Source organism: Alligator mississippiensis, chromosome 11, assembly GCF_030867095.1.
Source record: "Alligator mississippiensis isolate rAllMis1 chromosome 11, rAllMis1, whole genome shotgun sequence".
Lineage (NCBI taxonomy): Eukaryota > Metazoa > Chordata > Crocodylia > Alligatoridae > Alligator > Alligator mississippiensis.
In genome coordinates, this window is record NC_081834.1 from 50,084,300 (window position 1) to 50,156,388 (window position 72,089).

At 46.9% G+C, this 72,089-nt stretch overlaps 1 protein-coding gene across 3 annotated transcripts; it reads left to right on the plus strand.

Annotated features, from left to right (window-relative positions):
• Window positions 1–10,180: 10,180 nt before the first annotated feature.
• On the plus strand, window positions 10,181–33,177 carry LOC109283434 (butyrophilin subfamily 1 member A1). 3 transcript variants are annotated; one of them, XM_059715021.1, is made up of 9 exons: window positions 10,185–10,763; window positions 16,070–16,417; window positions 18,734–19,015; window positions 20,797–20,901; window positions 25,706–25,726; window positions 26,582–26,602; window positions 27,320–27,352; window positions 29,119–29,307; window positions 32,200–33,177. In XM_059715021.1, exons 1-9 carry the CDS (start codon window positions 10,673–10,675, stop codon window positions 32,205–32,207), a joined length of 1,098 nt encoding a protein of 365 aa, XP_059571004.1. In that variant the 5' UTR covers window positions 10,185–10,672; the 3' UTR covers window positions 32,208–33,177. The 3 variants fall into 3 exon arrangements, with proteins under 3 accessions (XP_059571003.1, XP_059571004.1, XP_059571005.1); XM_059715022.1 differs by having other exon boundaries at window positions 29,119–29,259; XM_059715020.1 differs by having other exon boundaries at window positions 10,181–10,763; window positions 29,119–33,177.
• Window positions 33,178–72,089: the final 38,912 nt, after the last annotated feature.

The window sequence follows — 72,089 nt, forward strand, 5'->3', positions numbered from 1 at the left end:
TCCATGGACATTTGCTAAGTCAGTGCAAAACAATGATCCCCATCCTCTGGGAACCGTGGTGCTAATTGAGCCTATATGTCTTTCCTTAATCATCAGGGTTTAAATAGGTTTAATTCCCGCTAATTTCAGAAATAGTAAAAGATACATATTTCCAATTTGATTCATTTTGGAAATACTATTTATTCTGCTACCTTCAAGGAAAAATTTCATTGTGTTTAGCTTTACAATCAGAACTTGAAAAGTGCAATAAACAATGAAAGATAAAAATGAACAAATGGCAGTAGAGTTTGAAAGTTTGCTCCTTCCTTTATTACAAATAGAGGGACTTCTTTTGTCACAAACTAGGGGTGTGCGAAATGGGCCATATTGGATTCAGATTTGGATTTGTCCTAAATCAGGGACAGTGATTCTATTTGTCGATTTGGATCGCTGTCCCCGATTCGATTCAGCCGAATCCAAATCTGAAGATTCAATGCTGATTCATAGAATCAGCAATTTGCACATAGACTATGACAGCTGAAATTATGTCTGTCTGATAAAAGTGCTTGCTGAAGGCTCTATGAAGATTAGACTAAGTGTTTTTATGTATTTGTTTAGCTATTAAGCTATATGTCGTTGCTAAAAGCCTAATTCAGTTTAAAATGTAGTAAGGCCTTGTATAAGTAAGGCCTAGTAAATTTAACAAAACCTTGAAATAGTAAGGCCCTGTGGCATAGTTAAAATTACCTTATCCAAAAAATGCAAGGCTTGTACTGCTGTTAGTCAGTCTAAGGACAGTTGAAGTAAAAGGAATCTGAGTGGTTATACATTATCAGAACCATTCAGAAGCTTTAAATTGGCTGGAATATCTGGAAACCATTCAGAAGGAAGATACTGGAGGACTTGTTCGAAACTGCCAGTGAAATTGTTCCCCTTGTGTGAAAGATCCATTGAAGGGGAGACTTCCTACAGCACTGTCTGGGAGATTAGATTGTAATTCTGTAAAATACCTAAACAGTCCATGGAGCAGGGACTGGAGTCCAGGTCCCCCCACATAAATCCAAATACCCTAACCAATAGGTAAGAGTCATGCTCACTTTTTCTCTCCCTGCATTTGCGTTAATTAATTAATTAATTTTATTCCTTACTGTAAAGTGGCACTTCAACATTAGACCCCAGTGGTCTCCAGGGAGGTGAGCTCTGTTGGTCTGAATCCCTTCATGCACAAGAACTTGAATCCAGGTCTCCCACATCCCTGATAAGTGTTGTATCCAGTAGACCAATGGTCAGCAGTGTTTTCTAACAGCCGGCCACAATGACTCAACTCAGGTCTGAAGCAGGCCAGTGCTAAGAGATGCAGTGGCACAGACAAAGCCCCCACCACTTGGCCAAAGGATGGATAAAGCCCCCCACCCACAAGAACACCAGCATTGGCAAAGCCCCCCACTGCCTAAATCCTAACAAAGCCTCCAGCTCCACAGGCCTAATCTAATGACTTTGCAGGCCAGATATAAACCATGATTTGTAGACACCTGCAACACATTGCTATATAGATGCTCCCCACTGAGTTTTCTAACTTCAAGTTATCCTCTCTGCACCATAAAGGTTCTGGATTCTACAGTAGGGGCCAAACTCCTAATCATTACTCATTGCACTGCATCACACTGGCATTTCTGGATCCAGCCCTTGGTGGCAGTCAGAGTCAAATTCCTTATTTGAATAATTAATTAATTACTCATAAACATCAGTTTGGCAAGAAATTTAATCATGCTAATTATACAAAAATGTATGAATAAACACCAAATCCATGCATTAAAAGCAAGAAGGATCTAGAAATCACAAATAAGGAACCTGTACCATGGCAGCCTTATGAAGAGTACAGAGCTGGGAAAGGCTGAAGAAATGGAAGAGGGGGCCTGGGTCCTTTTACAAAGGAAATTGTAATCCTTACTAGAACATGGGCAGTCTTCCCTGCTGTGCAGAAGCTGCCCTCTCTCTTCCCACTGTGACCACCCCCAAAAGACACAAAGTCACTCAGTGGGTTCTTGAACTGCAATGAAAATCACTGACTATCTACGACATGGTCTTTCCCTGGTTGTTTCCCTACCTCCATCCTATGTTTTTGGCCTAGTGTGCTTCATTCTAGAGCTGACAACACCTCTTGGTGCAGACACACATGACACTTGAACCATTTCACAATGCCACCAATTGGGAATATGCTGTAGCCATGATGGTCCAGGAATATACGAAAGGCAAAAAATCTTGTGGGATGACCTCTTTTATTGGACCAATTGTATTGTTTGTATAGACTCGGACAAACTTTTGAATGCAGTGTGTTCTTCAAATCTGAAATAAAACAGATCTGAAGGAGAATGGATTGCATTTGAAAGCCTGTCTATCTAAACTCTGGTCAAGTTGGAAGTAAGGACACAGCTGATTGTTAGAAAGGCAGTTTTTTTATTGAACAAGCAGTGCAAGGAAGGTCATTGGTAAAAAGACAAACAAAAAGTGAGAAAGGGGGTCAATTCAGTTCTGGCAGCATATCAGACCAGCTAGTTGTAGCAGTGAGGGTGCAGGGGTAAGGAGCAATGCCGAGTGGGGTGCCTGGAGGATGGGCCTGTACATTGAATGCTTCATGTCCACATATAACATTGAAGCAGGTCACAGTGCATCAGTTCAAAATAGTGCTTGATTTTCCATGTAGACTTTTGAACAATTCCAGGTGGCTTTAAATTGTTTTAACAAACTTTTAGATCTGTCCTCTTTTTATTACTTAAACCATTCTATGTGTTATGTGTGCCTATGCCCCAAGTGTTTCCCAGTAGTAAAATAGAAAGAAGGGTATTCTGGGCCAATCTATGTGCTGTAGGGACTGGGCAGAACAGCAGGATGGCTGTTGAAGTGGGTATCTCTTTGGGGGCCATGCAGGAAGACCTCTGAGTCTGGATGGGGCTGCAAACTAGTGTCCTGTTTGCACCATTTGACCTGGGCAGCTTCTCTCCCAGCCTCCCCAGTACCACTACCAATGGTCTCTTCTCTATCAGACTGGGGGCTTTGTGGATCCATTCCTCCAGAAGGTCCAGAAACATAATCCTAAACTGTGGGCCCTGCTTCCAGGGCTGAAAATTGTGTAGGGGGTCAAGTGGTATCATCCAGGCAGGCTTCCCCTTATTCTCTCATCCCCTGGAGGGTATCCAATACTGCCTCAGACCAGAGCTGGTGAGTGGAGCTGTACCCTGTCCAAGCACAAAGCAAAGAATAAACCGGAAGTAGCTGACTGTACAGGGCCGAGGGCACAGCAGGAGAGTGTGTGTCACTCCTGCCAGGAGGCAATATTAACCCTGGAGACAATTCCCAGGAAGTGCCAAACATTGCAGAAGATGCCTTGTGCACCTGTTTCCTCTCTAGCCAATTTATTGGGTCGGCCTTATGAGATTCACAAGGCCTACGCAATCATGACAGCCTACAGCACTGTTTTGCTGTTATTAGCCCCAGGCCCAAGCCTGGCCCAAGCTTCCCAAGGTCTGGTTTTCCAGAGATCAACCCAGGTTACAAAGCAAAGCATGTAGATTAGAAAGGGCTGCATGATTAGGAAAGAAGCAGCAGCTGCGTATGGCAAGTCTGCTGGGATCTTGGGTCATCCTGTATCGCTTATGCTTCCTGTAGCAGTCAAACCACAGTCCTGTGGCGCTCTGCATGAATTCTTTTTCATTGCAATAAACAGGGCCCTTGGGAATAAACCCACTTAGCCTTCCCCTGGCACTCAGGGCTAGATCTGGCTTGCAGGGATCCACGCAGTCTGGATCAGGACTACCCTCTCCCAGTTGTGGGAGCAGTGGCAACCATGGTTGGAGCAGGCAGGGAGCCTCAGCGATTAACACAGCCATCATTCATTCCCCCAGTGCTGGAGCACAAGTCCATGGGGGCTCCACATCCTGCAATTCAGTGGCGGTTCCTCACCTGCTTGTCCCACCCCAAAATCCTGGCCCTTCCAGGAGCCCTGCAGACCAGAAGACATGGCTCTGGGGACTGGATCCAGCTCATGGGCCATATTGTCGACACCCTGCTGTAAGACCTCTCTCCAAGCTTTGAATCACTGCTGTGGTTCTTCTTGGCGCTTCTCCCGTTTTCCCCTTTTCCCACACATGACCCCTGGACCTGGTTGTGGCTCCCAACTGCTCTCACTGACACTGTTCGGAAGACAATATCAATGCTCAACTCTGTTTCTTTTGCATCCTTGGATGTCCCCAGGACGTATCCTCACAGCATCATCGTAGGAATTCATGGCTCATTGTTTGCCACCCGGATCCCTAACTCCTGTTGATAGACACTGCTCTTACGTGACATGTGAGGAGCAGAGTTTGAACGCACACCCAGACCCATTCAAGACCCAGAACACCCAAAAGAAGAGAAGGGAAGAGCTTGTGGTTGGCATCCAGGCCAATTCAAAAGCTGCTCTGTGATGTTATGTTTTCCCAGCACATTTGCACTGGTCCGGACAGACGGCAAATGAGCACGGGAAACACTCTTCTAAGGCACTGCAGCAAATACACAACACACCACGTACCATCCTCATGCACCAGAGACTGCAAACACTTCCTCATCTCCTCCACCGCAGCAGCCTTGCCCTGGGCTCCCCGGCACTGCGGGTGTGAGCAGTCTTTGTGGGGAGGAGGAGGCTGTCGCTGAGGTCCTGCAATGTCCTGACACAGGAATTATATCTCTGGGTGCACATTCACCCCAGCCCCGTGGAGGGGCTCTGCTTGCCCCAGGGATGTGCTAGTGCCCAGCCTGACACCTCGGGGCCACAAGATGATGTACAACCAGCCCAGCCCAGCAGGGACTGACGGCAGCTCTCAACCCAGCTAACAGAGGCTGGGCTCGCAGGACATGACATGTGCATTGTGAGGTCTCAATCCTGGCTCTCCCAGTACAAGGGCATTCTCTGGCACAGCATTCAATGGCCTTGTCTGCCTGTGTGCCCCGCAGAACAAATACCCAGGTAAGCAACTGGGGCCCGGGTAGTACTGAGATTAGGGGGCCAGTGTATGCATCTTTAGGAGGCCTCAAATGCCTGTACACAAATGCTCATAGTATGGGGAACAAGCAGGAGGAACTTGCCCTCCTGCTAGCTGACACCAAGCCAGGCATAGTGGGGCTCACAGAAACATGGTGGGACCCAACGCACGACTGGGAGGTGAATATCAGGGCTATAGGCTGTACAGGAGGAATAGGACAGAGAGGAAAGGTGGGAGCATGGCGCTCTAGTTCAAGGAGAAATACACATCCTCAATGAGTAGCACAGGATCAGATGAGGGGCACGCTGAAGTGCTCTGGGTTAGAATACAAGGAAGTTGAGGGGGAAGGGACTTAATGGTGGGGGTCTACTACAGACCACCCAACCAAGGGGAAGAGCTACACTGGGAATTCTTAAGTCAGCTCGTGGAGGTAGTGAGGTCAAAGGACATGGTCATCACGGGTGACTCGAACTTTCCAGACATCTGCTGGGAAGAGCAGTCAGCCAGGTCTGACCACTCACGTAGGTCTCTAGCTGAGATACAGGACCTCCATCTAACCCAGGAGGTGCACAGCCCCACCATGGGAGATACCTTGTTGGATCTGTTCCTGGCCATGGGCGATGACCTGGTGAAGGGTCTGTGGGTGCTCAAACACCTGGGCAACAGTGATCGTCGCCTGCTGGAATTCACCATCCAGCGCAAGGTGGCAAAGGCCTGCAGCAAGGCAGCAGCCCTGGACTTCAGGAGGGCGGATTTCAATGAGGTAAGGAGAACAGTCGGGCAGGCACTGAGGTCCCGGAGGGGCGAGGAGCTGCGGGTTCAAGAAGAGTGGTCATCCCTCAAGGAGATGATCCTCTAAGCCCAAAGGGAGGTAATCCCAATGCGGATCAAAGGGGGCAAGAGGGCGCAAAAGCCCCCATGGCTCACCAGAAGCATACGGGCATGTCTCCTAGCTAAAAAGGAGGCATACACTCAATGGAAGGGAGGGACCATCACCAGGGAGGACTGTACCTCGGTTGCTCAGGGCTGCAGGGAGGCGGTCAGGAAGGCCAAGGCAGAGATGGGACTGGGACTAGCGACCTGGATCAAGGACAACAAGAAGTCCTTTTTTAAATACATAGGGGGCAAAAAGAAGGTACTGGGTAATGTGGGGCCTCTGCAGGGCACGCTAGGAAATCTGGTCATCGCACCAGACAGCAAAGCTAACCTATTTAACAATTTCTTTGCCTCCATTTTTCTGAGCAGGGACTGGGTCACCCCCTCACTGGGACCCCTATAGGACCCAGGGCAAGTGCACCCGGGCCTAGGGTGGGTGAGGACCTAGTCAGGGAACTTCTGGAGGGGCTGGACGTAGATTCTATCAGCACGTTCTGACCATATCCACTCCAGAGTGCTGAGGGAATTAGCAGAGGTCTTTGCGGGACCCCTGGCATGGCTTTACAAGCACACATGGTGCTCTGGTGTGGTGCCAGAGGACTGGAAAAGGGCCAGCATGGTTCCCATTTTCAAAAAAGGGAGGAAGGAGGACCCAGGAAACTATAGGCCAGTCAGTCTTACCTCGATCCTTGGCAAGCTTTTTGAGAGAATTATCCTGGCACCATGTTTGCCTTTCTGCACTGCAGTGGACGCAGTCCACTGACAGGGAAGTGTGACAAGATCACTCCAGGTGGGTTTCGGTCTCTCTTTATCCCGCCCCAGATTCTTAATACCCGTAACCTCTTCTATTAAAGCAATCAGTGGGGCCCACCTCTCTGCCCCCTCCACAACATTCTTCCCCTCCAAACTCTCCATCCTCGATCCTGTTCATGATGCCATTTTGTCACAAGCCAGCTGGGCACTGTGAGTATATCAATTTAGTTGCAGACTGACCGAGCACTGCAACTTTATTAGCCACTGGGCTTTTTGGTTCAGGATCAAGGAGGAGATGTTGGGAAGGAAAGCAATGACAAGGTTCACTTATGAAAAAGAATAAATGTTACTTATAACAACAAAAGATATAGTTTGCACATATAACAGTTAGTAAAAAAAGTTAAGCTAATAAACAGACCACATAACAATACAAGTTAAAATTGACAGTGATAATAAAAACAGATAGAGAGAAATCAACCAAGAGTTCCCACTTGGTTAGCAACTTATCAATAGTCCCTCGGTCAGAAACATGTCAAGTTGATTCAGCAAAGTCAGGCGTCCCCAAGTTTCACTGTCAGAGGGAGAACCAGAGGCGGATCCTCAGTCTGAATCTGGTCTTCATTCACACAGGGAATAAGAGAACGTGACCCTTCTGTTCTGTCCTTCCTGAGGGTTACTTAGCGTGCGTGTTCTTTTATATCCTGTTTATGCTAATTTTTTAGTTATATAGCCATTCATAATGTTACTCTATAGCTGTTATCCTATGGGGTTAAAAGGTGTTAGAAATCATTACAATAAGTTACTGCCCAAGCTTGGGTTTACCTAATAAGCAAATCGCACCACATTATTTTGGGGTCTGAGATTAACATGTTCCCACCTAAGTTCATTTTACTGTCTCTAAGCAGAAAAAGATTATAAAATTAGATAAGTCTGCGGTTATATCTTTTAGTTCTGCTTTTTAAAAGTCGTGCTGTTTCAAGATTAATATAAAAGTTATATATAAAATTATTGTGGGTTATACTCCAGACAGACAAAAAAAACCCAGTTTCATAAGTTTTATTTCAGATAACTTCAAAAAGCATTTTCTTTGTTATAACTTGCTCATTAACCCTTCTGGTTCTGGCTATCACATCAGGGGGGACCAGCGGGCATTGGGGGAGTCCCTGTTCCCCCAAGCACTACCAGGAGTGACTAGAAGTAACGGTCACAAGCTGGCAGGGTGTAGATTCAGGCTAGACATCAGGAGGCGCTACTTCACTGTCAGGGTGGCTAGGATCTGGAACCAACTTCCAAGAGAAGTGGTGCTGGCTCCTACCCTGGGGGTCTTTAAGAGGAGGCTAGATGAACAACTTCCTGGGGTCAATTGACCTCAGTACTCTTTCCTGCCATGGCAGGGGGTTGGACTTGATGATCTGCTCAGGTTCCTTCCAACCCTACCAACTATGAACTATGAACTAGTGACAAAGCATCTAAACCTATTATAAAATGCTGTGCTTAGGGGATGTGGAAGGGGAGACCAGAGCCTGAGACTCTTTTTCTCAGAAGAACAAACAAGGAGGTCCCTGACAAAAGCTTGGCACATGATGCGCATGGGGATGTGGCTACATGGCCCAGCCCTGCCCTAGGGAGGGCCCTGCCTGGAAGCCTACAAGACCACTGCAAGCAGCTTGTCAGGGCAGAGGTGTGTTGGGGTGGCAAGTTCCCCAAGAAAAACTCAAACTAGCAGCTGCAGAAGTGCTTGCTCTGATGCTCCTGGTGCCACTGGGCCATTGGTGCTGGTGGGCTTGGCCTTGCTCTAATTCTTGTTATAGGCTCCAAAGTCCATTCTTGGATCTGGCTCTTAGAGCATTGATCTAATGGGAAGATGATATTACCCGTAGTAGTCGCTTAAGAATGTTCAACAACAACCACAGCTCAGTGGTGGTTTTCTGTCCAAGATGCAGAAGACTAAACTGATGAATTCTGGTTAGTTTATTGTGATTACTAAACCATTAAGTGACCCATTAGATACAGACATATGCTACCTCTCCTTGGGCCTATTATGGTGGATGCAGCAATTAATGGAGGAAGCTGGATACAACCCAAACAATATTCAATATTTGTAGATTTTTTTTTTTATATAAACAGATTATCAAGATATTTTATGCATCACTGGAAACCTGCAAAATGATTTCTTCCAGCTTCTTGTTTGAACAGAAGATATTAAAACTTTGGCACATGCCCTAAACACCTTGTGGTATTCAAATTCTAGAGTGGTACATAGTTACCAAAGTTTAAAAGACTTATCTCTTAGGCCTGTGTGAATAGGGAACTATTTGATTTGGATTTGGATTCGGCCAATTTGGATGGCTGCAATTCGATTTGGAGCTACAAATTGCTTTTCCATTTCAATTCAGCCGAATTGGTTTCTGAAGCTTTGCAGCTGATTCAGAGCTGATGCAGAGATTTGACCACAGAGTATATGGGGAATCAATGAAATATCTATAACTTTGTTGTCTTCTATGAATATCTGATTTTTCTTCTTCTATGTGTGTATAAGCGTGTGCAATGTGTGCCTCCCTGCACAGTGATGGATCACACTGCCAGGGAAAACACTGAGCTTCCTTTTTTTTTAAGTTTCCAAAAAAATGAGAACAAATATAAATGGAAAGAAATGAATTGGATAGTATTAAGTAAAGAGAGTCTAAGCTAAACTAAACTAAGCTAAGCTAAATCCTATCCAATCCTTTCTAAGAACAAAATGGAGCAGGCAGCTGACTGACTAAGAAGCAAGCCCGGCAGCACAGTACCTTTCTGACACTCTTGCTCACTCAGAACCAGCTCAGAAAAGGTGCAGCAATCCTACAGACGGAGGCTTTTATGCAGTTTCTATGCCCCTCCCCCAGACACTGTAATTGGAAGAGCAGTCAGAGAGAAATCATGCTCGCTGGCCAGCTAGAGATGTCAGTCCTCCCCACCTTGATCCCCCTCCTCACCCTACTCCCCCTCCCTCTTCTAAGTTTTTGTTTCCAAATACAGACAGCCCTTCAAATTGCCGAGTGTTTTCCAAATCAATTCAGAAGCTCCAAATCTATTTAGAAAGTTTAAGCTTCTAGCAATTTGATTCAGATTCGTAGATTCAGCCTCCAAATTTTCCAAATCATCTCCAAATCCGAATTGTGTTCCCAAGCTTTGCACAGCCTTATTATCTGTGATTTCTACCTGGATCCTACTGATCACATGCTTAGATATTTTGCAAGCCTAGAGGTAAACCAAGTTGTTTTAAAACTCTGACTAATTGCTTTGAAGAATCTTATTCACAGGTTAAAATATGAACTTTAAACTATACTATTAATTAGGATAAATACCAAAACATACAAAGGATACATAGCTATGTGGTTCAATATCAAGAAAGATTTTATGCTGTTGCCAGTTGGCACAGTTGTGATTGACTTTTAGTTAAAAGTAAAGACATCCCTCTTACAAGGTGGTTTCAGTTACTTATTATACACTTTGCACTTTATCACATCATTTGTTTGTGTTATTCTTATCTTTCTATTGCAAGAACTGAAATAATGCAAACAAGACAACCTTTGGCTCTTTAAAAACATTTAAATTGAGGAATTTACCATGTTTTATTGCTATAGAGTCTAAAGGTTAAAATGATTCAGGCTTCTAGTCGAAAAACAATGCAGGAGCTGCCATGAAAACATGGATTCCTTTGACAAGTAAAATACTCATAATGAAAAAGAAAAGGTTTACTATCTACTAGAAAAGTCAACATGAACACAGAGAGAAAGACTCATCTTTTGTGGAAATAAAAATGTCAATCTCATTGGGATCATAGGTATTTCTTTAAGAAGATTACATATCTCTGCACCCTGAGCAGGAATCTATTGGGACTCAGCTGCTGATTTTCTTCATTACCTTTCAAAGTTGCTGAAGGGAGTTATAGAAGGGGACTCACAAACCCTATGTAAGAGGAAAGTCTGGTATCTGATTCTTCAGAGACACAGCTCCACTACCACAAACACCACTACCTCATCTGTTCACTTGAGAAAACTAGAATGAAACGTAAAATTCCCTTCCTCCATTGGGATTCTCTTCCCAGCTTCATCATTTTCCTCATTTCTCTCCCTCTTCATAAGCTGGACTCAGGTAAGAATCCTCTTTCTTTCAATATGCATTATATCCTCTTTCCTTTTACTTATGAGCTGTAACTCCGTTTGTGAAAGCTCAGATCTTCTGGCCTTGCTGTCAGGTTTACAAGGATTTGCCATGAGAGCCCCAGTGCTGTAGAAGCAGAAGCAGGTTATTTGGTTCATTTTATTCTCCCCACTTCAAGAGAAAAATCTCTTTTTCCTATAGTTTGCTTGTTTTCAATAATGACTACAGCCACTTTTGTTGCTTCATTGTTACCCACCTGCTTGCAATGTCGTTGCTGTTGGCATGTTTTGTTTTGTTTTTAATTAATAAGAAATTGTTTGTAGGACTGATGTTCAGTTGAGAGTATATGTGAGGGGTGCTTTATAAGTAGTAGTATTGTTAAAATCAAAATAATATGAAGTTTCCTTTTTGCTGAGAAGCATCAGAGCCCTGGGCTCAAATTCAGAACCGTATTGTGCCAAGGGAGGTCTATTTACCCCAAGACAGATTCCCCAAACAGTGTTCAGAGGATAAGGCAGAAAAGAGAAGTGCTAAGCAACTAAGATTTCTGGGAGACCTAGACAGACACAGATGCCATATCAGGACTGTGGTTCCTATGGATGAGTTACTCCTGTGCTCAGCTCCCCCTCAGCTCTGAAGAAGGATCTTAGTACCAAGTGCTGAGTGGAAAAGGAAGGCTGTCTGCTGGGTTCCCTGATAAAGTGTAGAGGCAGAGAGAGATAGAGAGAGTAAAAGTAAGTCTATATTGCTACTGGGTCTCCCTCTAGGCATTTTCTCTAGCTCTACCTTGTTGAATATTGTCAACACCCCCAACCTGAAAAGCTGAGCTTTCCACCCCCCACCTCTCCTGCAGTTTGTTCAGTATTCACCCAAGTGAGGCAGGATGGAAGCAGAGGCAGTCCCCCAGTGCACCTCTGCAGCCCATCTCCACTACTCACAATTAGGATAAAGCACAGAGGAAGAGACAAGCTGTGGCTTTAACTCCTAAAAGGCTCAGCTTAAGCTTCCTGTTTCTATCAAGAAGAGCTTGTCAGCAGTCAGAGCACAAGGAGGTTACTGAATTGCATCTCCCTGGCCCTTGTTACCCAGTGGGCTTAGCTGATAGTAGTCCAGCTGGCCCCAGCTGCTTGCATGGGCATGGCTTCTTGCTTATAAGCAGGAGCCCTTTCAGCATCCAGCAACCTGCACAGTAGAATTGATGCCTTAACCATCCTTGGGTTGCTCACTTCTTATCCTTAGTGGCTACCTTGAATTCTCTGGTTTCCCAGTCCCTAGATCCTGGCTGTTGGTTCCTAGTGTCCTAGGTCAGGTTTGATCACTGTTCCTGATTCCTAACTGTTGGTTCCTCTCCACTGACTCCTTGTTCCAGACTCCAGACTGCCTTGCTGGCTCCTTGATCCCCTGTGCTCCAGACGGTAATAAACTTTTGTTCCCTGATAACCAGCTCATGACTTAGCTTGATGGCTCTCCACACCCCAGTCCCATACAGCTATAGTTTCCTGCTCCATACCCCCTGGCTAGTGGTATTGGTTTGGCTCCCTGTTTCTTGATCTTGATTTTCTCCCCACCCCCAGCATGTAGTTCCAGCCAGGGTGACCACCTATGTCCCAGTCTGTTACAGACCTCAGCTTCCTGACCTGCCTATTGCTGATCCTTTGACTCTAGTTGGGGCCCTTCCTTCCTGACCTTGTGTGGTCCTGGTCTCCTGGATTGTGACTCTGGAACCTAGACCTTACTGCCTATATCCTAGTCATACCCCTGACAGAGCCCTTCTAGGAATCAGTTCATCTACTGCTTGTCTCTTCTTCTGGGCTTCATGGGGACAGAGCTGCAAATAATGTAAGCAGGAGTATAGATTTTATGGCTTGAAGTAATTGAGGCCCACCTCCCCCAAAAGGTACTAACTTACCCCGAGTCATGTCATAACAGGATCCAAAGAAGCCAGAATAGTGAGGTGATAAAGAAATTCAGAGGGGACAGGTGTGTGTTAAACCAAACTCCTCTCCCAGATTTAGGTGCTTTACTCAGGGCTGCAAGGAGGCATCCACCCCTCACCAGGAGAAAGTCCTTAACCATCCCCTGATATAAGGTGCCTATACCTTTTCTTTCAAAATCTGAATATGTCTGTAACCTGGCTACACCCAAGGGTGTGCCCTATTCTCAATTGGATGGGATGGGTAGGCAGGAGGGGGTGCTGTGAGAGGGATGCCAGAATTTCGAGAAGATCCCTCTTCCCTCTGCAGAGTTAGCCCAAGCCCAAAGTTCTCAACTATATACAATTTATTGAGTTATAATATACATAAACAGAAAAATCAATATCATATACATATATTTACACAGTGAGCATTAACCAATAACCAAGGTCAAACCCAAAATAACATTATTGACAACATCACAACACAACACTTCAGTTACAAACTATAAGGCGCAAACATAAACAATCTTAATAACATCTATTCCTTAATATAGTCCCTGACCCATGGCATCAAGGGCTCAGCTCCTCTCAGCTACTGCACCACTGCTGCTGGCTTCTGGGTACTGGGCCTCACGCTGCAGCACTACTATTTCTCCGTTCCCTGGCTTCAGCACTAAGGGCTCTTTTAGCCCAGGCAGGGCCCTTCAGGCTCCAGCCATCCATCCTTATACTGTCCGGCCGTCCATCCTGTTTGGGTGGCTAACCCAAACAGCTTCCTCTGCTCCCTGGCTCCCAAGGCTCGAGCCAGTGCGCTACCCTGCGCACCATGTGTCCTGCAGGCCCTCCGGGGTGTGCGGGCCGGGCCCCGAGCCCGCCCTCATTGCCATGCGCGGCAGTGATTCCAATCCCATTCTGGCCGCCATGGGCAAGCCGGGGGTGAACCGGGGTCGTACCAGACCCGTCTCTGGTGCACGCGGGCCATGGCCGTCAGTCCGGACACGCAGGGCGGGAGAAACCGCAGGATGGTTTTGTGCACGCAAGTTAGAATTAGTCACGGAGGCGTAACGGTTGATTGAAAAGATTGTTTACTTACGCCCACAGATGGTATTGGTGTAGGCTGGACAAGTTTCCAGGCACAGCTCCCGCTTGAACCCTCGTTGGAGGACTCTGACAAAACGATTGCTCCCACGGGGTTTGCTAGGCTCCGCAGGTCCGGTTAAGTTGGGTTCAAAAAGCTTCCCCGGAGTTTGCTAGGCTCCGCGGGTCCGATAAGTTTTCCCCCCGGGAGTTTGCTAGGCTCCGTGGGGTCCGAAATTACAGGAAAGGGATACGTCTAGGATTGCGCTCAGCGACGGGGAGAGGCGAGAAGTGAAAGCTTCATAGGCTCAGCTCTATTGCCTCTCTTGCCTGCTTAGGGGAGGCGCGCCGGGTCCGCAAGGGTGCACAGCGCTTGGAGATCTTCACACAGAATATCTCTCTCTCCTCCCTCCTCCAGCTTGGGCGGAAACTACCCAAGCCTTATGTACGGCTAGCAAGCCAATCGCTAGCCGCCACGTGTGCCTAAATTAAGAGTTGGCCAATAACATGGCGTAGACTCTAATACAAATGGCGGGAACTTCTTTGAGGCGAGCATCACTATGATGCAAAAGAGATGCACACTGCAAAGAAGCTGTAATTTGGCGGGAAATCCCCCGTTGCACCAGAGTTCTCTCTAGCAGCAGAGAGCTCTACCGTGCAAAGAAAGTGACAAAAATGGCAGGAAATAATTTAGCGGTGCCGAAGAGCACACACAAACAAAAAATCACAACTTTGGGTTGTGACACAGGGCTGCATGCCTGAGCCACCACTTGCAGCTCCCAAAGCTTGGGCTCTGTGCACCGAACCATGCTCCGTGATGGGCCCGAGCAGTCTCACACTGCTCCCAGAGCCAGGTCTCCGTGCACTGTCCCTCCGCGCTGTCAACAGCCCAAGCGGTCTCACACCGCTCCCAAGGCTGCTCCTCCAGTGGCAACTTCAGGAGGCTTGGGCCTATTGCCCCCTGGGGGAGAGCTCCCCACCTTTTTCTCAGCTCCACTCTTCTTGAGTCCCTCGCTGCATCTGCCCTCGTGCTGGGCATGCAGCCCCTTTATACGGTCCAGGGCTCCGCCCCTTAAGTCTTCCTGACCTGAAGGTCTGGAATAGCCTGCCATCAGAGGTGGTTCAAGCACCTACAATGACCACCTTCGAGAAAAAATTGGATGCTTATCTTGCTGGGATCCTGTGACCCCAGCTGACTTCCTGCCTTCAGGCGGGGGGCTGGACTCGATGATCTTCCGAGGTCCCTTCCAGCCCTGATGTCTATGAAATCTATGAAACCTGACAGTTTACAGTCTTCAATCAGGTCCAGGGAGCTCTTCTCCCCGTCCTCTCAGGAAAGGGGTGTGACTTTATTTCTCCTGCTGCCTCCTGATTGGTGGATGGGGTCCACCGATCAAAACATCAGGATCTCAAGCCTGAGACTCAACCCAAGCTCTGAAAGGTGAGCCTGCTACATGTCGTTGAAAGCTTAGATGGAGAAGGGGATGCCAGTCGTGCCCTCCAATAGTTCAGTACTTACAGCACTTCAACAAGGTACAAGACACCCAATTTGAATGCTGTCTTCTGCTGAGGAGACTCACGTCTACATTACTACAAATCTTGCGCTGGAACGCCCTAAATCCCACACTCTGGTCTCTCTGTATATGTGCTGTGGAGCAGGCACTTGGACTTCCCGTGCAAGTTCTTCCATTTTGCAAAATAGAAATCAGAGTTCAGGGTGCTAGAGGCATGAAATAAGTGAGAGCTTTGTTTAACATGCTAGTCTTGAATTCAGAAAAGCTCAGTCCCTGGTCATACAGAAGAGAGACTGGAAGTTCCCCCTATCTCAAAATAGCGTTTTTTCCTGGTGGTGAAGTGGTTATTCTAAGAGTTGGGATTGAATCCTTATAGATAAATGAAACAAAAAAGTAAAATGTCCCACTGCCTCAGGGGATATGGTAACCACTTGTCTATTGGATGTCAGTGGTGGACAGGACAGTGGGTTCTCCACTGCATTTTGGGAATCTACGCCAGTACATGTGTACTATCAATGTCTTAAGATTGCCATCCAGATCCAGCTCCTCTGGACCTGGCCCACACTGGCTCTACTCCCTGGTAACAGCCATTGAAATGCCTTCTTCCCTAGCAGTGTTAGCAGTGCAGAGTCAGAGTATTCATTTACAAATACAAAGGCCAATGCACAGGCCACGTGGATGTGTATTTGATACAGCCAATATTTAGCACAGAAATTGTTGACCCTCCTAATTCTTCTGATTATCACTGACCACCTACATTGACTTTTGCTTTCCCTTGGCATGTTTCACAGCCCAGTTTACAGTGCTTGGACCTGCCACCCCTATCACTGCCATCGTGGGTGAGGACATTGTGTTACCCTGTTACCTGTCCCCTAGGATGAGCGCTGAGAACATGGAGGTGACGTGGTCACGACCCCAAGTCTTATCAGCTGGACATCTGTACCATGATGGAAAGGATCATACTGAGTTTCAGATGCCACAAGATCAGGGGAGGACCGAGTTTCTCAAAGAGAACATTGCCAATGGAAGTGTTGCTTTGAGAATACGTAATGTCAGACCCTCCGATGAAGGACAATATGAATGCTTTTTTCAGTCAAGTACTTTTTATGCAGGAGCCACATTGGAGCTGAAGATAGCAGGTAAGAAGCCTGGAGTGGGGGTGGTTTTACCAGACCTTTAAGTAGCTTATGTTAAGATTTCTTTCTGAGATGAGTTGTACTGGACAGATTTGAATTGGTACTTTGTTTTGTTTGTAAGCATAGAGTTGGTCAGTATTTTTCCTTAAAAAACATTTGAAGTTGGAAAATGGTTATTTCATCAAGAAGGATATTCCTATGGACAGTGTCCATTTTCAGTTAGTTGTTGTAGATACTGCTCGAAGAATTTAAAAACAAAGTGGCTAGCCTCATAAAAATAAAAATGCAGCTAAACTTTCAAAAACTCAAAGTAACAAAAATTGTGTTTTTTAATTTGTTGTGGGGGGGAGAATGAATTTCAGTCAGTATCTAGAATTGCTCTATAGATTAGCCTATTTTCTCTAATGACAGTGATACGAGCATGAGATGTGGTAAAGAAATAGCAGCCTGCGTCTTTCTGCAGTACAGAAAAAAATGGATCACAAGTCTACATAAACTTAACGCTATGGACCACTATTACTATCTGATAATCTTCCAAACAGTCAAATAAAAACCTAAGATGTCATATTGGGAGGATGTGACACATACAGGATTGTGGGGACAAACTGCTCTGTTTCTAGTTCTTCAGTCAGTATTACAGAAATATTTAGATGAGTGTGAAAATCAAGCTGGAGGCACAGAGTCATGATGGCTTTGTGTTGGATTCAGTGCAGTTGCATATACAGTACCACAGGGGTGTCAAACTCATCCGGCTCTGCAGGCCAGGTGAGTGGCAGGGGGCCCACCCATGGGCTAGACCGGCCCCACATCCTGGATCTGGAGTGGGCACCATGTGAGGCTCAGTCCTGCTCCACCTGCCACGTGGCTGGGCTGTGCAGGAGGTGAGATGGAGCAGGTGCCATGTGCAGCATATGGGGGCCATCCAGCATGCCTCCCATGTCACCTGTGCATCGTTTCAAGACCCATGCACAGCACCAGGGCCAGATGATATAGCTCCATGGGCCGAATCTTTGACACCCCTGCAGTAAACAATGAGTCGAAAGACTGGATCCTGCAGTCATTTAAATCTGCAGTTGAAGAAATTCATAGCAGTGGCTGCAATATTATCACATGCCTATGACAACCCCATCATAGCTCACAGCAGGGATTAGACCAATAAACTCCAGAGTCAAAAGCAAGAGTGTCTACACCCTAAGTAAAAGCAACACTGTAGGTTTGGCTGTAACAGCTTTGTATAGCTTATGAATTGTGCATCTTGCGTAATGTGCAATATACACTACATTGACCAGAGGTAATGTGAAAATCTAGCACGTCTGAACCTTGTACACACATGGCGCCAAGTGCACACACTTTGTAAAGTAACTTCGCAAGACACACACACACACATACATATATGCACAAAGCAGGCCTTAAAACATCCTCTCAATGTTTACATGCATTTTTTTACATTAATAATTTTCTCCTAGGCCCCTAGAGACAGACACATTTCAGACAGAAAGCTCAACAAATCTCAGTAGTAAAACACAAGGAAAAAGATGGCCTGTAAATTATACAGAGGTCAAGCTCTATGGATTAAGTCAACCTAAAGAGCAGACCTAAAGAGGGATGTTTTACTGGAAGATGCATATGGAATTCACTCCCCTGCCCCCTTTTTTTTAATCTGTTTTCCCTACATTTATGAGTAAAAACATCTTGAAGCTTATTTTGCATGCACTAGATTTTTCACATATATTTGGGTTGAAGCTTTTGTTACCCCTTTGCAAAACAGTATTTAATATTTGGAGTCCTACAGGTCTCTTTTGCATATGGATTAGAAATTGGTGATCTGAAATCCAGAATTTTCTTAGTGTTATTTGCCCCATTATGGGACATGCACAAGCCCTTTGTTATGTGGCTGAGTTGGTGGCAGCCTGTAGTCAGGAAGGGTCCTGACGATAGTGTAAATTGTAACTTGCACTCTTGCAGAAACCTCAGCTGGGCATGTTCGTAGAAAGGAAACAGCCCTCTTACCTCTGTCTCTCCAACAACCACATAAGAAATGGGAGTGAGTTAATTTACTTTGTCTCCTTAAAGCACGTCTGTGTGTAGTGAATAAATTCACTCAGGAACTCTGGGCTCAAGGCAAACAGTTGTACTGTCATGAAGATAAAGGTCAAGAATTTTTTAAAGTTTGTGTAATTTGCTCAGCCTAGAAGTAGAAGAAATTCAGAAAGATTATCCATTTAATCTGCCTATTGATTGCTCAGAGTGTTATCTTTTCTGCAGAATATCTATGTAAATTGATTGGTGAATTAACACATGCCTGCCATTCTCCTCCAGGTTTAGGCTCCAATCCACACATCTCAATTGAGGATTATCAGGATGGAGGGATTCAAGTAGTGTGTCAGTCTACTGGCTGGTACCCTGAACCAGAGGTGCTGTGGAGAGATGCTACTGGGAAGCATTTACAATCTCTATCTGTAAGAAAATCTGAAGTGGAGAACGGCTTGTTTGAAATACAAGCCTCTATCATTATTGCGCAGCATACCAATCAGAAGTTGTCCTCTTGTATCCAGAACAGACAGACCAATCACGAGAAAGAGTCGACAGTTTACATATCAGGTCAGATAAGGCAAAGCCACTCATTTATGGTTGATATCGTTGTGCAATGTGCAAAGTAACCCAAAGTGAAAGGACAAACATGTATTTGAGAAAGTGACCTAGCACCAGGTGACACAGAGTCACTTCTTTGTCCTGTTAAATCTATTTGCATCACTTAGGAAAGTGAATCAACTTTCCTGTGCCTGCCTCTCCATCTGTACAATAAGGACAAGAAGGCTATTTACAGCCCCTACTTTTTTCCAACACTTTGTCATGTCTATTTGGTTGTAAGCTCTTGGTGAAGTAGTTATCTCTTAACATGTGTGTTCTGGGTCTAGTGCAAAGGAGCCTCTAGGAACTTATGTATCACCAATAACAAGTTAGTTTGTCTGATTATCTAAAATTACACTAAGAAACCAAATGACCGGGAACACTGGACACTTAAAAGATGGGCTTCGGTAAAGGCAGCGTTTTGGAAGGCACAGAATAGCAACCGGCAACATTAACTCTTTATTAACAGAAGGTCTTTGTGGATTTACTCTGGATTTTTTCCTCCAACTGAAAAAGAGATTTCTTTTGAAGCTGGTGTTATCTTGGCAGTTGTAATTATCACATGGTTTTGCAGGTGGGACAGAGCCCCAGTATACGATGCTATGTGGTTTCTAAACGGTCCCGCCTTCCTGTGAACATGTGTGCACAATTCACTGTGGATAAAGGAGAGTGTTTCACCAAATGCTGAAAGTTGTATGCCGTAAAACTATTTTTCTCCCCCTCTTATCCATTGTTTCTCCCATGTGCGGAGAGCCTGTAACACCTAAACCTTCATACTCAGACTGCCTTCTCACTGCATAACCTTCCTGCCAGCATTTACAGCCCGCTATCTTCTCTGAAGCAGTCTTCCACTGTCTTAAAAGGAAAGTCAAACAATCAAAACCATACACTAGCAAGAGATATGGGTTAACTATCTTCCGGTGCCTGAATAACAATGGAGCCTCACTCCAGTGGGCATTACAACAAAACAAGCATGCAAAAACTGTCCTGTTACTGTGGAACAGACCTTGATTCACAAAGAAATCTCTATGTAGTTCTGGTAAGGAGATATCCCAGCAGAGCACCACCATAGCGAATGCAGGCAGGCTGGCAGTCTTGGGCTTCTGCTTCTGATGCTTTCACTGTCTCCATCAGCTGAAGCAGTCTAAGCCACAGAAATGACTTCTTTTGGCCTGGCTATGTCCATTGGGGTGTGAAGAGGTGAGATCCCTAACTATTGACACAGTCAATCACCAGAAGAACCTAGTACAGGCTTTCTACTAAAACAAGTGAATCTCTGCTGATATCAGCTGTATCCAGCTGGCATTGCAGAATATACGTATGCATTCCTGTACTGTTAAAGGCGCTAGTCGTACCTATTTTCCCAGGTATAAGCTATAACTGCATAAGTGCAGCTTTACCAATACCAATGTGGATGCACTGGGGCTTTTACAAACCTACCTATAAACTAGTTTAAATTCACCCATAAAAGAGAAAGTTTACTTTGTGGTGTTTTGTTGTTTTAATATAGACAGGGTATTAGGTATATCCCATTGTACTCTATACACTGCAGAGTAATGAAATCTAACTCATTTGTGCTAGCTGGAGTCTTGTTTAAACACTTGTGTTTTCTGTAGTACAGACGTGACCATATTTCATTTTCTGTGTAGCCCAGTTTGGTTGGAGATAAATTTATATCAACTGGAAGCAATGTGATTTTGTTTTCACTGCTTACATAGTAATGTCAGTCCTTTTGGGGTTCTGTTTTTCAGATATATTTTTCCCAAGGATGAATCCCTGGATCCTAGCCCTTTCTTTGATTCTGGGGCTTTTGTTTCTTTTCATTGGCCTTACTGTTCATCTCTTTAAGAGAAAAGGTAAATATTGGAGAGGGAAATGGATCATAATTAGATCAAGATTGCTCTCTAACATAAATAAAATGCAGACTTTCTGGTGGGGTGGTATTAATGGAAAACCTGTAGCCTTTCTGTTCCCTAGTCAGCCCCAAGAAGGAAATATTGGTAAGTTTTCCCATGTAGTGGATAGGGCATGTTTTGGTAATGTCTTGACTGGGCTTCCTGTCGCTACAGTGAAGACATGCTCATAGTTTCAGACTCTTCACATAAAACAGGTGATACAGGCCTCAACGGGGATCCTGGGTTTCTCTGATAAAAAAAAAATCGCAAATTTTCTGACTTAAAAAAGTAACCCAAATTCCACATTTTTCCATGAATAAAATGAAACACCACTATATGTATAAAATGTGGTGTTTCATTTTAATCATGGAAAAATGTGGATTTGGGGTTACTTTTTTAACACAGAAAATTTGGGACTTTTTTATCATGGAAAACAAGGATCCCCGGTCATCAAAGAACCTCTCCTGGTATCTCAGGCTGGTTTTTTTTTCCATCACTGCAAACACTTTTACAATCTGTTTGTGTGACATGCTGTGATATGCTTATACATAATTACCCAGCAAACAAGCAAGGTCTTTGGCTTTCTTTTCCCCTAAAATGTGTGCTGGACATGCTTTCTGCTCTGAAGGAAACATACTATCAATTTCAACTTGCTCGGTCAACTTTTTTCCTTGATGACAGTGATAAGAAGCTTCCATATCATAGTCAAGCAATAGTCTTATGAGAGCTGTCAAATGACGCTGCGTCCCAAACTGGATCCAGACTACAGGGCTCTTGTCAGGTTGAATCCCCAGAACCAGTGGCTGAGGCAGCAGTGTGTCCGGGGTGGTGGCAGGGGCCCAAGGACCCCAGATTCATTGGTAGGCCACATCCCCCCAGGCACAGGTACCTCAGCAAGCTGAATACAGCAGCTCCATGAGCTGCATCTAGCCTACAGGCCATATGTCTGACACCCCCTTCTTAAGCTGTTAGCATCAACTGTTTCCTTTCCTGGATTATTTTTTTAATAAGCAAAGCCCTGCCTTCCTTCTTCTACGTAGATAACTTTTTCCAGTGTTTCTTGAGCAAGTTTCTGAAGTTGAGGATGTAACTTAGTTAAGCTCTTCTGCTAATACAGGGAGTCCTCAGGCTTAAAACACAATTGGTTCTTAAAAACCATGTCATAAATCAAAATGTTGTAACTTGGAACAAATTTTCCCATAGGAACACGGTTACAAATATGGTATTGATTCCTTTACGACACTTGATACACCTGCGTCCAGCTGGTAAATCTGTTGTGGTGGAGGGGAGGGGGCAGACCAATGCCCCAGCAGTGAAGCAGAGATTGGGGTGGGGGTGGGCGAGGGGGAGGGGACAGGGTCTGGAGCAAGCACTGCCCAGCCAGGGCTGGGGGCGGGTGCGGGACAAACACACGGCTCATCCAGGGGGTGCAGGAATGTGGGAGGTGGCACCCCCACTGCACTCTGCGCGCCTGGAGGCGGTGCTGTGGCTCACACAGATCTGGGGGCACACACCTCCAACTTGCCCTCCTGGACCAGCAGCGCACAGCGGTGGGAGCCACCTCACCTTTGTCCCACACCCCCCATCTCAGCTGGGCAGCATTCACCCCAGCCCCTACCCCAGCCCCAGCCCCAATCCCTCCTTTCCTGCTAGGCCATTGATCTGCCCCCACCCCCTCCACCACAAAAGTCTTATCAGCTGGATGCAGCTGCATCGAGTGTCGTTAAGTTGAAACCTCGACACAGGGTACCAGTTTATAATGGCTGTAAGTGCCGTTCATCAGAACTGGACAAGTCGTAAGTCGAGGGCTGCCTGTACTTATGGTGTCTGTACCTTTGCAGTGATAACAATCTCAAACTTCTTTATACACCCCGTCAGTGATCAGCACTTCCATTCGATGAATTAGGCATCAGTTGATTGATACTGTTTTTTCAAGGCACTTACCCAAAATATGGGAGGATGTCCTCCTTTCCCTTTGCTCACGTATCATTACATTCTAGCAAAGACAGTTCTTCGGTTCTGTCCTTTCTTTTCAGCACTGTTCATTAGCCTTTTCATTGGACAGGCTTTGCTCCAAAGACCTTGTAGCAAAAACCAAACCTGATTTTCCTTTCTTAGAAGAGTTTCCAAGCCCCCAGCCTTGAGAGTCAGGCTCCCTTTTGTGTTGTTTTCTGACCCAATGATTCTTGTGGTCTTGGTTGCCCAGTGGCTCACCTTCAGTAGGATGAGGCAGGCCTAGAAACCAGAGGCTAAATCCTATCATACTTTATATGCTTAAATGGCATATCTGTAGTTGGGGAGTAGCAGTTTTTCACAGTATGAAATTCAGCTTTGTGCACACAAGTGTGAACACACATTCTGGACCTGCTCCGTTGTGTTGCATTCTGCAGTGCATGTTTGTGCAGGTATGTACTGAAGGCCAGTAAGTCCTGATATTAAAGCTGGGAAAAAATCCATGATTAGTAGAAGTTAGACAGTGAAGGAAGAGGGACCTCTCATCTGGTGGTTAGGGTGCCCACCCAGGAATTGGAAAAAACAGGTTTCAGGTTCTTCTCAGCTGGTCTGAACCTCCACTCCTCTGATTTCCCAGCACAGTGTTCTCAGCACCAGGTCAGGGGTTAAGCAGCCTTTTTATTCCGTCCCTTCAGGCTAATGCATTGCACCTTGCATTTAATATTCATTGAATAAAATAGATGGAGAGTAGAGAAGTTTCAGTCCAACTGGAACAAGAGTCCAAGCTGGAGCCCAAGGCCTCCTCCCTTCCAAAGCCATGGCCATTTCTCTGTGTTGCCACCATCTGGGTTATTCTCTTCCCCCTGGCTCCACTTATGACCCAGAGGCATAACTGGTCAGTACTACACCTTGGGCATAAGTGGCACGTGGTGCAGAAGCAGCAACTGGTGGTTCACTGCTGCTGGGGTGATTCCCCATTGGTTTTCAGCAAAAAAAACCCAAAGTGAAATCTCCCCCAGTAGAAATGAACCACCAGCCTCTGCTCCTTCCATGTTCATCTCCCTAGAGGAGCAGGCTTCCACTTGGGTCTTCTTCTGTCCCTGCGATTCTCAGTCTTGGCCATTCTCCCCACCCCTGCCGGAGCTGGACCTGCAGGAAAGGTGCACAGTGCAGGGGAAGGGGGATGTGTTCCCCTACGTCCATCCCTGACCCTCCCCTTAGGCAGTGCCTGTTGCTCAAGCCCCGCTTGCCCACTCACTGTTATGCTGCTGTTGTCTCTTTCTCTGCATAGCCAAGAAAAGGGCTGGAGAGACTTCAGATAATACCCAGCCTGTGAGTGGGTGATTTGAACACCTTTCTGTGAAGTAGGACATTCACCTTGAAGCGAGGGGCAAATGTCCTTACCAGCGTGCTATTAGGCTATAACCCCGGTGGCTGTGCCTCCCCCCACTCCATTTTGCTCCCAACAGTTGAAGGCACCAAGTGATATAATATCACTATGGGGTGAACTAGAATCTGGACCAGTGTATATGTGCCCAAACTGTAGTTGCATGACTGTGTCATAGTTTTTAGGTGCGTAAAGAGAAATTAAATTTAGACTTCTGTTTCCTGATACTTCCAGCACTGTTCTCTCTCATCTATTGTCCTTCCTTCTAACATTATTTCCAACTTGTCTAATATAAACTGTGAGAAACAGCCTGTATAGAGAGCCTAGTTAAGTCAGGCAACCATTGTTCAGGAAAATCCCCACAATTCTCTTCCTTTGCTCAACTGAAGCAATCTCTTTATGTATCCCAAACTGCCACTTCTATGTCAGTATGGTAGTTTAATCATGGTTTTACCGATTCCTCTTCATCCCCTCTGGATCTTTTCTTAATGGTTTTGTAATCATCTGATGACAATTTGCCCCAACCTGTGTAGCGTGAAAAATCCACCTAGGGCAGGACTCTCTCACCAATATCTTCACATTTGTGTCGTTGTTACAGCCCCCCATGAACAGACATCTTGCTTTTGGAAGGCAGAATCTATAAAAAAATGATTTTTTTCCAGAGTCATGGCCAACTCTGTGAGGTAGAACAAGTCCTCCTAGAAATATGGAGTGCCCTGAAAATGTGGCAAGCCAGGAGAAAGTCTGCTCAAGGAAGCAGGGACTTTCTGGTGTGGCAGGACATCAACAAGACTAGGCCCCAGCCCCTTGCAAGGGTAGACTGTCAATAGTTCCTTATATAAGTTCCTGTAAATAATAAAGTGTTGTTTCCACAACACAAGTCTCATCAAGATACTACAGACTGAATGCAGCAGCTCACTTGCCTTGAGCCAGCTCAGTTGCTCCCCCAGGCACAAGTGACAATGTTCAGTCAATAGTTTTGAGAGGGTTAATTCTAGTCTTTGCTCCTGCTGTTTGCAGCCCCAGGGAAAAGTGACAGGCATCTTGGCTCCCAGGAGTCAGTGTCTATGTGCTCTGTTCCTCTCTGCTAGGCCAATGAAGAAAATTCAGCTTGTCAGCTTAAAATATGCACCCCAATTTTGGAAGGCTGATTGGAGGGGGAAATGCATATGGTGTGCAAGTAAATATGGTAACTCCTTATTCAACTGCACCTTGTTGATTATTATGATTTCAGTACTGAAGGTCATAACCCCCCAAAATAAAAACCTACTACATTTATTTGCTGAGGTTTCCTATAAATCAGATACATCCCTCTGCACCATTTATGAATTACATAGATAACAAATTTAGCCTTTGATCAAGCAACCATGAGGAAGACTCTCTGAAACACGGTGAATATTTACTTGTTTGGTTTTGTGTTTTTAGGGAAACTTACTGCAGAAATTGGTAAGTCTCATTTCCCTTTTTTGCTTTTGAATAGGATTGTATCCTGGTTACTATTCTGTTGAAAAAATAGAACAAAGAAAAGGGATCTCATGAAACAAAACTAACTATAATGTTGACAATCTTGTAAAATAGAAGGAGATAATAGAAAAAAGAAAGGGAAAGGACCACCCCCCCAACACACACATGCTTGTGTGCACACACGCACACACACAGAGCTCTTTACCTTTGAATTAAGAATTTAATCTCTGCCAAGAGATGCACTTTTACTTCTATTATCTATTATTCTGTATAACTGCAATCTCTTTAGTTGCCAGTTTAACTCAGAATGAATGTTTGTGACCAAATTTTCTTCCAAAATTATAAATCTGTACAGATAATCATTACACATCCATTCCTGTAGAGGTATGAGAAGCTAATTGTAAAAAAAAATCAAATTTTCAAAGCCTTGATAAACATGTAGTTGTGGAGATGTAGGGTTAGAGAGTTAGATGACCCTTGAGGTCTTTTCTAATGTTAGGATGCTATGGTTCTCCTTAATTATTTGCCAAAACACTTTAATTGAGATATAGAGAAAAAATAGAATAATTATTGACTCTATTAATTTATTGGGAACACAGTTCGTGAACTAAAAAAACAATGTTTTAATTAATTATTTAATTTCAAAATTTACAATGACCTTTATCTAAAACAAAAACCCACTACATGTATCTGCTGAGCTTTTCTATAAATCAGATACATCCCTCTGCACCATTTATGAATTATATATGTAACAAATTTAGGCCTTTGATCAGGTAACCATGAGGAAGAACCTCTGGAACACGGTGACTATTTACTTGTTGGGTTTTGTTTTTTCAGGGAAGCTTACTGCAGAAATCGGTAAGTCTCATTTCCCCTTTTTTGCTTTTATTATTTGCGAAAACACTTTAATTGAGATATAGAGAAAAAATAGAATAATTATTGACTGTATTAATTTATTGGGAACACAGTATTTCATGAACTAAAAAACAATGTTTTAATTAATTATTTAATTTCAAAATTTACAGCGACCTTTATCTAAAACAAGAATTGTTTGTTTGTTTTTTTTTTCCTGAAAAGGCCATTTCTTGAGTAAAACATATATGTTTTTAATTGCCATTAAAGTTTACTCTCGAAGTAGAATCTATTAAGTAGAGCCTTCACAGATGTAAAGGTAAAGATATGCATCAGTTTCCCCAAGACCATGGTGCCTGTACCATGTTCTAACACGCCAGAGATTTATTGGAAGATTTTTCACCAATTTCGGTGGTAACAGGTTTAAACCTTTTTAAGCTTTTATTTGTAACATAAATCTTGTGTTTTTTGTCGGTAAAATGTGTTTTTAAATTAATGGTTACTTAAATTATGGGATTATATAATGGAAAAGAATTTGTTACATGTGTAACAACAGAGAGAAACACATGATCTAGGTATGATCTAGGTATGTTTGATTCTTTCTTCCACCATAACTTTGGGTAGACATTCTAGAAACATTTTTTTTTTCCTTCAGTGTATCACGCTGTATACTCCTGAACCCTACAGTATTTTTCTCATCTTTGATTATGTTGTTGATTTCAGGCTGGAGACAATGTACTCTACCTATAACACAAGGTAATAAAGATGATATTTTATTGTCCAGATCCCCTTCTCCCTTAAGAAAATGTTGTCCCTTCTCCCCGCATGTGGAAGTGGATAGCACATGGAAACCTTCACAAGCACCTGCATATTGCTGCACATTAAAGGAATGAAGTTTGCTGCAGGGTCCAAAGTAGAGCCACGCCACTGTATGTCCAGACAGTACCACATCTCCTCCTCCTCTTCCTCCGCTGGTGTATGCGCCTGAGGGGATTCCTCCGAGCTCTTCCCTCCATAAGATGCAGCTGATTGCACACCCATCTACCTGGGCTAAGGCCTGCTCTCTCTCTGCCCACAGTCCATCCCTTTCCCACTGGTGTTTAGCGGGTGTACATGGAACAGGCTCCCTAAATTGAAGTGGTGGATGCTTTGCTCTGTGGGTGCAGGGGTAAGAAACTAAAACTCAGTTTACACAGAGACGCCAGCAGTAGCTGTGCTGTGATAACATGACCTCCACAAGATCTCAGCCGGGCTCCGGAGCAGCTCTGTGTCCTGCCACACACCCTGCAAGCTGAGGTGGCATTAGAGAGGGTCTTTGGGGGGCCTATCGCCACCCCAGAGTTCCCAGAGCCACCCCTCCCAGTCCAACCACCACTGCTGCCCACCTCGCACCGGGGACAGCAGCTGAGTCCACCCCACTCCCACCTGCAGCACAGCCCACCCCCGCAGTCCCGCTTCACCCCTCCCACCACCAGGAAGAGGCTGGCACTGCTGGGAGAGGCTGCCTAAAGCAGAGGCACTTACCATAAAGGGTTTATTAGAAAATAAATAAAAAGGCCAACAAGTCTAAGCTTAGTGCACAATTCACTAGAAAGGGTATGTCCCTCTGTAATTCATATAGTGCAGAGCACAGAAGTTTCTGGCTGTGGTGTGGGAAAAAAAATTATTACATTTTCTCCAAAGACTGTCTTATGGCGTATGCATAAAAAATACCTAGGACCAGTAGAAACGTGTGTAGCTCTTTAAAAGAGGAATACTTCATCCTCATGTCACCCTAGGGAAATCATAGCACAGCAAGGAGATGTCATATCAAATTCTAGCAAGGGGGCAGCTGGAACAAAAATAAAGATCACTGGCAGGAGGCACTGCAGGGGCTGAGCTGTGTCCATACTCTCCACTTCACAGCCCCCATTGGATCCCTTTTGGATTACAAGGATCTCCAGTCCCCTCCTTGCTGAGAAACAAGCATAGAAGGGCTGGTTTCTGAGCTTGGGGAACTGGTGCCACCTTAGTTGTGGGGGTATGTGCCCCCTCCCCCAGCAACAAGTTAGCAACCGGGGGAGGTCCCCCCATGGCCAATCACACCAACCAGAGGGAGTACCCCATGGCAATATTTACCAACCACTGAGTGACTAGTGCCTGCACTCCCCAGCTGGCACTCGCAGGGGGGAGGCACTGGTGCTCACACCTGCCCTACCTGCCATCCCCTAAGGAGGGAGTGCGGCCAGTCACGGGGCGCACCAGTGCTCTCAGGGGGTGCATGTGCACCCTGTGCACCCTCTGCATGTCACCACTGATTCTGGGTCCTAGGCCTGGCTCAGCTGATCCTTACGCTGTTTCTGACAGGGCAGTGAATCTCCCATGCACTTTGCTGAGATCTCAGAGCTCTTCCCCATTCAAAGCCAAACGAATCCTGGAGGAAGGGACTTCACTTTCCAGCTACAGCAGGCTGGATCACTGAGAAAAGCAAGCCCTCCCACAGCATTGTACTTAATACTCTTGTTCTCTCTCCCTCCCTACAGAAAATGTGACTTTGGATCCAGACACAGCTCATCCCATCCTCACTCTGTCCAAGGATCAGAAAAGTGTGAGATGGGCAGACAAACAGCAGGATCTGCCTGACAATCCAGAAAGATTTGACACGTGGCGCTGCGTGCTGGGCTGTGAGGAGTTCACCTCAGGGAGACATTACTGGGAGGTGGAGGTAGAGGGTAAGGGAGATTGGGTTGTGGAGGTTGCCAGAAGGTCTATGAAGAGGAAAGGAGAGATCATTTTTAACCCTGAGGAGGGGATCTGGGCAGTGCAGATGTGGGGAGGTCAGTATAGGGCTTGCACCTCCCCGCTGAGCCCCCTGACTCTGAGAGAAGTCCCCAGGAAAATCAGGGTATATCTGGACTACGAAGGGGAGGAGGTGACATTTTTTGATGCTGATAAGGGGACCAAAAAAATCTTCACTTTTCCACAAACCTCATTCTCCGGGGAGAGAATCTGTCCATGGCTTGGGATGGGTGCAGGACTTCGGCTCACACTGCATCCCTGACCTGGCGAGGAGGGCACAAAAACATTTCAAGTATACAGTCCAAGACAGAGACAGAGCAAGATGTCTTGATGACAAGCAGTGGTGCTTGACTCGGGGTTCTGCAGTAAGAAATGGGCAGCCTGCGATCTCACCCCTCGTCCAGAGAAAGGGCTGAGACACATTCTGTAAAGAATACCAGTAATTTACACTAAAGATACCCTGACATTGGCTCTCTAAAATGGGGCTTGGGGGTCAATGTTCAAGATAGCTCCAGTTTTGTCCCACTCTAAATAATAGATGGAAGAGCTTGGAAGCTCTTTCTGCATTGTGTGGAGAGTGGTGACAGTGGTTAAAGCAACCTGCTACAGCTTTGGAGATGTAAGTAAGATGCTGCCACACTTGGCACAACAGCACCCTGCGCTGCCCCGTGCATCACAGCTGCCCTGAGCACAGCGCTTCCCTGAGCACTGCTGACCATGGTTATTCACCCCAGAGAGCGAGGGAAGGTTTCTACACAGCTGAGGGTGCAGCCAGTCCTTCTAAACCCAGAGTCATTGCTCTGGTGGTTGGGCACTTGGCCAGAAGCAAAGTATCTGAGCTCAAGGAGCCCCACACACAGAAACATTTGGAACTGGCATCTCAGAAAAGGGCTCTAACTACCAGCCCACTGGTTAGGCAGACTGAGATATGTGGGCCAGGAGGCTCCAGCCAAGGCAGAGGTGCATGGCTCAGTGAGAGAGGTGCTGCCCACAGCGAGAGTTTTGGGTTCTAGTCAGGGTCCCAAGAGGGCAGTATCCTACTCACTGCTCTCAATCCATTCAGCAAAGGACCACTAAATGCAAGGTGCAGCAGCTCCATTTTAAGAGTAGGACTGCACAGGACTTGGCCTGATCTCTAGCCTGTGGACTATTGGTTAAAACACTTTGGCAGAAAGCAAAAAATGTAGAAATGTAGATTCAATGCCCTTTGACGGAATAGTTTCTGCAGACATGGGTCTTCAGTTCCCTGAGCAAGTGCCCTACTTTCTAAGTGTTGAAACTGCTGCCTGGAAAGGCCTTCCTCCATTTTACTTTCATCAGGTCCATGTGTAAGACAAGTCTACATAACCATGAGGCAAAATCGATCCCCAGTCAAGGCTTTGTCTAGCTGGGGTTTGAAAACCTCCAAAGATGGAGCTTCCACCGATCTCTGGGTAACCTGGTCCATGGTTTTACTACCCCCCTAGTGAGAATTTTTTTTCTAATATCCAACCTCAACTTCCCTTGCTGCAATTTGAGACCATTGCTCCTTTCCTGTCATCTGCCACCACTGAGAACATTCCATCTCCCTCCTCTTTGGAGCCACCCTTCAGATATTTGGAGGCTGCTATTAAATCCTGTCAGTCTCCACTTCTCTCGACTAAATAAGCCCAGTTCCCTCAGTCTTTCCTCATCAGTCATGTCCCCCAGCCCCCACACCATTTTCGTTGCCCTCCATTGAGCAGTCTAATTTGTCCACATCCTTTCTGTAGTCAGGGGGCCCAAAAACTGAACACAGTACTCCAGATGTCAAGTCACCAGTGCCAAATAGAGGAGAATAATCACTTCCCTTGACCTTAGGCAGCAGAGGCCAGGGCTAACGGGGCAGCGGTGGCAGCACAGAAGACTACATGTGCCCCCTGGGATTTTTGCTAGGGGCAGAGGTGGGCTGCTGCTGTGGGCTGGACTCTGCACCCTGGAGTCAAGCACAATGCCACGTGCCTTCCACACGCTGGCTGCACCAGTGCTGCATCCCTTGTCTGCCCAGCAGTGGGAGACATATAACATGGTGCGTGGCTCCAAGGCAGTAGCTGCAGGGTGCAGAGGCTCAAGCCCTCAGTGGCAGCCTACCTCTGCAATGCCCCTGGGGTGCACGCAGCAGCAGAAACCCCCCAGACCCTCGGGATGAGCCGCTGAGGCTCTGACCTTCCAACGACCTGTCCTGGTTTTAGGGCCCCATTCACCCCAGCCTCTGCCCTTGCCTCTTGCTAATTCCCTCCCTCACTGTGGGGGCCTCAATCTACCCTGCACACACCCCTTCCACTTCACAGACTTACCTGCTGGATTGTGTGCGTGTGTGTGTGTGTGTGTGCGTGTGTGTGTGTGCATGCGTGCATGTGTGTGTGTGTGTTTAGAAGTATATTTTAAGTATTAGCTTTACTCAGTGCCCCCGCCCCCCAAATAACATTTTCTCTCTCTGCCTCTGCAATGACCTACTGGCAACACACCTACCGATGCAGCCCAGTATGCTGTTAGCCTTCTTAGTAACAAGGGCACACTGCTGGCTCATATTCACCTTATTGTCCACTGTAACCCTGAGGTCCTTTTCTGCAGAGCTGCTGCCCAGCCAGTCAGCCCCTGGCTGTGCTGCTGCATGGGATTGTTTTTCCTCAGTGCAGGACTTTGCACTTGTCCTTGTTGGGCCTCATGAGATTCCTTTTGGCCCAATCCTCCAATTTGTCTATGTCACTCTGAATTGTAGCCCTACCCTCCAGCGTGTCTACTACTCCCCCCAGCTTGGTGTCATCTGCAAACTTGATGAGGGTGTACTCTATGCCATCTTCCAGGTCACTGATGAAGACATTGAACAAAACTGGCCCTAGGACCAACCTCTGTGTCACTCCACTTGATGCCAGCTGCCATCTGGACATTAAGCCATTGATTACTACTTTCTGAGCCTGAGGCTCCAGCCAGTTTTCTGTCCTCCTTACAGTCCATTCATCCAACCTGTGCTTCCTTAGCTTGCCTGTGAGAATGTTGTGGGAGACCGTATCCTGAGACCCCTTTGTTGCGCTCTGCTGGACCCTCTCCAATTTGTCCACACCCTTCCAGACCAGTGTTGAATAGAGAGGAATAATAAACAGCTTATTGTCCACTATAACCCCCAGGTCCTCTTCTGCAGAGCTGCTGCCCAGCCAGTCAGCCCCCAGCCTGTACATACGTGCATAAACAGAGAATTACACAGGCTGCTGCTGCATGGCAAAATTGTGAAGCAGCATAAGGTTTAAGCATGAATCACTGCTGGTTTGTGATGCTCTCAGCCCTAAGTGGCTCTGTAACACATGGTAGGAGTGACATCCCAACTTCCGTGCTCTCTCAGACACAGCTCTATGCTCAGTCTGTGAGAGACGGCCTGAGTCAGACACTGATGGTGAAAGTGTGGCTGGAGTATCAATGACCCCTGGATTGGGTAAGCCCGAGAACTGGGGAGTCACCAAGGTTTGCCAGAGAGGGATAAAAGGCAGTGAAGAATGACCCCCAATGGTGCCCTCTTTGTCCTGATGAACACCCTGCCTGTCCAACCAGAAGGACCAGCCGGAGACCCCCTTCTGAAGCAACATCACACTGAAAGACCCCTCAACTGGCCATCAATGGTGGAGTCGAGTGCTTGGGGATAGGTATATCTCGACATCAGTGCTTAGTGTTCATAGCTACCTACTGGGAGCGTGTGTGTGTGCATGAATGTTTGTGTGTTTGAAGGGATCAGCACCAAGGTTTATTGTCTGACTTTTGCATCCATCCAATAAACTAGAATTTTATGACAAGCCTGTGAGTTGGTGCTTTGTAGCCAACGTTATCTGGTGGAGAATGGGTGCAAAATGCTGAGATTATTGATGGATTGTGGTGGTTGGTGATTGGTTATTGTGGAGACAGTGTCTTTTGAAAGAACCCATGTCTGCAGAGGAGTGGGCATTTGCTTATAGTCACCCAAGGGAGTGGGCTTTGGTTATACGCCTGATCTGCAGGACAGGGGAGGGCCATGTCTGTGAGGGAATTCCTGTGAAGAGCTGGGAGCGGGAGGGATCAAGGAAACTGACTCTCGGGAATTGTTTGTTTTGTTTCATTTTGTTTTCATTGCTTGGAAATAGTCGGTGGGGAGTGAGAGGGCTTGGGATTGGTTGTTAGTTTGTTTTGTTGTTTGGGGGTAAGGCTTCAAGTATGTTGAGGAAAATGTCCCTGTTTAGGAAAAGGGCCCCTAAAGTGGGAGACCAAGAGGCTAGGTGGGTATGAAGGGAGGAAATTTCCCCCCTGCATAGGGATATTCTGTAGGGTGGAGCCAGCCCCTGGAGGAGGATATGTGCACCCCAGGCTTTTCCACAGGGGATGTGGAAGACCAATTTGAAAAATTCTGCCTTTGTGAGAAAGCCTCGGCTCAAAGGCAACACAGTGCCTAGCAATGAGCCCTGAGAGAGGCTTTGGAGCAGACACTATTCCCTGGAGTGTAATGGGTTTGGGAATTAAACTAGGGAGGAAAACATTGAAGGGATAATTTGGGGCAAGTCACCAGACCCCTGGGGAGCCTGTGAGGGACTATGTAATCTGGTGTGTTATGTTGGGGCTGCTATCAGGGTCAGTGCCACCCCTCAACAGGGCAGGCAACCAGACACGTGATATAAGAGATATAGATTACCCCCTGGGGTTTTGGAAGGAGGTACAGGAGGGCACGCACCAGTCTGTAATTAGGCTAATGGGGCCATGCCAAGAAGCCCGGAATTATGCTCTGGGGGAAGTCGTAGCTTGGGCTCAGGATGCAGAATGATTAGTTGGATGACGGAGGGAGGGTGGGGGTGCAATTGCAGCCACCCAGTTCAAAGAAAAGCCCAATGACACACCGAGTTATGTGGTTACTTACTCCAATGAGAGTGCATACCCCAAATCTGACAGGAGTTGGGGTCCAAATCAACACCTCAGCTCACTCTGGGTTAACTCAAGAGTAACAAGAGAAAGAGAGGGGGACAATGGGATTCGGGCAGCAGTGTGGAAATTTTTAATGCACCCTGGGGAACCCAAAGAAAAGTGGAATGGGAAGCCTCTGTCTGAGCTGCTTATCAGGATGGCAGAGCTGAGTGCAGCAGGAGCAACACCTTCCCAGTCTCAGCATCGGTCCCTGAAGAGCAGTGATGGGGCCCCCATGGCGGGACCCATGAACAAAGCCCAGGCTCATGGGAAAAGTTGGGGACCCTCAAATGGGACTCAGGAGGGAGACCCAGAATACCTGTTATGGTGGGAACCCAAGGGCATACCAGTGCACTCCTGGATACCGGAGCTGCCCTAAATGTATTTGGAAGAAAATGGGACCTGAAGCAGTTTGAAACCAATCGAATCATACTCCAGTCCTTCACAGGGCAAGAAACAGCTGAGGTTGTGCATAAGGGGGTAACTGCATGTATCCAGTTGCCAGAGAGACCCCAAGAGAGCAATATAGATGGAGTTCAACAAAAGGGCTCCACTGACCAGTTGATTCTGGGAGCCCCCTTGTTCAACCGGGAAGGCTGGATCCTGGATCTGGCCAATGGGGTTGTATGGCAGATAGTGGAGCCCTTGCCACTGGGGTATTCAGCACAAGCTGCTGAAGTGAGAGCCATAAGGGAACTCCTTCAACACCATAACCCACCTGAAGGGAAACTATGGATCTACACTGATTCAAACGTCTGTGCTACATTGGGTATACAGTTGGAACAAAGCTAATTGGCATACCACTGATGGCAAGGAAATTGCTCAGAAGACTGATTGGCAGGCAGTTTGGGAATGGATTCAAAAATATCCATCTTCACTATGCATCCGACATGTTAAGGGTCATCACAAGGCTGACACCTTAGAAGCCAAAATGAACCAATTAGCAGATGATGCAGCAAAGAAAGGGGCACGGGAGGATATCTCAGCAATACAAACATGGTCCTCAAGCCACCAGAATTGGAAAATTCAGGAGGAGTATGCTGGTCATCAGGGAACTGGGGAGGTTGGATGGGTGTCACCCCCAGATTGCAGAGAGGAAATTGTTAGTGCCTGTCATAGTCTCAGACATGAAGCACCCGAAGCCACTACAGCCAGGGTGCAGGAGATTGCTTACTGGCCAGGGATGTCTAAAGATGTCAAGGAGTGGGTGCAGAACTGCTTACGCTGTGCAGGGGAGGGATTGAAACCAAAGGATATGGGGCTACTTCTCCACCAGAAGATAGAGGGCCCATGGCAATGAATCCAAATGGATTACACTGATAAGTTTCCCTGCAGAGCCAGGGGAAACCATTATCTGCTGGTGATCATAGATTCCTTCAGTGGATGGGTTGAGGCATTCCCCATGCGCACCCACACTGCGGAAGCCACAGCAAAAAAGCTGTGGCTAGAAGTAATATGCAGGTTTGTGGCCCCTAAAATTATTGAATCAGACCTAGGTCCCCATTTCACTGGAGCTGTTGTCAAACAGCTGCTGCAAGCCTTAGGCATCAGGCAGAACTGGCACATTCCTCACCACCCACAAGCATCTGGGCAGGTAGAGCAAATGAATAAGATAATTAAGGAGTCATTAAGGAAGATGGTAAATCAAACAGGTACAGATTGGGATCTTAAACTTCCTTTGATCATAATTGTTTTCCAACTATTTAAGTTGGTCTAATAAAAGATATCAGATTCAGCCGAGGAACCTTGTCTGCCTATGTCCTTAGACCAACACGGCTACAACCTACACTCCTTTGATCTTAGCTGCTCTCCAGAGTGGGAACTGCTTGGGAACAGCCTCCAGCCCTACCAGATACTATCTGGCAAGCAAATCCACAGCCCACAGAAATTACTGAATGGGTAAAAGAGCTCCTATATTATTTGAGGCAGCAGGAGCTGACGATTAATGAGGCTATTTAGCAAGCTTAGCTGTGGATGGATAAGCAGCTGGAACAGCTTCCCAGGCTATGGGAAATTGGACAGTTGGTCATGTATCTTAGAGTCACCCCAAAGGCACATGTCCTAGAGTCCAAATGGGTTGGATCCTTCACTTTCATTAATCAACTAAGCCCATCTGTGGTCCAAATTGATAAAGGAGAATCTGGGAAAGGGGTGCATGTGTCACAACTAAAATTGTTCAAAGGGGCAGAATAAACCTAACCTTGAATCTAGCCTTGTCCTAAAAGGATACTTCCCTTCATCATGACAAGAGAGGTTTGAGAAGCAAAGGAGTAAAACTGCCTGACCTGTGAGGAGCCAGGTAAACAATCTCTTAACCCTGCTGGCCACCCTTCTTGGCTAGCAGGAAAGAACAGCTCTGTGCCGTTAGAAAATACGCATCAGATGAGCTGATAAGTGCTCACCCCTATGTTGAGGCAGGGTATAGGCCAGAGAAGTCCTTGACTTATGACGACCACCCTCTTATAGGTAGTCACCCCACCGGTCTACAAAGACTTGCATTAAAGCAGGCACACGTCTGACTAATTGACCTGATCCCTTTCCCCTACCCCTTGAGCCAATTCTGTTTTCTTTTATTTTGTTCTAAGTGCTAAGGCTTTCAACATGGAAATCCTAGTTCTGTGGGGAATCCTTTCCATGTGGATCCTTCCGCTTACTGCCAGCCTTCACTGTGATTCAAACGGTGAACTGACATTAGAAAGTAAAGGTGTCAAATGCTGTCTGGAGATGGCTAGCTGTGATGCCAGCCTGGAAGGCATCCAGGACCTACAGTGGCTGACCTCTCAGCAGAAAGGATGCAAATGTTGGGCAGCCCACTCCTGGCAGATTCAGAAGGGCATAAATGAATTTAACCTGCATGATTCCTCTCACCTTGTCATTTTTCTCAAGTCTAGGTGCGATCCCCATGCACAGTGTGTGCAAGTAGAATTGAATCCTGGTAGGGAAATCCAGGATTACCAGGGTGGTAAAGTCTGGAGAACCAACAGAATTCCCATTCCAGCAGAAGGAAGGGTAATGCCAGGGTAATGCCAGGGTGGATGACTGACTGGGAGTACTGGGCACTCTTGTGCTTTTAGACTGATCCATTTACCCAGACCCACACCTGCCCCCACGGTGTCCACAAGCATACCCTCTCCACCACCACCTCCCCCCTGTTCCTGTATAGTGTGGAACCTTTCCAGTCCCCTGCCTGCTGGGGAACACACCATCCAGGTGTGCTGGGGCAGCAATAGTATTAGTCCAGACATCCCAGAATGAATGACCATCAGCTTTCCACAAGGACAGCTGGCTGTCAACTTCACCCATCCAAAATCTGAACCCATAGACTTTACCTTCAATGCCACCAGCTGCCCTGAGGAATGTCCCCTATCCAGCTGTGGCACCCTAGTGGCACCATAGTGTATGACTTCTTGTTATCCAGCTCTGGACTGTGGGAAGCTTCTACTTCCAAGGACTCCCCAACCCTAGCCACAGAAATCATAATCCATGACAAAGCATAAAGACATGAGATCCGACTTTTCATAGTAAAGCAAGATATCAGTAAACCTTTATAGATTAATATGACACAATCCCTGTGAAATGCCACTCTCAATCTGCAATCCCACAGCATCACCCAATTGTATCCACAGTGTGCCAATTATGTCATCTTGCTAAGTGCTGGATGGCAGGCTTGCACTCAGCAGCTCACATATGAGCCCTCGAACAGCTCTGGATCCAGTGGCCCATGACACCAACAATCACTAGACACAGTGCTGGGAGCACTTGGGACTGGCACCAGTATCCTTAATACCATGAACACAGAGGTGCTCCGGAATAGATTGGCAAATGTGGGAAATCGGCTTCACCACTTGGACGGACCTACAAGGGACAATTTTGAAACCTCTGTTCAGTTAAGTGTCTCTTTTGCCTCCCTTATGCAGTGGATGGCTCAAGTCGCTTTTCAGGATTCCCACGCCCTAACTGAAGCAAACATAGCCCTAGGGCAAAACACCTCACTTGCCCTCATGTGTACCCAGGCCCAGGTATGGTACCTGGACATAATTAAGGCTATCATACTCCAACGCCTGAAAGGACACATCCCCCTAGAACTACAAAATCTGTTAAGAAAGGAAACCAGGCGGTCTCCACAGTTAACCCCTTATAACTGGCTAACACAATTCAGCTTTGATCAAATTTGTGGTCCATCGATCTTATAATCATGGGGGTGGTTAGTGGTAAAATAAATCAAGTATTCCCAATAATAAAATTGGGGAGCCGGATCAATGACACTTTCATGATCCCACGAGCACGCAAATATTGGGCTCTAAAACAACCTAATGGCCAATTTGAAGTCATTGCAGTCAATAACTGTGAGGATGTTGGCTCCAGTTTCCTTTCTGAAGAACTTATGCTACAGCCCAAACCCTTTGTTTTGACCCTGATTTTTCAATTTGTCCCTATGTAATGTTCAAAGACCCCAGTGCTCAATCCCTACTTGTCAGCATTGGTTTTATATGTGTTTGTCTCCATACCCTTCGTCAATCCATTACAGCGAATGAATTTTATTATTACTGGCCTGCAACACAACATCTGTCTATGTGATGTCAGATCCATCATTGGGTGTGACATTCAGAACAGAAAGAGGACCATGAAACCTCAGTCAGTCACCCCACAGTACAGCCTTTTTCAATCTAAACTTACCCCATTCCACCTAGATATATCCCCCCAAGCCCTCAGACACGCTGCCACACACCCAGAACTCCAACAAGCCCTGCAAGCATTACAGTCCCAAGCCAGCAAAACTAATAACCACCAAATCACCCAGGTCTTCACCAAAATCAAAGAAGTCACCCAGTACAGCCCCTGGGAAACACTCCTGGGCTGGTCCCCAACTGCCACTGGTATCCTGAACTTCATAATGCACCCCGTTGTAATACTCTTCACTCTAATGATAATTTTAACATTCCTAACTATATTCCTGTACTGTAAACTCATTGCCACCCTACGTACTGTACACGCTAAAATAGATGAGGCTAAAGCATTAGGCTGAATATTATAGTGACATCACCCTGAGGACTGATGTCAAGTTGGGGAATAATGTAGCAAGAAACCTTTTTGCCTGCCCCCACCCCTCAAATGTGAAGCTCCTCCAAATGGCAAAAGCCCCTTTTGCAGTATTTGCCCCCTTTTGGGGATGCTTTCTGTTTTCTACCTTTTATTCCTTCTTCTCTCTTTTTCTCTTATTATATTATTATTATTTTTATATAAAGTGTAACTGTAGTGAAAATAGAGCTTGTAGATGCTTTTACAAATGTACTTTAAGTTCAAAAGTAAGTTGTACCATGTAACAATGTTAGCAAGAGCAGGAATCTCTGCATGGTTCGGTCCCGGAATGAATCATGGTTGATTGTGTAACACAGTAGCTAGTCTGGACAAAACTACAGACCAAAAAGAGGAAAGAATCAATACAGAGCCAGGAACTCCCTGAAAATGCGCTGTTAAAGGTATGGAAGCCCCGGTTTAAACTAATCAACTATAGAAACAGACCCTTGACTTCAAAAAAGCCTTTGATCTGGTATCCCATGATCACCTCTTGGTGAAACTGGCCAATTGTCGCCTTGGGTCTACCATGATCCACTGGCTGGAAAATTGGCTCTGTGGTCAGACCCAGAGGGTAGTAATTGATGGAAGTCACTCATCATGGTGTCCTGTGACCAGTGGGGTCCCCCAAGGCTCTGTCCTTGGACCCATATTGTTCAACATCTTCATTAATGATGTGGACACTGGAGTCAGAAGCGGACTGGCCAAGTTCGCCGATGACACCAAACTTTGGGGCAAAGCATCCACACCAGAAGACAGGCAGATGATCCAGGCTGACCTGCACAGGCTCAGCAAGTGGGCGGACGAGAATCTGATGGTGTTCAACGCCGATAAATGCAAGGTTCTCCACCTTGGGAAGAAAAACCCACAGCATCCTTATAGGCTCGGCAGTGCTATGTTGGCTAGCACTATGGAAGAAAGAGACTTGGGGGTCATCATTGACCACAAGATGAACATGAGCCTGCAATGCGATGCTGCGGCTAGTAAAGCGACCAAAACGCTGGGTTGCATCCATAGATGCTTCTCAAGCAAATCCTGGGACGTCATTCTCCCCTTGTACTCGGCCTTGGTGAGGCCGCAGCTAGAGTACTGCATCCAGTTTTGGGCTCCACAATTCAAAAAGGATGTGGAGAAGCTTGAGAGAGTCCAGAGAAGAGCCATGTGCATGATCAGAGGTCAGGGAAGCAGACCCTATGATGACAGGCTGAGAGCCCTGGGGCTCCTTAGCCTGGAAAAGCACAGGCTCAGGGGTGATCTGATGGCCACCTATAAGTTTATCAGGGGTGACCACCAGTACCTGGGGGAACGTTTGTTCACCAGAGTGCCCCAAGGGATGACGACTAGGTTGAATGGTCATAAACTACTACAAGACCATTTCAGGCTGGACATAAGGAAGAATTTATTTACTGTCCGAGCCCCCAAGGTCTGGAACAGCTTGCTGCCGGAGGCGGTTCAAGCGCCTACATTGAACACCTTCAAGAGCAAACTGGATGCTTATCTTGCTGGGATCCTATGACCCCAGCTAACTTCCTGCCCTTTGGGCAGGGGGCTGGACTTGATGATCTTCCGGGGTCCCTTCCAGCCCTAATGTCTATGAAATTTATGAAATCTATGAAATACTCCCTGATCAACCACTTGCAGAACTCTATGCATCACGGCAGTGAAACAATCACAATTCATCAATGGACTCCCGAGACTGCACGTACGTGTGGACGTGACCCCTGGGGCTGACAGCTGCCATCCAGCAGCTATCAAGAGGGACTTCCCTCGAGGTCAACGACCCCTGGATTGGGTAAGCCCAAGAACTGGGGAGACACCAAAGTCTGCCAGAGAGGGATAAAAGGCAGCGAAGAATGGGCCCCAGTGGTGCCCTCTCTGACCTGACCAGCACCCTGTCTGTCCAGCCAGAAAGACCAGCCGGTGACTCCCTTCTGGAGCAACATCACACTGAAAGAAGCCTCGACTGGCCATCAACAATGGACTCCAGGTGTGCTTCAGCCTCTTCCTCCGTGTCACTGCACTCGTTGTACTGTGGTTGAATGGCTCCACTGACTAGCATCCCCAGCAATTGTAGGTGTGAGTTACCTCAAATTCTCCACCCCTTTTGGGACTCGATTTCAATACCCCAGGTGGGGAGATCCCTCGCAGCTTCTGCTTCTGTTCGCCATCCGGGAGCTTCCTGATTGCATTGGCTCTGTCCTTTGCTGGCATGAAGAGCCTCCATCTCCTCACTTGCTCTCCCCTCCCTGCTGCCAGCAGCTGCTTTTATTCTTGCTGGCTGGTGCATCCTCATGACGTCACCTGCCAGCCTTAATTGCACAAAGGCATGGCTTGTGAACTGCGTGGGCTCTTCCCTTCAGCGTTCCAGTGTTGCTTCTCCCATGGGTAAGTAAATGTTTTGCTTTTTTCCCTTCATTTTGGGATCTTTTTTAGTGCCGAGACCCACACATGGGACTTCCTGAACATAGTTTTCATAAATTTCATAGACATTAGGGCTGGAAAGGACCTTGGAAGATCATCGAGTCCAGCCCCCTGCCCAAGGGGCAGGAACTCAGCTGGAGTCATAGGATCCTATAAGTCCCACTTCTCCTTATCCCCGGGACATAATCCCCGCCTCAAGCTGCCTTGGGGCATTTCATTCCATTGCGTTAGGTTTCTACCTGTGTCAATGGTTGTTTCTTTAATTTGTTGTGGACGAATTAAATCCACAAATCATCTTTGGAGTCCTCTCCACACCTGGATAGGAAGTCCACCATTATGTTATTTTTTCCTGGGCAATGTAATATATGAAATTTAAAGGGTTGGAGCGCTAGGGCCCACCTTGTGATATGGGCATTATCTGTTTTGGTTGAGCTCAGCCACTTCAAGGGGCATGATCTGTTACTAATGTGAATTCTCTCCCCATCAGGTAATACCTGAAGTGCTCCACAGCCCAGCGGATCGCCAGACACTCCCATTCTATGGAGGTGTACCTTGTTTCTGGTGGCAGTAGCTTTCTACTGGCATAGGTGACTGGCCTCTCCATTCCAGTGTCTTCCTGGGTCAACACAGCCCCCACTGCTGTTTCAGGGGCATCAGTCTGTAAAATAAAAGGTTTTTGGAAGTCAGGGGCATGTATCACTACTTCTTCACATAAGGCCTTTTTTAATTGGTCAAAATTTCACTTCATTTCATCTGTCCACCTTATCCCTGCCGTTCGCGGTCCCTTTAGTGTTTCAGAAAGGGGTGCCACTAATTCGGCAAACTGGGGAACAAACCATCTGTAGTAATTGGTTAAACCTAAAAAGGATTGTAGTTGCTTGGAGGTTCATGGAGCCTGAAATTTTTGGATGGTTTCCACTTTATCATTTGACAGTCGTATTGTGCCTTGTCCAACTAGAAACCCGAGTTATTTAGTCTGTTTCTGGAAGTGCACATTTCTTTGGGTTTGCTGTCAGATCCATCGTCTTTAATTCTGTTAGCACTGCCTGTAAGGCTTTTTTGTGCTGTGCCCACCTTTGGGTGAATACCACTATGTCATCAACATAAGCCACAGTATATTCAGTATGCGGGGCCAATATCCGATCCATCAGGTGCTGGAATGTTGTGGCTGCCCCGTGGAGCCCAAATGGCATATAAACACATTCGTATAGTCCCCATGGTGTCCCAAAAGTGGTTTTATGTTGATCACTGTGCACTACCGGGATCTGCCAGTATCCCTTTGCCAGATCTAAGGTCAAGATATACTGGGCATTGCCAATGCAGTCTACCTACTCTGTGACATGAGGTATGGGGAACGCATTGAAGATCGCTATGGTGTTTAGTCATCAGTAATCAACGCACAATCATAAGGAGCCATTGGGTTTCAGCACTGGGACCAAGGGACTATGCCATGGACTACGGGATGGGCCTATGATTCCTTGTTTGATCATTTTGCTTATTTAATCTCATATCTCACTGGAAAGATGATGAGGCACCGGTCTCCATCTTTCTCACACTATGGTGCCCAGGAGTGTTTGTATGGAGTGTTAGACTCCTTGGGCCCATCCTGATTCCTCCTTAAACACATCGTGGAATTCTTCTACTAGAGCCTTTACCTCGGATTTCTGCATCTCGGATAGCCCCCTTCCTATCTGGACCTGTCTTTCTGGTGCTGCCTCAGTCTTTCCCTGTATCACACTCTGCAGTCCCAGGTCTTCCATCTTGGCTTCTGAGAAGGCCGCCCACCCCTTGCGCCCGCACCACTCTCATAGGAGATTGACGTGATATATTTGTTTTTCTCGGAGGTGGCCAGGGCGGTGTACCTCGTAGTCCACTGGGCCTATTTGGTGTATCACTTCAAAGGGACCCTGCCATTAAGTTAACAATTTTCTGGAGGATGTAGGTAATAATACCAGCACTCTTTATTCTGGTCTAAATTCCCGCTCCTTGGTGTGGGCATCGTATCTCTCCTTTCGGTGGAATCGTGCTTCTTGAAGGTTACTCCTAGCAAAATCACCAGCTGGTTGTACCGTCTCTGGAACTGTTGGTGGTATGATGTCGGGTCTTTTGTTTCTTCACTGCTGAGCTCCCCATCCTCTCTCAGTGCTTGTAGCAGACCATGAGGGCGGTGACCTAGCACCAGTTCAAAGGGAGAGCATTTTAGTGAATCCTGTGGGGTATCTCTCAGGATGAACAGAACCAAAGGGAGGAGTAGGTCCCACTCCCATGGGTCCCCTTGTATGCAGCAACGGAGCATTCTCTTGATGATCCCGTTCAGTCTCTCTACTAACCCATTTGTCTGTGGGTGGTACATTGAAGTACAAAGGTGTTTTATGTGCAGCATATGGCAGACTGTCCACAGTACTTCTGACATAAAATTGCATCCTTGATTGGTAAGGATTTCTTGGGGAATTCCCATCCTGGCCATTGTTCTAACCAGCTCTTCTGCAATTCGTGGGGCAGTCACCGTTTGCAATGGTATAGCCTCCAGGTACCACGTGGCGTAATCGACTACTACTAATATATATTGGTGGCCCACCCTAGAGCAAGGGAGAGGCCTGACTATATCGAGGGCTACCCTTGAAAAAGGTGCCCTTGCAGGGTGACCTTCCCTGGCTTTTTGACATTCAGGGTAAGCGGGAGAGTGACGCGCCATGTCCTCCCCCATCCTGGACCAAAAAAGCCATTGGGCTATATGGGCTGTTGTTTTGTCCTGACCCATATGGCCCCCAGTGGGGTTGGAATGGGTGAAGTGTCAGATAGTGTGACAGAAGCGAGTGGGAGCCATGAGCTGCATTCTCTTGGGCTCCCCTTCCCTTTTGGGGTGAACCCGGTATAGGAGTTGGTGTCTTACCTCAAATTGAGGAACATCCCCAGGTCCCGACGTTGAAGTGGTGGTGAGGGTCAGAGCCTGGGACCTTAGCTCCTGAAGGCTGGCATCCTCTTCCTGTGCTTCCTGGAACTGCTGGCTACTGGTCATGTCATGAAAGTCGAGTGTGTCTGTATCATCCATCGAGTCCTCGCTGTCTTCGAGTTCACCAAGTCATCCCTCTCCATCATGTAGTCTTCTCCCCACTGCTTCGGTGTCTCAGACCCTCTCAAGCACATCATATATCGGGGTTCAGTCACACCCTAGCAACATGTCACAAGCTAGGTGGGGCACTATCCCCACCAGCAGCTCTCCTTGATATGCCATTACTTGGAGGCATATCCATTGGTGGCTAACGTGCTTAATTTCCCCATGAAGGCATGACACCTTCACCGTGTCTCCCTCCTGGCCTTGCTGCAGGGTGACCAGATCAGCCCTTACCAATGATTGGGCACCCTGAATCCAGGATGGCTTGAACGGGGAATTTCCCAACCCAAGCTTTTGCTACCAGATGCCTCCAAACCACTCTTTCTCCCCCAGTGACATAGCTGCAGTCCATGGGTTCCAACTGGTCTGGTTCTTTTTGTCCCTCCATCAGCCTCGTTGTCATATTATCAGGGCACCGTCGCTCAGCAGGTTCACTCTGACACTCTTTGGAGAAGTGTTCACTCTTCCCTCAATGGAAACATATCATATCTCTGACCACTCCCCTGGACACGGTCCACCTTCTTTCTGAATCTCTCGGGCTAAGCGTCGGGGGAGGGGGGGCAGGAGGGGAATCTGCCTCTCCTGACCATAGCTGGCTTCGGAGGCTGTGAATGCTTCTTCTACCCTGAGTGCCTCTTTGCAATTACGGGGTGAATGTTGGCGCACCCAATGTTGTGTGCATTCTTCTAAATCATTAATAAACTGCTCCAGCAGTATCTGATCCCCGAGAGTGTCTCAGTCGCAGGACATGGGATTCAGCCACTTATTCAAGAGGTCCCGCAGCAACTGTAGCAAGAGTCGAGGTCGCTTTTCCTCCCGTCCCTTTCTAGCCCTGAAGAGCCACCAGTAGTGTTAAAGATTAATTTCCAGCTGATATAGTATGGTGGTCTTTACTCGGTCATAATCCCAGGCTTCCTCGCAGGGAAGGGCATGATATGTGGCCTGGGCCTTGCCAACCATGACAGCTCTGAGCTAGCTGGCCCAATACCCCTTATCTAGGCCTGCCATAACGGCATGTCTTTCAAAGACCTCAATGCAAGCCTCTGGGTCATCTTCCTATGTCATCTTAGGCATCCTAAATGCCATCAAGCCATGCCGCAGCCAGTCCTGCTGCCGTTCCACCATTTGCTGCTGTGCATTGAGAATTTGTGTTAGGGCCTGCAAGTTTTGCCCCAGCACATCCGGAGGGGTCATGGCTGCTGTTTGTATGGCAGGAGGTCCTCTAGCAGTTGGATCTTCACCGCCTTTCCTGGCCAATGCACCACTCTGCGCCCTCCTGGATTTGAACGCCCACTCACGCACTGCCTTGGCATGAACAGTAGAGGATTTCCATTCTCTGGCTTCGTGGGTTCCCCGTGATGGGCTTCAGTTGTCCTTCTGGCTTTCCCTGAATTCGTCTACCACATCTTTGAATGGTAAATCAGTGTGGGGTTCAGCCTCGAAGTTCCCCTCGGAGTCGACCACTCTCCTTGCGGGACGTTCGTGGGGCTCCAAACTTCCTTATACCCCAACCTTACACCAGCCTCTGGTGGGATGCCTTGTCTTGGAATGGCCCCCTCCGGTATGGATGCTTCTCATGTGCATTCTGTCATATCAGCACTCCTTATTGCCTTTAAGCGATATCCCCGTCCCCACTACTTAGGGAAGGATGGTCAGTCACCTCAGGCCCTCAACCTGGACCCCCCTTGAGTGGGTTGGCTCTGTCCCTGGAGACGACATGGGGGGTGCCCCTGTCGGACTGGGGTAAAGAAAATAAAATGAAGAAAAGAAAAAAAAATATGGAAGAAAGCCCCAAAGGACCTTCTAGTCCAGCATTCTAGTGGCTGGCTCTCTAAGCCCTCCTGCCCATACTTAGCAGTGCTCCTTTGACGCTGGTCCCTCGGGGTCCCCTTATCCTTGCTGCCCTTAGCCTGGCTTCCCAACCTGGTACCTGGGAGTGATCATGTAGGGAAACCCCTGTTCCCTTGGGGTCAGCTTCAGCCTCTCCCTCCATGTCACTGCACCTGTTGTGTCATGGTTCGACAGCTCTACTGCCAAGCGTCCCCAGCAATTTTAGGGGTGAGTTGCCCCAAATGCTCCACCCCTTTTGGGGCTTGATTTCAATACCCCAGGTGGGGAGTTCCCTCAAAGCTTCTGCTGCCATTCACCATCCAGTCGCTCTCTGATCACGCTGGCTCCATCCTTTGCCGGCTCGGAGAGCCTCCACCTCCTCACTTGCTCCCCCCTTCCTGCTGCCGGCTGCTGCTTTTATTCTTGCTGACTGATGCATCCGTGTGACGTCAGCTGCTGGCCTTAATTGCACAAAGGTGTGGCTTGTGAACCATGTGGGCTCTTCCCTTCGGCATTCCAGCTTTGCAGGTTTGGGAGTCTGTTGATGAATTTACCGCTGTCATGAATAGGGCTCTGGGAGCAGTCAATCTGGAGATATTCAGCCCCAAATGTTGGTCCCTGGAGTTGATTAACTCAGACCAGGGCTTCTAGCCCTTGGACAGTGAAGTTTAGAGATGTCCCAGTTGCCACATTGTATTCTATTGATTTCTTCCATTGGTTGATCTGCAGTTTCCGTAGGTATTAATTATTGCTTGTTACCAAAGCCTGCTATTGTGTTACGCATTCAATCACTGATTCACTCACTCTTTCAGGGGCCAGCCTGATACAGGGAAGCCCCTGTTTGGTTCCTGCCCTTGTTAACATTGTTACAGTGTATAACTTACTTCTAAAACTAAAACACATTTAGTTAAAAGGTGAAGAGTATAAAATATAAGCTACAAGAGTAATGCCGTGGTACACAAATAGATAAAAATAGCAAAATACAAGGGGAGATACAAAATGCACACATACAAACTTTAAAACACAATTCCTTATCTTGTAGTGAAAGAAAGAGGAAGGAAGAAAAGGTAGAAGAGGAGAAACATATCCAAGGAGGAGAAAGAAAATGCAGACAAGAGGAAAAGCACCAAGTACTCTGCTAAAAAAATCACATATTCTCTAATAACCCCCCCCAAAACTGAGATTAAAATTAAAGGCCCCCGACAGCCCCCATTTCCTCCAGATGCCCCTCACTGCCTGTCCACAGCTCCTTGGGTCTGCTCACGCCTCTTTCTCCCCGTCCGTAACACCCACAGGCTTGCTGTTGCCCCTCATGCCTCCCCCTCAGCCACTGCTATCCCAGCCCTGCTGGAATGGGGACCCAGCTGCCTGGGCTACGGATCTGGGTCCACAGCCTTCTGACCCTGTTCCCTGCTGCTGCCTTCTGTAGGCTTGGATGGGGTGGCTTCCTGCCACCCCACACACTCCTGGGGACCCGCACCTTCCAGATCTGTTGCTTCCCTCCCCTGGGGCCTCTGCAGCCCAGGAGACATGACCCATCATGGCAGGAAGCAGCTGAGCTGCATGGAGAACCTGCTTGCTGCTGTGAGCCCTGTGCGGTCCTGGCAATGCGCCTCTTGCACATGGGGCTATGGTGAGAGCAGCAGCACGGGGCTGTACCCCTCAAAGTAGTGGCAGGCTCAGTGGCCACACCGCCAGGGCAGTCGATGGGGATTTTGCAGAAGCGAGGAAATCCCCACGCAGCCCCATTGTCCCCAGCCCTGCCAGGTCATGCTTGTCGAGCTGTGGAGGGAAGCAGGGTGGGTGACCCTGCCCACAGCCTGCACCTGCCCCGTGCACACATCTGGGGGGCGCAGGTCCCCTCTGCCCCCCAGGAGTGCACGTGGCAGCAGGGAGCCAGCTCTCCCCTTCTCCTGGATGAGCCACCCACAGCCTCATCCTGCTCCTGCCCAGCCACGCCCTGGGCCCCAAGCCCCACCCAACTATGCAGTAGCCCCAGCCCTGCCTAGATCCCTCCCTACAGGGGCCTTAATCTCCTTCTCCCCGCAACTTACCTGCTGGAACTGCTCTGCAGGCTGCCTGGGGCCATGTGCGTGTCCATGCGTGTGACACCCCCTGTCTCACTGCCTTCCTCCCATTCCCTCCCACCTCCCTGCATGCTGGAACTCTGCCAGCCTGTCAGGAGCTCACTGCAAAATGGCAAAATCTGTGGCTTTTTCTTGGAAAATTAGAAATCCACGTTTGCCTCTGGTAAAAGCCCAGGTCCCTGATGATGAGGAAGGAAAAGATTTCCACTTGATTCTTGTGACAAACACATGAAGCTAGTTGTTTATGCTAATATAATGAAAGGTTTAGTCTGTCTGTCTGTGTGTCTGCCTGCCCATAACACTTTTGGGCAGCTTCACATGTACCACCGAGAAGGTGGGTGATTGGCTGTGAAGCCTGATCTGCTCATGGCCAAGTTTGGGCCACTGCCAGGGAAGTTTGTGGTGGTGGTGAACATGCCCCAGCCACCTGAGCAGTGGGACTTCCCCACCTTCCTCCTTGCTGGCTGGCCCATATGCCCCCCAGAACAGTCAGCAGGGCAGGGGAGGCAGTGGATGGGAAGGGAGGGAGGCAGATGCAGGCCAGGCAGATGTGGAGCAGGGTGGTGGAGTGGGGCCACACCTGGAGTGGCGGGCTGGGGTGGGGCCAGAAGTGGCTGCAGCGAGTGCAGCAATCAGCTGTTGTTGGATTGCCCGGGGGCCACCCTGCTGGATTGCAGGAACGCCCATAGGGCACCTCCTCATCCCCCAGGACTTCAGGATTGCCCATTGGGACCCCGCCCCAGGCCCCAGCCGGGCATGTACCTTGACTAAGGTGGCAGCAGTCGCCCATGTTGTAGTAGATTTAAATCTAATATAATAAAAGCCTTAGTTTGTTTGTGTGTGTGTGTGTCTGTCTGTGTGTGTGTCTGTCTGTCAGTAACGCTTTTGCCCAACTGCACAGGCTGGGTGGATGGGCATGGGGCTAGATGAGTTAATATGCAAGCCCCTCCATGGGCACTGCCTCCTCCTGCAGCCTCCGGTGCAGCAGCTCCCTCTGCCCCACATCTACAGAGGCCAAAAAAAAAAACAAGTTGCCGTGGGAACTTTACAATCAGCAGGGCCAGCTGAGGAAAGGCGGGAGGCCCTCCCAGTGGCCAGGCCTCATTTTCCAAGCCCCAGTGCAGCATCTCCCTCTGCCCCACATCCACAGAACCAAAACAAACCAAACTTGGGAAGAGCACTTTAAAAGCCGCAGGGCCAGGGAGTGGGGCAGGCAGTCGTGGGGGGGGGGGGGGCGGTGGTGATGCACTGCGAGGGGCACTGCCTGCCCCAGGGTGCACAGTGCAGGATGAGGCCCCATGGCCACATGCTTCCCTCCCACCCACCATGCCCACAGCACGCACTGGTCTGTGTCCCATGGCCAAACCCCTCCTTCCTTCCTTCCCTCCCTCCTGCCATGCCCCGCACCACACCCAGCACCCCACACCTCTCCCACATTGCCCCACAGTGCACTCCATACCGCACCCCGTGGCTGTGCCCATTCCTCTCTCTCTCTCCCCATGCCCTGCAGCACATTCTGCACCACACCCCCAACTGCACCCCTCTCTCCCTCCTTTCCTTCCACCATACCCCACAGCACGCTCCATACTGTGCCTCACGGCCACACCCCTCCCACCGTGCCCCACATCATGCCCCATGCCATGCCCCACAGCTGCACCCCTCCCTCTCTCCTACTGCTTCCCGCTCCTTGCCGTTGCTGTTAGGGTTGCTGGGGGATGGCTCTGCTGCTACATGCAAGCTCCCCCGCACCTTCCTGTGAGGCGGCATTGGGTGGAGCAGTGGGAGGTTGTGATGGGGGCGCCCATGGGACCAGACACAGAGCAGGCGAGGAGCAGAAAGGCCAGACCAGGGGGAGAGTGGTAAGTGGCCTAGACCTGGAGTGGTGATGGGAGGGGGGGAGTGGGCCAGGAGGACCTGGAGCAGTGGTGGGAGGAGTGGAACCACACCCAGAACTGAAGCGTGGTGGGGGGAGGGGGTTGGCACAGGGCCGGACCTGGAGTGCCAGGGAGGGAGAGCAGGACAAGACCTGGATTGGGGGGCATGTGGGAAGGGGGGAATGGGGCTGAACTCAGAGCGGGGGAGGTGGGGGAAGGGGTGGCACAGGCCCCAATGTGGAGTAACGGGGAGGTGGGGTTGACTGGGGCTGGACCCAGACCTGGAGGGGGAGAGGGGTGGACCTGGAGCAGCAAAGCAATGTGGGGAGCGGGGCTGGACTCGGAGCAGGGGCAGGGTGTGTGTGCATACACATGTCTGTGAGTGCGTGTGTGTGCATCTGTGTGTGCAGCACATCTGTATGTCTGTGTGCAAATCTGTGTCTGCATCTGTGTGCATGCATCTGTTTGTGTCTGCTTCTGTGTATGCACACAACTGTGCGTGCATGGGTGTCTACACATCTGTGTGTGTGGGTGTGTGTGCATCTGTGTTCATGCACGTGTCTGTGTTTATGGCAGGCAGAGTGTATTTGTCTCTGTGTGTCCATGTGCAGAGAATGAGTACAGTATGCACCTGTCTAAATGTGTGCATGCATGTGTCTGTGTGTGCAAGTGTTTGCATTAGTGCATGTATGCATGCATGCGCGTGTGCATGTGTCTGTGTTTATGGCAGGGAAAGTGTGTTTGTGTCTGTGTGTTCATGTGCAGAGAGTGAGAGAGTAGAGTGCATGCCCCTCTGTGTCTGTGCATGCGTGTATGTGCATGTATGAGTCTGTGTTCATAGCAGGAGGGAGAGTGTCTTTGTCTCTGTGTGTCCATATGCAGACACTGAGTAGAGTGTGCGTGCGTGTGTCTGCGTGTGCATTCCTCTGTGTTTATGGCAGCAAGGGTGTGTGTCTCTGTGTGCATGTGCAGTGAGTGAATAGAGTGCATGTCCATCTGAGTGTGTGCATGTGTCTGTGTGTGTCTCTGTGCGTGCGTGTCTGTCCATGTGTGGGTGCATGCATGCATCTGTGTCCATGGCAGGGAGAGTGTATTTGTGTCTGTGTGTCCGTGTGCAGACAGTGGGTGAGAAGAGTGTGTACTAGGGCTGTGTGAAACATCACCATTAAATTTCAATGTCTGTTTCACTGTTTGAAAGGGACAGTGTTTCGTCATTTCATTTCATTTCAAAGCACTGTCCCATTTCATTTTGTCGAAACTGTTTCACTCTTTTGACTCTTCTACATTTCACCCATAGGCTATAATGGGGAATCATGAAAATGCCTAAAATGTTGTCATTTGTTTCCTGATTAAGATGCAAATTGCTGGGTGGTGGCCGCTTCTGAGGGAATAGCCTGCCAAGTTTCAAGGACATAGGTGCAGAGGTTTCCTGGAAACTGCACCTCAAAGTCTTAAAAGCAAAATTTGCTGGGAGCAGCAACTGTCTGTCATCTGGGCGCAGACCTGGGAGCCCGAACCCCCGGGAGGGCTGCGGGGCTGTGCTGGACTCCTCCTGGGGGTGTGGGCTCCCGGATCTGCACCAGGTGACAGGAAGCTGTCCCTGCTGCCTGGGACCAGCGCTGGCCACAGCCCGCATCCAGCGCCAGGAAAGACAGATGCTGCCACTGGCCCCAGGCAACAGCAGCAGCCTCCTGTCATGTGAGTACAGACCCAGGGGCCCACACCTGTGGGAGGGCCATGGGGCTGTGCCGGACTCCTCCCAGGGATGTGGGCCCACAGATCTGTGCTGGACCAGTTCTTAGTCAGGCAGAGGTGAGGAGGGGGCGAGTCCTTTGTGAGTCAGACAGGCTGCGTCCTGTGCCAGGGCTCCCCAAGACCCCTGAGCTGAGAGGTAACAGTGTGTTCGTGTTTGGCCATAGTGGGGGAGGAGGGTGGGGAGCAGGGGGAACAGGAAGGCATGTGCCTACTGCCCCGAGCCCGGCAGAGTCTCCCCAGGCTCCCCAGCCAGCACCAGGAGGGGAAAGCGCCCCTCCTCTACTTCCCCTGTGGCCCAGCTCCTTTGCGGTGAGGGGACCTCTAATGTTGTGTTTGCCCAGGGCGCCAGTACATATTAATCCACCCAGGGTGAAGAGCACATCTGGACCTGGAGCCCGTCAGTCTGGACAGGCAATTTGCTGGTATTATTATAATTGTGATTCTATAATGGAAAGAAATTAAATAGAATTACATTTAAATTCGTACTCATAAAAGAGACACTTATGTACGTACCACTTATGGCCGCATCCAGATTAGTGAGCATGTTCCTGTTGTGGCATCTCAAAGCAGTTTGAGATGCTGCAAGTGGCAGACTGGGAATGAAAATTTTTTCCCCGTGCTGCAAATATGCAGTGCAGACTCCAAATTCAATACTGGGAAATACCAATATCAAAAAACTACACAACAGAAAAAGGTGACACACAGCACACTCCTGGAGCCTGCCCTGAGGAAACCGGAGGGTGCGTCCCCCCAGACAAATGCTCTAGCACCCAGCCAGAGCATCTCTATTAGGCCTCTGGCTAGTATTCACTTTGGATTTGAATTCGGCCAATTCAGGGGAAAGTGATTCAATTTGGTGATTTGAATCACTGGCCCGAACCAATTCTGCCAAATCAGATTTGGAGATTCAGTCACCACCGAATTGGCTGAATCTCCGAATAAAACAGGCTTCATCCCCCGCTCTCTCTCCCAGCCCTGTCAATGGCTGCCCTGCCCAGCGCCAGCGTCCCAGCTCATAAAAAAATAAAAAAATAAAAAGCCCCACACTCACCATCTGCTGCCAGGTGGGGAGGTGATCCCTCTTTCTCGCCACTGTCCTGTGCTGTGCAGGGGGTGCTCTGCCATGAGCACCCAGAAGCCCTGAGGCTGCTGCAGCAGCTGGTAAGTGCAGGCTTTTTGTTTAAGGGCCGGGATGCTGGGGCAGGGCGGGGGAACCATTGATGGAGCTGGGAGAGCAGGCAGTTAGGGGGTGCTCAGGAGGGCTGGGGGAGCAGGCAGGGGATGGTGCCTGGTGGGTCTCCCCCCATGTTCCTCTCCACCCTCCTCTAGCCCCTCCCCCACGCCCCCTACTAAACTGGCACAGAGTCCGGGCCCAGCTCTCAGGGGCATCAAGTGAGCACTGACCAAATCTCTTGAGCTCTCTGAATCTTTTTTTAATCAATTTGGAGAGCTTTGAATTGATTCGGACCTTTTTATTGGTCTCCTGATTCGATTTGGATTCAGAGATTTGGCTGCCAAATGGGTCGAATCTCCTCTGAATTTAATCAGCACCTGAAGCTTCACACAGCCCTAATCTCTATGGCTGCCCCATGCCCCTGCTGCCCCAGCACGCTGCCTGAGCCTGCTGGGGGAAAAAGGAGTGGCACAAAGCTGCAGCAGATAAGACCCAGGCTCTGCCCCAGGTAAGCAGAGATGTGAGGGCCTAGGGGACTGTGCGGATGGAGGGAACTGTGTGTGGGTGGGTGGGCTGTTGTTGGTAGGGGTGCTGTGGGTGTGGCGGGGTGGAGAGACTGTGGGTGGTGGGGACTTCTTGGGAGGGGTGGATCCCATGCTCACCCTTCCACATGTTGCACAGCCCCCTGAAGCAGCAGCAGCAGCCATCAGGCTCTTCATGCCCAACAATGGCAGAGACTCCCAGTGTCATGACGCTGCCCCAGACTGGTGGCTGTACATGGTGCTGGCACAGCCAGGCCCACTTGCCCTTGGGCAGAATTGGACCATCTCCTACTTTCACGTAGGGCTTCTGGCACTGAGAGCAGAGGCGGGACCTTCCTGCATGGAACCCGCCCATCCTGACGGTGCAGAGGGCACATGGAGGCAGGACCCGGCCCAGCCCAAGAGCACACAACTTTTGCCTGCAGTGCCAGAAGCCATGCCTGACAGCAGGACCAGGTCCAGGTCTGCATGAGGGCATGTGGGTTGGGAGGGGCCAGCACCATGTGCAGCTGGTGGTCTGAGGTGGCACCGTGCCACTGGGGGTCTCTGCCAGGAGTGGGCATGAGTGTCCTGATGACCACTAATGCTGCTGCTTCAGGAAGCTGCACGCCATGCAAGGTGGTGGGTGTGGGACCCACCCCTCCCAAGCAGTCCCCCCACCCACATTCTCCCCACCGCCACACTGTCCCCCATAACCCACCCACAAGCCCCACACTATCCCAAACCCCTGCACAAGCCCTACATGACCCCCACAAACCTCACCCCCATAGACTCTCCCAATCTCTCCCACTAAACCCACACCCACTCCCCACACCCTTTTCCCCACAAACCCCACACCCATCCACAAATCTCACACCCTGTGTTCCCACTGCCAGATAGGATGGGACAGGACCTGCTCGTAGGAGCCATGGCTGCAGGGGCAACTGCTACACTGCAGCCATGCTCCATGCCTACACTGGTGCAGGGACATATGGCTCCAGCCTGTGGGGGCTCCTGGTCGCAGGAACCATTTGCATGTAATGGGCTGGGGGGAGGAGTGGAGGTGGCAGCAGGGGTGTGTGAGAGAGGGAGAGATGGAGGTTGGAGTGAGGGAGAGCTCCAGGTAGGAAAGGACACTAGTGCTGGGCTTAACGTCTGTCTGCCACTTTAGAGCATCTTGTGCATGGGTAGAATAGGGGCTGGACCATCCCAGTCCCTGAGCCCCAGTTGTGGGCTTCCCAGAAACAGCATGGGGATTTCTGGGGCCTAGGCACAGGCATGGGGAGCAGGACAGCAAGGGCTGGCACTGCTCAGAGCCATAAAGCAGCAGGTGGAACAGCTGCAGCTGGACTCCTATCCTGGTGCTGGGATGAAGCTGCTGCCAGGAGGGAGCTGGTGGGGGCAGGCAGGGGCTGTGGGTCAGGAGCGAGTGGCACTGGCTGAGCTGTGGGTTGAGAGTGAGGGGCAAGGACAGGGGCAGGGCACCAGCATATCAGTTTTGCTCAGCACCCCACATCCTGCCCTATTTACTGCTGTTCGGTAACTGCTATAGAAACTGTGAAACATCATTTTGAATGAACTTGAGAACAATGCTAAAATACCTATTGCCAAGGGCATGTCTCTGGAAGTGGGGAACCTTACATTTCTCAGCTTTCAGAGACACACTCCAGGGATCCTGGAAGCATATGTCTGCATGCAGGGAAAGCCACGAAGGCAATCCTGAAGTTAGAGGCCTGATCCTGTGTGGGAAATCCTGGGGCACACAAGACTGAGACCCACAAGCCCACAGACCTGCTGCCCTCGGTGGCTGGAGAGGATGGGAACCTCCAGGCTGCCTGTGCGCTCCTGCCATAAAGAAAGTAGACATCCATCTCAATAAAGCAGCACAAATTACTGCTACCTTTTGTAGCAACCACATTGCAATGTGATAGAATATAGATGTCTATTTTCTTTTGTTTTGCACCACCATAAACTGTTTATGGCAGCACAAAGGTAAAAAGAGGTGATGTCTGCATTACTGTGCAGGATTGAATGGACACCTAGCAAAAGCCTGTGACCAGTTTTGCACAGCAATGGACAGCCTTCACAACACATACATAACTTAAGCCAAGTCAAATGGTTTCTCTTTTGATTGACTGAAAGTTAAAACACTCAGTTTAGGTCTTGTGCGAGGGGGAGTAATTCCAGAATTACTATTCCCAGTTAACTCAGCATGTCAAAACACTTATTCTGAAGTAAGACTATCCACAGAGGAAATTGTTACCGTGTGGGAGTGGTAAAGTTACAGGGCTGAAGGGTACGGCTCGTTTGGAGTCGGAATGTGGGAGTGTGAAGGGTAAGTACTGAGAAGGGCTACTTGGGACAGGATTAAGCTTTAATTATTTAGGAACTAATTTACCACTCTTTAGATCGCTTGTACAACTGCTTAGCTTTCATAAACAATACAAAACACAACATACACAAACACACAAAACGCAAAATTACGAGAAAAATTTCTGCTTCTGTTTTTGCTGATAATAATACTACAAAAAAAGGATTACAAGTACAGTTACAAATTCCAACTACTTTATTGATTTCAGTATTATTTGTCTTATTTATATTTCATACTTACCACACCAGTAGGCGTAGCATACTTGGTTATTCTGTTCTGTTACCGAGTCAGACGAGACATTGCTGGTTTGGCGTCCCGCGGCTTTCAGGCGAGACGACTTGTTCACCTGAAGTGAGATATTTGTCTCGGGGACTCTGCGCAGTTGATCAGGCTGCAACACGAACTACTTGCGATTCTTCCTTTGATGCTCTGAAAAGGAGTTCTCCAAATTGGAATCGCTTCTGCTCGGCTTATATGGAATGAGTTGGTGCCATGGCCCCTTCCTACTCCACCTTGCCATAAGTCCCATATTCAGGTGCGGATGCAGCATCTAGCGCACATTCATTTTACTCCACTGACCCAGTTTTGAGCAATTTTTTCTGGTCCAAGCCAGTTCCTAAGACTTCCTAATTGCTCTAAAGTAACCTAGTAACCTTGTATGCTCAGTACCTGATTGGTGCGTTAAATTTCATTCTGTTACTTAAGTTTCATTTTACTATAAATCACTTACTCTGTTAGGTTTTGTTTTTGTGTATTTATATACAGGCCCCTTTCAACAATGGCTAATAGGCAACACACTTATACTTATTACTATGACATCCCCCATGCCTATTAGGCACTGTGACTATATAGCGATGAGTGGTATGTTGGTATTGAGTTTTTGTATCTGTCGTTGTTGATGACAGTTTACAAAACACATTATTACTTTTACAGATATTAGCAATACAATGATTCCAGCTACAGCTATAACAATCCAATGTATCCACTGTCCTGACAAAAGTCCTTTTATTGTATTCCATATTGATTGTCCAACACTTTTTACTGCTGATACTCCTTTGGATATTGCATCTCCTACTTCTTGTCCTAGTGCTGCTATGCTTTCCATAAAGCTTGAGCTAGGTGCTTTAAATACTCGCGAAGCATCTTTGTTTTGCAGCTTAATAAAATGATTAGTCATTTCTGTGGATAACATTTGGAGCCACTTTTGTTCTCTGTTGAAGCTGATTCCCGTGAAGTTATAGTCCTTTAGATGCACATCCCATGAAACAAGGTTGCTGACTACTATTGGGTCTTGCATGCTCCAATGTGATGCTGCTTGCAATGGAATGCCTGTTCTTCCATCCCAAAAGGTAACTAAAAGACTTTGGTTATACAGACTAATCTGTGGTTTTTTCTGTGTATGGCACATACTTATGTTATACCCTGGGTTCTGTTCCCAAGTCGGACTATAACACTTACTTTGTATGGAATAGGAGGTTTGGTTATAATTTGTTTCCCAGAAGTTATCATAAAAGTGATTAGTTTCATCTCGGGGTAGATTTTTCCAATCCATGTCAAAGTCTTGTACGACTACCCTTTGTGCTTTACTATAGACATTACAATTACACTGCTTACATATTCCAACATGGGTCTCATTCCACTTTCTCATTTCTATGCATCTTTGTTCTAAGTGTACCTCTGTGGGTACTGTACAGTTACCTTTGATGTTATAGGTAATTGGTTGTACGTGCCCATTGTATTTTCCTCCAAATTTTGTGTATGTAATGGTTCCGGTTTTAGGTTGGACTAAACATAACCACTGTACATTTCCTTGATTAACTTGATTAAGTATTGGTACTACTTGACTATGACACGTAACTTTGGGTTTGTTACCATCTTCCATGTGTTTGGCTTCAAGATTTTTTTACTAAGTTTACCTTGAATGGGCTTGAATTATGTAGTACTATACAACTTAACCACATGACTCTATTCTTAAGGGCTTGCTCATTTTGTCATGTTTTGTTTAAATTCTCATCAGTCATATTTATGAAGCTCTGCATTTTGGAAGTAATTTGTTGAGTTATGATTACATGACTTTGTGCAAACCTTAGTATGTCTTCAAAATGAGGTTGTATTTGAGCTTGCCACATAAAGTCCTGATTTCTTTGAGCCCAGTCGGTCCAGATACTTCACTTTCATCGACTTGGATATGTACAATTAACCTCGAAGGTAAGTCTGTACCCTGTTGGGCTGTACTCTGGTTTAGTAAAGTGCCACAATAGTGTGTTACTTGTACGTTCAGGTGGTGGCATTCTCTGTAACAATATGAATGGTAATGAGCTCTTTTTTACATGAATTACTGCTCTACACCAATTGTCAGACTCCCGCCTTGGATTATAAGATTGATTTTTCTGCGTAGTGTTCCAAATACAGTGTACTACCCCAAATTGATCAAATTTACAAAGAATCCTAATGGGTAACAAGTTAATTTGACTCCAAACATTCCATCTGCTGGTTGCTTTCAGATAAATGTCCAATTGTAGCAGTCCCAATCTGTTTCATTTATTAGGTGACTACTAAGGTTTATTCCTGACGGAGCGTCTCCTTTAATTATCCCCCTGTCATTTAATAACTTGGATTGACTCCAATTCCATCTCCATGGGATATTACACCTTATGGTATGGATTGGTATGGTGAACTTAACTATGTCTGAGTTATATCCCATGGTTATGTTATGGTTTCTACTTGCATTTTTACAGATGGTTTTGTTTGCTAGCCATGTCCAATTTTGACCAGTGGGGTCTATGTCATTACGGACCTGTACATTTCCCCATGATGTTCAATTTTCTGCTTCCTCTGCTACACCTTTGATTGTGACTGCTAAGCAGCTCCTGTAAAACAAAATAAGGCCTTGCTTAAGCCGGAAGAGCAGCGTAGCTTCGAGGAGTTAACCAACTTCAGTGTACTAGTATTAAACTTCCATTTTCTGGAACTTCACAGTGGTGTGTTGGGATTTTTTCCTAATTCCTTGATTTCTCCTTTTACTACTTCTAAATTATTTGGGAGGTGTACTCAAACTTGGTCACTGATGCTATATCTGTTGCTCCATTTGTTTGGGATTTTTATTTTCCTTTCAAGCCAGAGTTGTTTCCCTCTATCGCACTCTATGAGTGCTTTCAGGAGGTGTTGACTCCATCCCCTATAGCTGGGTGTTTTCAAATGGAGTTTTATTTACTTTTCAGAATGCCAATATGTCTTTCTACTACTCCATTTGACTCTGGGTGGTATGGTGTGTGAATGTGGAATTGTATTCCATTTTGCTCACACCGTTTACTAAGCCTGGTACTAGAAAATGGTGGTCCTCCGTCACTCATCATTTCTTCAAGTATTTGCCAAACACCACAGATAATATGTAGGGCAGCTATTGCATTTTCTGCCCTAGTGTGATGGAGTGGTTTACATGTTACCATTCGTGTTCCCAGACCTATGACTACCAGGCCATATGTGAAGTCTCTAGCTTCCGTTGAAGGTCCCATCAAATCTATTTGCCATGTTTGTCCTGGCTGAAAGTAATTACTAGCCAAATAGTTATATGCATATTCATTCTTTGGTGTAATCTTAATATTTTACAGGGTTCGCAGCTTCGTCGAATCCTTTTCCTCTGTTGATAATTTCCCAATGATGTCCCAAATTCATATGTAGCAATTTGTTCCTCCTCACACAGACTCCAATGCCCCCATTCCTCATGGAGCCATTTTAAATATTTTGCGTTATCAATATTTCCCTCTCCTTTTTCTATTTCTTGTGACTCTTCGTCCTTTATAATTGCTGCTTTCTTCTCCCCCTGATAAACACTTGCAGTTCTTTATCTAAATCAGCATGTACGCTAGGTGTACTTGGTTGATGGCTATTCACATCGCACAAAAGTAGGCTGACGCTGTAATTCCAACATACGTTCAATGGAATTCCACATCTCTAGTCTCACTGTGGGATCTGCCCTTCCTAGCAGTATGTTATAAATATATTTGTTATCATAACCAATTCCCATATTTCTGTTGAATGATTCAGGTGACAATGATTTACTGCTTTATGCACTGCTTCCAATTCTAATTCTTGTGCATTATTTTTTGCTTCTAAGTGTTTAGTTAATTTAATCATATTACACTTCCAGCAATGTATTCCTGTTTTTGACCCATCTTTTGTGGACCCGTCACTTGCTATCCACCCTTCTATATACAGTCCACCATCTATTATGAAGGTGGTTTTGCTTGGTTGATTATTTGAGTTTGTTTACCTTCCCAATCACGACCTCAATTTTGAATTATATTAGCTCCCAGCTTGGCCCACATTTTGTTACTTCCACCAAAGTCTACAGGTGAAGCATTAAGGTCAAGCGGTTCCCCACTTGCTGGGTGGTATACTACCATACTTATTCTCCAGCCTGGCAAATATCGGTTGGTACAATGTTGCATTCCTAATAACACCTTTCCTTAGGTCCCGTACCAGAATTCATTCTTGATTAAGCTAATACTCCACAAGTCTACAACTTTCCCCCTTTGTGTTACTTTTCCAGCTATGTAATCATTTCCTATTGTAATATTCAACTCACTTGGGGTTCCAGGTTGATATTTATGTAATGCAGGGCTTTGATTTAATTTGTCTATACGTTTTAATACTTCTCCATGACTTTCTTGTGTCCATTGCTCTGTTTTTATAGAATTCCTGATTGCGCAAGTTTTTACTGTTATGTTAGGTATCCAATCTCAGACCCAATTTATTAGACCTAAGACCTTTTGCATTTGTGTCCTTGTTACAGGCCATGTATTAGTGTACTTGTGCAACTTGTCTATCCACTTTTGTTGAGGTTTAATTTCAGATGCTGTTATTTCCTTCCCTAAAAACCTAAAGTTCAGTTGGGCTGGTGTGGTCTTTGTGTGGTTTATCTCCCACCCTGTTTTCTCTATGTGTTCAATTAAGGCTTTCAACATATTGTTGAATTCACTCTCACTTTCTCCTGTTATCAGGATATCATCCAAGTAATGATAAATTTGAATCCTTCCAAGGTTATAATTTGCTTAACATTTGTCTAACATATTTATCAGGTGCTGGGTTGCAAGGACTGGTGAATTTTTATACCCCTGAGGAAGTACATTCCACCTATATTGCACTCCATTTAGTATGGTGTTAAGAAGGCCCTTTTCACCCTGCATGGGAACACTACAGAACATATCTTTTAGATCGACAGTAGCTCCCCATATGTGTGTATTGTGCTCCCTGATATGGTTGAATATATCAACTGCGGTTTCATATATCGGGGTGACTACAGTTTCCACCTTCTCATTTATTTGGCGGAAATCCACTACCAGTCTTACACCTGTTTTGCCTTCCTTCCAACAAGGAATTAGGTGCAATGACTCTGACACAGGGGTTATATACCGTTTTTCTTGTGAGTCATTAAGGAGTTGGTATGTATCTTTTTGTAGTTCGGGTTTTATAGGATATCTCCTTAAGTTCTTTGGGTTTTTTATCGCTCCAAACTTTAGCATCAGAACATGAACTTCTTTTAAATTAACTAATACCAATTCCTTGAGGGATTCACTTAATTCTTCCATACTTTTAATGCTTGGGAATCCTAATATGTTATGACTTCCTACAAGAACCTTTAATTGGACTCCATCAGTCATTTCAATGTACCCTTCTTCTTAAGTTTCCTCCACATTATTTATTCCTATTACTTTGGTGGAGGTATTAGACCCACACACCAGGGGGTTATATTTTTTATGAATCATGTTTACTTGAGCCCCAGAATCTATTAAGAATTGGACATTTTCTGATTCCTTTATATGTGGATTTTTACATGTGATTGTTATATATGGCCTAAAATCTCTGTTAATCTGTGATTTACCAATTGGTTGTTCACTTTTTGGTTTCAATTTTGGGGTTCTGTCTCTGACAGCTACATGTGCCGTGTGTGTGTTTGGTCCTCTCCTTCCCCCTGTGTAGCTATTTAAATCACCAAGTACATCATAGACCTCATAGACCCCTCTGTCTGCCAGTGGAAGCAGCCAGGCTTTGGTTCCGGGTATATTAAGCACTTTAGACAATGCCTCCATAGCCAGCAGATGAGCTGTTATTCTCTCTGGGTCACTAGTGAATACACAATAATTTTGCAACCCTCTCTGCTGAGGGGTTAATTGGAGAGTTTGGCTCGCTTGCCAATCTTCAAAGCTTATTCCCCAGACTATGTGCCTGAGGTCCTCAGGGCTCTTTGCTGTTGTTGGGAATTCTAATGCCCCCAGGTTATCTTTAACTCCTACCACAACTACCATGGCACGGGAGGTGGGCCAATTCCCCCTTAATATGTTTAGTACATTGGTGCTCAGAACTCCTCTGGACCAGCCTGGGTTCCTAATTATTTGCTGGGCTTACGAACTGCTGACACTTTCTCCCATAGCGCTAAGTTCCTCTATCACTCATCCCAACCATACATAACAATTCTCTTCATTTTTTCTGCTGGTTCGGGTGACGAATTCTGCACACTCTTCTTGAGTTCTTTCCCTATACACATTTTGTCTTTGGGGTGCCCCTCTTCCTGTTTGTTTCCAGCTACTAGTCACAATTGGGTATGCTGTTATAGGAGTGTCCAGGTCTCCTAATGACCTATCTTCTTCTCATGCCAACTCCTTTAATTCATTTCTCAACTCAGAATAGGGGGTGGGTGTGCGTGTCCCTCGATTAAATGGAGGCGGGTTGGCATATTCTGTTACTGCTACGGAAGAAGGGAGGGATTCCCTTCGCTCCTCTTCGCTTTCCAATTTTAGTCCCTCTAATTATGCATTCTTTTCGCCTTCCAATCACTCAGCTAAATGTAGGCAGTCAACGAATGCTCACACCATCGTTAAGAAGGCACTTTTGTAATTAGTATCCTTTAACAGCCCTTTATAAGCTGCTTGGAGGACATCATATGCCTCATTAATTATTTCCTTTGCCTGTAAGTTAGTAATTTCCTTTGGTGGTGGGAAACTGTATGCTTCTATGTCTTTTGCTGATGTTAGCTTTCTTATGAGATCTTGAATATTTTGTTCTATACTGCTCTTTAACTTAGTTTGCTTTAAAATGACTTGGGTAGGTGCATTTTTTTTCAAGCATCCAGCGCTTGGAATCTAACCCGTTAAATGATTTGTACGACACCTTATACCCTCTAAATTCGTGGTTAATTTTTATCAGTGTTTTAATAATTTTAAGCTACATCCCTAAAGTAATTAGCTATTTAACTCCTGATTTCTTACTGTTTAGGACTTTCTAATTTCCAGCCTAAACTTATTTGCATCCAAGTTACATTATTTTTTTCTTGGTTCAAAATTGTCCATTAGCCCAAAATAGTGTCTTTCCCTTCATCATCTTTATTCCCCAAATATATTTATAGATAACATAGATATCCCTTCCAGCCTGTTTTGCTACTACACTGAGAAAAGCCTAGCTATTCTTCTAAACTAAGCCTTGAGCTTAAAGATGCCTCAGGACTTTTGTACATACAATCTCTGTTATCCTCAGTTGACTTTAGCAACTAATTCATTTTGTTAAAATCAATTTTTGCTTCTTTGAAATCCCAAACCTCAGTTACAGTCCTGATTTTTTTATTTTGCCATTTAATTTGAACCCTGTCAACTTGTAATCAGAAAGTTCCCAAGATTATTGTGCATAAACAGCCGTTCTTAGGAAAATCTCAGAATTATTTGACCTCTAGAGTGACAAGATTTTAGCCTGTCTATGATTAGGACCTATTTTGCAAGCTTAGACATGGAATAAAGCTACAGCTACAATGCCCTTAAATAGCAACACTCAGTCATGTGGGAGCAGGGGAGCGCCGGGGGGGGGGGGGGGGGGGGGGTTCCCTTTGCCCTCTAGCCATTACCATATCTTTATAAATGGCTTCTTCTAATTAATTTATTAACTATTCTTTGATTTGTTTTTGTTCACTTGTCTTTGTTTCATGGAAACTTTTGGAACTGCACTGAACTGGTTCTGTTGTAGACTCGGATGGTGTCAATTGGTTGGGATTCATGTTCCTATAATGTACATTTCTGGGAGGGGAAAATTCCTTATCCTCTTCCTTTCACCTTATTTAGAGTTTGTATTGATAAGGCGGCTTTGTTTTTACATCTTAGAGACTTGAACACAAATATGTATTATAAAACTATGCATAAATCTGGTTACATTTATTATTATTATAAAGTAACAATATCATATAATCTATTTGAATTATCTACTTTTTCCTCTTGTGTTCATTTTTATCTGATCTGCTTCAACTGGACATGTTGCTTTCTTTCCTTTGCTCAGTGTCATGTCTGCAAAGGATCATTCTCTGGTCACTCAGAAACAGGATTTGGGGCCTCTTGCTATAGACACACTTTGCAGCTCTGCAGAAAATTATCTTTAGTGGCAACAAATGATTATTCATTTCTGCCTTACCATATTCAGGCAACAAAGAAGCACCCTATCATGTAGTAGGATTCTAACTAGCTACACTTGGATTATGGCTAGAACGCAACCTTAATAATTTAGGCTTCTGCTGGGTCCAGAGTAGTCTGAACTTCATATTCTGGTGTTTCAGTCCCTGACCATGTCTGAAGCCTACAGTTTTTTATAATGCCTTTATTACCTACCAAAATCCAATCTGAATGACCATAATTTCTTATTGGCTCGGTGATTTTTGATGATAAAATATCTCAGCTATCACGTCCAGGAATATCCAGGGTCTATAGTTGTTAATTCAATGTATTCCTTGCTCTGCTATACCCAGGAAGTCTTTAAAACAGGAATGAGATTTCCACAATCGTTTATAAAATTGGCTCATGGATTTAAGAACTATTAAAAACTACTTATTTTCTTCTAGGTTTAGGCTCTAATCCTATCATCTCTGTGGAGGATTACCAGAATAGAGGGATCCTGGTGATGTGTCGATCAGCTGGGTGGTACCCAGAGCCCCAAGTGCTGTGGAGAAATGCTCAGGGGCATCATATACCATCATTCTCTGAAATAATATCCCCAAAAGCAAATGGCCTGTTTGAAACAGAAATATCTGCTGTCATAAAGGAACATTCAAACCCAAACTTGTCCTCTTGGATCAGGAACAGCCTCCTCGACCGAGAGAAGGAATCAGCCTTTTATATATCAGGTCAGTTCCATCCAAACCCTGCAGTGAACTGCCTCCACTAGAAACCAAGTGAAATATGGGATAAACACACACATGGCTAGCATTTCTACAGGGTCATGATAGAAATTCATTTAACTGTGTATTTGCAGTTTATCAGAATCTTGATTTTATCTCAGCCAAACTTCTGAAATTTTACCTTAAAGAAATTCATATTTTTCTGGCAGAGACAGTCACTCAAAACATCAATGCAGAATATTTCTATAGTCTCAGAGTTACCTCAGTGAATTTTTAATGGGCATTTTCACAGCATCTATCTACCAGTATTGTTTTATTTGTGAACTTTTAAAGGCTTTTCACTGCACTGAATCAATGTTTATTATTTGTCATGTAAAATGAAAACTCAGTTGTGTGTTGTTGTTCTTCTTGTAAGGGTAATTAGGTGGAGCAGGTGTTATTCAAATGGCCTTTTCAGTAGCAGTTGTGCTCCAGAGGCATTTTGCCCTTGCCTACACATACATGGAGTTCACTGATTCAGGGCATAAATATACATGTTTTTCTTTTGCTGAGGATTTTGACTGGGGCTCCAGTGTTCCTGCTGGGGCTTAAACCCGAAAGATCCTGGGATCTCGCCTAAAGTCAAACCAGTTGACATATTTGAAGTCAAGGACTTTCACCCTCGGTTAGATTGGTATGGACTGTGGGGGATTTATCTTCATCTGTAGTAGCGAGCACCTCTTTCTTAGGTCTCTAAGCATAATTTAAACAATCTTCAGAGCAGTAAGACATTAGCTGTCACTCCGCTCCCCCGGCACCCCACCCCAGCCTGTTTTATCTATTGCAGTTTAGGGTGTTATGTCTTGTAGTTGTGTCAGGGTCAGTGCTGTAGCAAGGTGGGGGCAAGCCAGAAGACCACCCTGGGCACTAAAGCAAAGGGGCGCCAACAGGTGCTGCCCTCCCAGGTTGCGGCATTGGAGAGATGCATGAGCAGCTCGTTGGGCAGGGCAGGGATGGGGGAAGTGCAGCTCCTGCTGCTGTGTACACTCACAGGCACACTTGTTGCTATGGCACTGGTCAGAGTTGACTATATGTTTTCTAACAGACTAGACAATGGGTTTGTATGGGACAATCTGGATACAGAAGATCCTACCTCAGGCAGGGGGCTGGGCTAGAGAACTTCTAGAGGTCCCTTCCAGCCCTACTTTTCTATGGGCACCTATGCAGTTACCCAATACCTGGTACAATGAACAGGCATTCAATTAACTGTGTCTGCAGGAGCCTCGGTGTCACATGTATTCAGCATCCCTGAATTTAAAAAGGGTGGCAGAGGCACTTTAACTTAAGCCCATCAGACAATACATAAGATCCTGTGAACCACTTGAATTAAAGAATGCCCGCCACCCACCACCCCCACCCTGGAACATATGTAAAGACAGAGACAACCCAAATAAGGTGCAGGGCCCAGGGCAAATCAGCCCATGCTGGGTCCTGACCCTGCTTCATTCCCACAGGCCCCAGACCTGAAGAAGTGGGGAGGTGGGCATAGCAAGTAGCTGGACATGGAGCCTATACTCTGCACAGCTCCGAGCTGCTACTCTGTGGCCCCACCTCCGAGACTGCGGGGTCTGAGGCGTTCGCCATGATTTGCCCCCCAACAGGGATGGCCCTGTATAAAGATGTCCCTCCCTAGCCCACCACATCAGATGCAACCCTGTCTTCCCACCACCTGCACTGCATCGGGTGTGACCCTGCTTCCTTTCCCCAACCCACCATGTCAGGTGCAACCCTGTTCCCCCTCCCTGCCCCCCACCACCTTGGGTGTGACCCCACTCCCCCCTTTGCTGCATCAGGTGTGACTGCCCTCCCCTCCGCCCCACGCTGGACCGTGTGCAATCCTGCTGACCCCCTGCCCCCACCCCACTGTGTCGGGTGCAATCCTGCTCCCCACCCTCCCTCCCTACCGCATTGGGTATGACCCAGTGCCCCTCTGCCCCCACACCCTCCCGGATGTGACCTCGCTTCCCCCTCCACCCACTGCCACATTAGGTTCAACCCTGCTGGTCCCCTCCCCGTAACTGCATCAGATGCAATGTCCCCCTCCCCTGCCCACCACTCTGGGTCTGCATGCCTCCCTGCTCCCTTCATCCCCTCCCTGCTGGCTGTTCTGGGGGTTGGCGGGGCTGCGTGGCAGGGGGTCACCGCCATCATGATCCTTCCTTTTGCCCTCAGGCTGAGAAGCAGGGGCAGTCTTGCTGCTCAGGGTTGGGGTGTGTTCACCACTGCCACAAACATCCCTGGTAGCGATGAGAACTTGGGCCCCTGCAGCCAGGTTTGTGCAGGCAATTGCTGCCTGCTCTCTTGGTGGTGCATGCACAGCTGGCTTGGAGCATTATAGACAGACAGACAGACAGACAAGGCTTTTATTATATTAGAATAGTTATTATCTGTGGGAATACATTTTGTTTAATTACCTTTTAAACTTCTCACCCTGAAAAAATATTTGCTTACAAATCTAATTCAAATGAGTGCACATCATTGTTTTAACAGGAGTGTCATTTACAAACCAAGAGAAGTGATTCTTCCGCTCCATTCAGCACTGGTGAGGCCTCATCTGGAGTCCTGTGTCCACCTTTGGGCCTCACAATTGAAGAAATATGTGGATAATTTAGAAAGAGTCCAGCACAGGACAGCAAAAATGATTAGGGGGCTGGGAGGCAAGACTTGCGAGGAAAGGCTGAAAGAACTAGGGTTACTTAGACTGGAAAAGAGAAGACTGAGGGAGGGCTTGATAACCGTCTTCAAATACATGCAGGGTGATTATAGAGTGGATGGAGATAAGATTTTCTCTGTGGGTATAGGAGACAGGACTAGGAGCAATGGACTGAAAAAGTACCATGGGAAATTTAGGCTGGAGTTAGGAAGACCTTTGCGACCATGAGTGTGGTCAGGAACTGGAACAAGCTCCCTAGAGAAGCTGCGGGTTTGCCAAGCTTGGAAAAGTTTTAAAGCAGGTTTGACAGACCCTTTAGTCAGGGATGGTCCTGCCTTGCACAGGTGCCTGGACTAGATGACCTTGTGAGGTCTCTTCCACGCCTATTTCCCTTTGATCCTATTATACTCTGAGGCATTCCTTTCTCCTACATAGAAGGTGACTCTTGATCCAGAAAGAGCTCACTGCCTCCTCATCTTATCTGAGGATCAGAAAACTGTCCTATGGGCTGGCATGTGTCATTTGCTGCCCAAAAACCCTGAGAGATTTGGTCATTTTCCCTGTGTGCTGGGCCACAAGGGATTCACATTGGGGATTCATTGCTGGGAAATGGATGTTAGAGTAATGGGACAACTGTTGGCTCTAGGGCTTGCCAGAGAATCTGTGGACAGGAAGGGAAGGTTTGGAAAGTTCCCTGAGGATGGGATCTGGGCTGTAGAGTGGTGGAGGGATGAGTGCCCGGCTTGCAATGACACTGACTTGATCCCATTAGGGCAGGTGCTCTGGAGGATCTGGGTCTTTCTGGACTGTGATGAGTCCAGACAGGGTCTGTCTGGTCTGCCTAGCATTGGCCCATGCGCTAACAGAGGCCACATGTGCACAAGACATGGTTGTCATGGGTGACTTCAACTACCCAGACATCTCCTGGGAGGAATGCTTGGCTAGCTTGGCTTGATTATGATCCTTCCTGACCAGTACCGAAGAGCTTTTTTTGACTTAGGAGGTGCACAGGCCAATTAGAGGCAATGCAGTTCTTGACCTGTTCCTGGTCAAAGGGGATGACCTGATGATTAACTTAAACATAGAAGGCAGCCTAGGCCATAGTGTCCATGAAATCATCACGTTCATGGTCCGTCACCAGGCTGAAAAAACAGATACCAAGCTCGAAGTCTTAGACTTCAAAAATGCAAATTTTAATAAGCTCAGGTCACTAGTAGAGAATGCCCTGAGAGACCAAGGACCACAGGTAAAGGGAGCACCAGAAGAATGGTCGTTCCTTAAGGATACAGTCCTTAATGCTCAGAGAAAATCCATTCCCTTATGGAGAAAAAGTAGCAGAAGGGTCAAAAAACCATATTGGATAAGCAGGGAAGTTGCAGCCCTCCTACAGAAAAAGAAAGAGGTGTCCAAACAATGGTTGGGGCAGCATCTAAGGAAGACTACTTGACAATGGCCTGCACTTATAGAAAACAGATAAGGCAAGCTAAGCCAGAAACCAAACTAAAACTAGCTACAAGAATCAAGGACAACAAAAAGTCCTTTTTTAGCTACACAGGAAGTAAAAGGAAAACTAATGGGAGTGTGGGGCCACTGCTCAATGCCTCAGGATACCTGGTCACTACTTTGCCTCGGTCTTTCGCAAGACCAAGGGGAACTACATGCCAGGTGGGGCACAGAATGAGCAGGGCGGGATTGACACTGTTCCCACTATTGCCATAGAACTAGTGTATGATCAATAAAAGAAGTTAGATGTATATAAATCAGCAGGACAGGACGAACTCCACCCAGGAATGCTGCAAAAGTTGGCTGAAGTAATTGCAGATTACCTGGCAAAGGCCTTTCAAAAATCATGGGCCTCTGGAGAAAGCCCAGAGGACTGGAAGAGGGCCATGTTGTGCCCATCTTCAAGAAGCAGAAGCGTGACAACCCAGGAAACTACAGGCCAATTAGCTTAACTTCTATTCCAGGGAAAATAGTAGAAACATTCATCAGAGGGGCTATCTGTGACAAACTTGCAGAAGTTATGATACTGAATGACAGCCAGCATGGCTTCATCACAGGCAGGTCTTGTCTGACCAATCTCATTTCTTTCTATGGTCAGGTGACTCATCACCTGGACAAGAGAGAGTGGTTGACATCATATACCTCAACTTCCAAAAAGCCTTTGACCTGGTATCCCATGAGGTACTGATCAGAAAACTGGAAGGTATCGGGCTCAACTGCAGGACTGTCAAGTGGATTAAAAAATGCTTGCAGAGTAGGACACAGAGAGTCCAAATGAATGAATCAGTGTCATCCTGGTAAGATGTGAACAGTAGCATACCCCAAGGGTTGGTACTTGGCCCAGTGCTATTCAATATCTTCATCAACAACCTGGATGAGGGGGTAAAAAGCCCGTTGGCCAAGTTCACAGCTGACACCAAGACATGGGGTTGTGCGGACACATCCGCAGATAGGCTGCATATACAAGCAGACCTGTGATGGCCAGAACCAGAGGGATTAATAAGCAATAAATATGTGCTTCTTGGAGGCATTTGGTATTTTGCCTAATAGGCAATATTAGCTAATATAAAGCTTGTAAGTTCGTAACCTGCAAATATAACTTGTCTATCATAAGTTTAACCAAAATGATAAAACTAACTGTTCGTGGAACTGACTGGCGAAGGCGAAGCTGTAGCTGCAAGATTAACTAACCCAACGGTTTTTGCTCAGGGTTCAGCCTTGACAATAAAAACTGGATCCAACTGCCTGGCATACCCAACACATTCCAGGAAAGCACGTCCCGAGAAAGCATATTCAGAGAAACCTAAAAGGGGTTGGGCTTAGGCAGAGTAATGTCAATTTTAAATCTAAAGGTGCTGCATTGCAATTTGCTTATTGGATAAACCCAAGTGTGGGTAGTAACCTTTTATAGTAATTTTTAACACCTTTCAATCCCATACAGTGCTGAATAATAGCTGTTACCCAACAGCTATAGGACAAGATTGTGAGTGGCTCTAAAGCCAACAGATTAGCACAAGACTAGGTATAAAAAGCGGGTGTGTCAGGTGACCAGCAGGAAGGAGGGAACAGAATGGTCACTGCTGTTCTAAGCCCAGACTCTGGACTCCCGGTGTGAGTGAGGATCATGATCAACGGAACTTCCCCAGTAATCCCTCCAATAGCGTCGATTGGGGATGCCTGACTTCGCTGGAATCACTTGGTGCACACCTGGCATTGAGGGACTATCAATAAGTTGCCAACCCATGTCTGTCTATCTGTTATTTTGAACAGCCCAGTGGCTGATACCCTCGCAGTGCCCAGTTAGCCTGCAACTAAATTGATACACTTACAGTGCCCAGCTGGCCTGTGACACAGACCTAGACAGGCTGCCAGGCTGGGATGAACCGAACCAGATGAAGTTCAGTGTAGAGAAATGCAAAGTGCTGCATCTGGGAAGGAAGAACTCCCAGCACATGTACAGGCTGGGCATCGCTTACTTGACCAGGACTACAAATGAAAGTGATCTGGGGGTAACAATAGACCCCAGCATGAATATGAGCCAGCAATATGATGCAATAGCCCTGAGGACCAATAAAACACTGGCATGCATCAATTGATGCATCTCCAGTAAATCCAGAGAAGTGATTCTTCTGCTTTACTCAACACTGGTGCAGCTGCAGCTGGAGTATTGCATCCAGTTCTGGGCGCCGCATTTCAACAAGGACATGCTA

Coding starts and splice junctions, on each gene's coding strand:
- LOC109283434 (XM_059715020.1), top strand. CDS start 10,673: ATGAAACGTAAAATTCCCTTCCTCCATTGGGATTCTCTTCCCAGCTTC. Junction 10,764..16,069: donor TCTTCATAAGCTGGACTCAG/GTAAGAATCCTC, acceptor CATGTTTCACAG/CCCAGTTTACAGTGCTTGGA. Junction 19,016..20,796: donor GTCGACAGTTTACATATCAG/GTCAGATAAGGC, acceptor TCTGTTTTTCAG/ATATATTTTTCCCAAGGATG.